This window comes from Atractosteus spatula, chromosome 1, assembly GCF_055471065.1.
Source record: "Atractosteus spatula isolate fAtrSpa1 chromosome 1, fAtrSpa1.hap1, whole genome shotgun sequence".
NCBI classification, from domain to species: Eukaryota; Metazoa; Chordata; class Actinopteri; order Semionotiformes; family Lepisosteidae; genus Atractosteus; species Atractosteus spatula.
Window position 1 is genome coordinate 432,183 of NC_142706.1, and position 72,089 is coordinate 504,271.

General features: G+C 40.0%; 3 protein-coding genes across 3 annotated transcripts; 1 reads left to right on the forward strand and 2 right to left on the reverse strand.

Annotated features, from left to right (window-relative positions):
* Window positions 1-10,843: 10,843 nt before the first annotated feature.
* On the reverse strand, window positions 10,844-13,745 carry LOC148840340 (pancreas/duodenum homeobox protein 1-like). Its single transcript, XM_088910250.1, has 2 exons — window positions 13,355-13,745; window positions 10,844-12,913 (listed from the first exon to the last, which is right to left on the reverse strand). Exons 1-2 carry the CDS (start codon window positions 13,674-13,676, stop codon window positions 12,636-12,638), a joined length of 600 nt encoding a protein of 199 aa, XP_088766376.1. The 5' UTR covers window positions 13,677-13,745; the 3' UTR covers window positions 10,844-12,635.
* A 10,766-nt stretch (window positions 13,746-24,511) lies between these two features.
* On the reverse strand, window positions 24,512-25,726 carry gsx2 (GS homeobox 2). Its single transcript, XM_088918051.1, has 2 exons — window positions 25,345-25,726; window positions 24,512-24,852 (listed from the first exon to the last, which is right to left on the reverse strand). The coding sequence occupies exons 1-2, from the start codon at window positions 25,724-25,726 to the stop codon at window positions 24,512-24,514; spliced, it is 723 nt and encodes a 240-aa protein (XP_088774177.1).
* An 8,025-nt stretch (window positions 25,727-33,751) lies between these two features.
* On the forward strand, window positions 33,752-48,954 carry LOC148840342 (cysteine-rich hydrophobic domain-containing protein 2). The gene is made up of 6 exons (XM_088931249.1): window positions 33,752-34,071; window positions 39,358-39,412; window positions 40,167-40,322; window positions 44,410-44,466; window positions 44,646-44,705; window positions 46,810-48,954. Exons 1-6 carry the CDS (start codon window positions 33,950-33,952, stop codon window positions 46,858-46,860), a joined length of 501 nt encoding a protein of 166 aa, XP_088787375.1. The 5' UTR covers window positions 33,752-33,949; the 3' UTR covers window positions 46,861-48,954.
* Window positions 48,955-72,089: the final 23,135 nt, after the last annotated feature.

Consider the following 72,089-nt stretch of genomic DNA (forward strand, 5'->3'; position numbering starts at 1 on the left):
CTAAAAACGACCTTACAAACTGCTCATTTCTTTCAAAATTACTTCTGTTTAAATATTTCGAATTTATTATTGATTTCCGGCTGATTCATAAAAATACACGATGTATATAATAATAATACAAAAATAAAATATAATAAACATATATATGTTTTAAATTTTCGTTAATTTCGCACCGAATTCCATTCCTTCTCCTTACTAATGCAAAACTCCGGAAAGAGGGCGGGGAAGAGCAATTAGAGCAATTAATTCTTGCATGTTAATTAAAGTTTAAATGAATGTAAGTCCAAGCGCCCTGAATGAACCCCTTTACAGAAACCAAGCGGGTCCCTGTCTCCCGCCCTTTAGCCATTACACTCCCGTCGCCTGTAGCTCTGTGCCGAAGCTGCACAGATCTTCCACTCTGTAAATGCAGAGCCCGGCTATTACTTCCATATGTTCCTCGGAAAGCCAGCTATGAACAGTCCCTTGTTCTAGATACTAACTGGGTACCGTATTATTTCCAAACTAGTATTGCCTGGTAATATGTTTTTTTAAGGGTATGTTCAAATCAGCATTTTAGGACTTTGTATTTTTTATCAATAAGCCTAAAACATGAACAACCATGAAGACAAACAGCTCCATACAGACTCCTTCCAACCTGCCTGTTTAGAGTCAAATATATCCTGCACATTTGAAAAAAGTCGAACGTCTACGATAATTAAATTGCCTTAAAACATCTGATGCTGATTACAATGTTTAATTATAAGTAGCCTATAAATAGCTAATGTGCACTGAGAGCAGGAGCGCATGCAGAGGGTTATAAATATAGAATAGGGGAGGAAGTGTCATACGTGTCTTAAATTTGAATATTCTGTCCCTTTTTCAACAGTGTGATTTCCGAACAAGCAAAACCCCAGATGGGACTGTGGCAGTAACTCATACATTGATTCATCGTTCAGATTGGATTGAAACATTGTAGTAAAGCATTTGGACACAAAACTTTCTGGAGCTGCGTGCACAAGGAGATTACATTTGAAAACAAAAACAATGGGGAATTACTCATAAGAAGTTGTAAATTGTAAAACGTGCATAGTTGTAAGTAGGGGTTCAAGTGTTGATTAGTAGCCGTCTCTGCAGGTATGATTTACTTCTATAACAATTAAACGTCCCTAGCCCACTCCAGAAATACCGCGAGTCCTTTAGAGTTGAAGATTACATGGAATAATAATGTATTTTTTTACAGCAGCCTCGGGTAATTTGGAAATCCTCATCGAAAAGCCTCGCATATCCTTCTGAGTGTGCACAAACTGGACAGTGAACAAACATCCCTCTTGCCAGGACTGTAGTCATGAAAGGTTTAACGAAAACTTATCACCGACAATTTTGTAAAAAATATTAACATACAAAAAACATTTGAAAGCACGAAGAATGTGAATGTTGATGCATAATTATTTCTTTATTCACGTTGATATGGACGTTTATAGCCTTCACGATGTCCCATAACGATATGAGTTTTAATGAAAGTTCTGTAGGAATGACAGCAACCAAAGTCACCCTCACCTCTGCTGCTCCAACTCGTAATTTTCCATGACGTCACTTCCCGAAGTACTATTAGTACAGTCGCAAGCCTCACTCTCTTGTGCGTATTCGTCTTTCCGCATCCTTCCTCTCTCCCATTTATCACCTTCCCGTTTCCCATTGCTTCATTCTTTCTCTGTAGAGCTCCTGATTAATTTTCTTCCTGGGAGATGCCGTTTCTGCAGGACACAGAGTTAGTGGAGAAGGCTTGATGAGAACTGGTCAGATTGCGAATCTGATGCTTTGCAGCTTCCATGAACTTCTTCCTGACTGAGATTCACAGGCATTTACGCCTTCTGATAAATCCGTTGGGGTGCTGAGCACAGGATTGCTTGCTGGGAGAAAATGCCGCTGTAATTAGCTGGAAGGTGGAGGCTAAACTCTTAAACGTGCTGGTGTGGTTATTAACACGAGTGCTTGGGGTTCTCATTCTTAGTAAGCTTTTGAATAAGTGCTGAAACACTAACTGGAGAACCTTAAAAATGTATAATATGAGATGAATGTTCTGGCTGCTGTATTTCTAGTTAATTACACGATTTCCCCACCACCTCACCTCTCTCCTCTGGCCGAGCATCTTGCCTGAATCTTGCAGAAGAAGTACCATAGAGGCACAGGATTCAGACTCCAGACTCCAGCTCAGTCTGTGGCAGTCTGCCTACATGGCACCTTTCGGATGGCTGTGAGGTTTACACGTGATAAGAAAGAATACAGTAGGTCTTAGTGCGGCCAGCAGGTTTGCTGTATTTTAATATCTGACAGACCTCTGCAGACATCTGCTGTCTAGCACTCAGCCTCAGGTAATCACGTACTTGTTGTGCATTTCAATTGACCAGTCATTTGCACAGGAACAAGTAATAGGTTTATTCCATGCTGAAAAAAAGAAGAAAGAAAACAAGTTTCAGCCATGGAGCCTTCTTCAGGTGTGAGCACCTCTCTTCTTTTTTTCAGCATGGAATAAACCTATTACTTGTTCCTTTGCAGCCTACACATGCTGATGCAGCTGCCCGCCTGAACTACTACAGTCATTTGCACTTTGTGAATGTTAATAAGGTTACAAACAAATCAAAGTATATTACACATGGGGTATGCTTGACACTGGAGTATTATCTTCTCGTTTTAAAGTCCCTGGACACCCTTTCTATAATGATACCTGAAGAAGGCTCCACAGCCGAAATGTTGTGTTTCTTTTCTTCTCTTTTTAGCATGAAATAAACTTTAACTTGGCCCTCTGCATCTTTTCTATAATTAATCACATGCTGTTTGACCAATTGATTTCCCTTGGTGGAATACACAGCAAACAGTCCGCTGTTAATTCAGCTCTGAGCGCTAAAATATTTTAACACCAGTTTGTTCGCTTTTACGAGATGTAGCTGGAACCCCTCTGGTGATTTGTTTATCTTAATGAATCTAAAGAAACTCGGACCTCTTTAGCCTTCAGACAGCGTGGTACCACGGCTCTCTCCCTGTGGCAGAAGCTCCGTAGATGATGGGTCAAGGCTGAGTTTGTGTGCAGCGTTTGGCCCCAAGAGCAAAAGGCAAACAGACGCCAATGGTGGCTCAAAGCAACCGATACAAAAGTGCAGCAGCATCGTTTCTAAACCCTCAGGATCAAACTGAATTAACTGTCACTGGTCTTCTGATAAAAAAACAACCCTCTTTTCAAGACTGTCCCCTGGACAAGACTTTTCAAATCAATGCCCCGTGTGGTGGCCGGGACACTGCACAGCAGGAGGTGCCGTGCTCCGGGCGAGAAGTTAAACTGAGGTCCTCAATCCGCGATCATCAAAGATCCAGCGGCACCGCTCCTTAGGACAGTCCCGTGCCCCGGATATCTGCCTCTCCTCCCTCTACCGTGCTTTAATTAAGATAAGATCACTTTATTAGCCATATATAATTTCTTGTATTAGGAATTTGTCTTTTCACAGACCCCAGCTTGCTCTCCATGAGACACACAGACAGGGAGAGAAGCTGGGGGTCAGAGCACAGGGTCATCCATTTATACGGCACCCCTGGAGTAGTTGGGGTTAAGGGCCTTGCTCAGGGGCCCAACAGATTAGGATTCCTCTGCCGGCCGCGGGAAACAAACTGGCAACCTTTCCAGCCACAGGCGCAGATCCTGAGCCACAGAGCCACCACACCGCACAAGTTTGTCTGCTGAGACCATTTCTCACGTTTCCATCTGATGTGCTGTGGAGCTGGGCCGCTGGTGCCGAATAGCTCCTGCTCACCACCCAGGTGAGCTCCACATTTCAGAGATGGATGAGTCGGTTTCGCTCCTAACGTGAAGCGCTTTGCACTTTATGCTTTGGGGGTAAATCTCCTTTCCTTTATGAAGCATATTCTGTTGCATATTCAAAATTGTGCTCGACAAATTCAAATAATTTTATTTACGATTTATTAATGAAATTGATTTATTCATGTTCAGGCTAAATTAAACCGTATAAGAAGAGACTTATTATATTTTAACTTTAAAAGGTGTAAACAATAAATTACTGGTGCTTTATAATTTTAGGCCAAAATGTAAAAAATAAGTTTAATACAAATCCTCTACAAAGGAAAGGAAGGAATTTTAAAAGAAATAAAGTCTAAATGAAAGATAGAACTGCAACACAACACAACACAACACTGCATATACTGTTTCAAGCATGTAGTTACTATTTATTCATTCCAAAGCTTCCACACACTTTTATCCCCTCAAAAAGACCTCACCAAATTTGAAGTAATCGGTATAAGCCGATGTTAAAAGAAACCCTGCCCAAACCACGACCAAACAAATGCCGGGTCCCTTTGGATAACTCATTTTAGACTTGTTCTGGACGTAGAGAACAAGGCCACTAATCGGCTAGCTAGCCTACCACTCTGATCTGTATGTGACACCGAACACTTCTAAATGGCCGGTGTAAAAGTGATCTTGAGTGACATCTATTGATGTCTACTGAAGAAAATATCTATGTCAGCTTATTTGCAGTCCTTGAGCGAACAGCGCGCATCCGCCAACCGTAACAAGGCCGCACGTACCGCCGCGGTGACGCCCGCCTCATCCGCACGAGGGCGCTTCTGAGAGTCTGTTCAGCGCTGAACGTCCTGTTCGGCCTTGCTCGAAATGGGCCCCTGAGCTTCCTCGCCACCGTTAAGCTCAATGAAAGACTGTTTTCTGTTACTCTCTGAGGTCAAATTGAAGTGTGGTTTGTCTTTCTATTTTGTTTTGCAGGACTGTTTCTTCAGATTATTGAATCTGAATTATTGAATTATTGAGTCTTGCGCGGACACTTTTTCTGATCAAATGTCAGTTTCTTGTGATGGAGAGATACGTCGTTAAACGATAAATCAACTGAATTAATATTAACAGATACGCTCCCTGCGCAGACCAGAATAAGACAGATATTTAGCACTGTGCAAGCGCAATTGTGTGGTAGTCTCATAATCACGTACAAAGTAAAACCGCATTGACCCCTGCTTTGACAATAACAGGATCACAAATATTGGGGTGCTTGAGCGCACAAGTACTGGGGTCTATGTGCGCGGCAGGCTAAAATAATATTAACACGCAGCTCCAGGTTCCACAGCACTGCTGTTGCTACTGTTTCAAGCGTGATGTACCGATAAACTCATACACCAGCAGCACTGAACTACATTTCCCACCCGGGATCATTTTATCAGCATCGAAACGTAACTGAAAAGAGGTCTAATGCTGCCGGCCAAATGTAAGCATATCCTGCCACACTACTGAACGTTTTCAGTTGGTTACAAATTCCCTGCGCAGTCGGGATCATTTAATCGTCAAATCCTGCTAATCTCATCAAGTCCTGCTGGAAAGAAATGCCCGCTGCTTTGGTATACAACCCAAACCGCTGTGAAAATAGCGTCTGCCACGCTGTCTGTTACTTTTCAGGTTTTTCAATTAATAGTAACAACATTTGTTTGGAAACATCTCACACAGTAGTGCGGAACCCTGATTACGTGTATCAATCCCATCAGGTGCTCGCCCGAAACCTTCTTACACCTTTTGCTTGGACATTTGTCTAAATTAATCCTGTTGGGAAATTTGTATAAATAAACACAGCGGATGCAGATGCCTGAGTCAGCAGAGTGAGCAGGTCGGGAACTATCTCATAAATTGGTTAATTAAAATAAGGAAAGGAAATGGTGAAAAAGTATGTTAATCGTATTTTAAAAAGTGGTTCTGTGCCACTTTTCTCTTTAAGCACAGAGCTAGCCATTGCAATACAAACTGCGTCTGAAAGACGTCCTAAAATCGACTGCTGGAAACGTCCAAAAGATAAATTAAGTAGAAAATACTCCGTAGGAAACGAGGATTTGTATTTCCATTCTCTTTTTCTCCGTCACACTGGAGCAATGCAAACCTGACCACCCTTTTGGGGATGGTGCTTAAGAATCTGTTTTAATGTGAAATATTACAATGATTAATTAACGCAAGCAAGAACAGAAAGCCAAGCAAAATGCGTGAAATAACATACAATAGATAGAAAAGAAAACAATTACATATAAAACGATTTTCCTACAGTTCTTTCAGAAGACTGGACAAGTATAATATTTAAGGTACTTGCAAAGAAAACGTCTGTAAAATGCAGATCATTCAAAACACAGCACACATTTTAAATGAACAAAAAAAGATTTATATAGAACACTACGTCTTGATTTTAATCTTGAAAAGGATTTTGTTTGTATCATTCCTGACAACTGCTGTTGAACCTTCCAAATGTGAAAAAGCATGAAGCTGAGTGTTAGAGTCCCTCAGTGGTACACACTTGTGCAAAACTACTCACCGGACACAAGGGTGTCCAGTCCTTGACACGGAGGCAAGCTCACGTTGCGTCTTAAAGATTAAAGAACGGGATTAAAGAATGCGCACACTCAAGGATTACAGAGCACACACACTTTGGGATTAAAGAACACACACACTTTAAAATTAAAAAGAACAAAAATTGGTTACCTATTTAAATAAAAACTTTATAGTTGTAATGAAGGTGTTTTGTGAAAATATCATTTAATTTAGAACAGGACTAGAAGGGCCATTTGCACTTGTATTAAATGGCACAGATCGGGATCATTATAAAATAATTTCAGGTTATGTCTGATTTCTGTAGATAGGAATGGGTTTATTCGTGCATTACTTAAAGCTACTACTTAGAAACCCTCTTTATGAGCAATGAATGAACAATGCTTTAAACTAACGTGGGTTTAGTTTAGCACTGTGTTTGGCATTATAACCATGTGTAAAAACCTTTATCCACCTGTTACTTATCTTGGTGTGCCAAAATGATGCCAAATAATATAGTGACATTGTATTCTTGCAAGAGCTTCAAATCTGCGTCAACTGGGCAACATGAATCTTCCAGAATTCAACTCCGATATTTTGTTGTAGGTATAATTCATCAGCACAGCAGAGGAATTCAAACATTTTACATTTCAGCTGTGTAAATTCTTAAGTGGTCGTGCTCTGTTTTCTTCCTGATCAAAGAACTAGGAATTTATTTTCTAGCCTACTGGTTTGACTCCAGTTTTCAACCATCGACATTCTGTCTGTAATGAAAATGCTCATTTCATTAGAATGTGTAATAGATTAACTGGAATGACTAATGGAATTGACTAAATAAATTAAACTAAATTACAAATAAAACAAGTGCTCTGTTACATTGAAAATATTCAATTGGTTTGAGTATATTTAGGAGCAATTTTCTCTTCTACATAATGACAAATCTAAAATTAAAAATTCAGCAAACTATACTGGTTCCAATACTCCAGAAATACCACTTCGTTACTGCAGGTGATGTTGGTGGCCCAGTAGGTGGCACTGTTCACTCTGCCAGAATTCCCAAAACAAGTGTCCCTGATGTAGTGGCCGGAGACACTGCTGTAGGAGGTGCCATCTGTTGGAAGAGATGTTAAACTGAATGATATGAATACATACCATGGAAACTGGGCAACATGCTCCCACTGCCAGCAGGGAGAAATAGAGACAGAGATACACTCTCTGCTGCACTGGGAGAAACACTCTGGGATTAGACAAACATTCTCCCCCAAATAACAAATCTAATCCCTGAATTCCCACACCTGCCAGAATCAGAACAGCTCCTAATCCTACTGGGGGACGGAACTCAGTTGAGCTGGCAACCCAGTATGTAAACTCCTGTCCCAGCCTGAAGAACAGTGAGGCTGTCTTTCAATAATGTTTGGTTTTATGTGATGTATGTGATTGTCCAATGACGTGTTTGTATTGTAAAAGTCTGTAGATGTTGTATTGATTGTATATGCTTTGGCAATGCTGTAATGATAGATCATGCCAATAAAGCTGCTTGAAGTTGAAAACTAAGGAGTTCGGTCAGAAGCAGAGCCCATTTGGAAGAAAGGCCTACAGAAAGAGCGAGCCCGACAGCACCTGGAGAGCAAACCCCGCTCTGACTGCACACCGCACTGACACGGGACGTGTTGGAAAGCTGAGTTTGCTTTTGTTCCACGAATGTGTTAGTACAATGTATACAAATTCACTGAAAATGTGGTGTTTGATGTTGTTAGATATTTGCCACATTAAAAATTCACAACATTCACATCGTGTATGTTTTTTAAAGACGATATTAAGTTGGGAATTTATAGTACATATTACTAAAATGACAAGTGAACAATATGGCAACATTTAGTACAGAACGTTTTATGAACATTCACTGGAGTCAACAGATTTGAAAAACTTCTGACAACGCGTGTCTGTACCGAACTGCAAGTATTAAAGATATCCGCGGCGTTATCTGATTTGCTTGACTAGTAAAAAAAAAACCTCACTGTAGCAGACAACAGCTAGGTCTGTAAGATGTCTTGGTTGCATATTTGTTTTGTATTGATTCGTTAGAAAGTATAAAGTCTTAGCGGAAAAAAAATATTTTTAGAAGTGAAAAAAATAGTCTAAACGTATAATTTATCATTACTCATAATAGAACGTCTGATTGGAAAACAAACCTGAAATCGTCTTTGTAATTTGTGGGGAAAATAGTGCGGGTATTTCCTATGGAACTGTCCATTAAGATAAAAAAAGCACAATGATTGAATGTTTTCGTGTTGGACTGATGAAAGGCTACCACAGCTCACATCTTCATTCGCTTCCGGCAAATACTAATTGCGAGAAAACGTAAACAATTAAACTTGTCTCTGGAATCCAACGTGTCTTTCAAAACGTGTTTTTACATTTAAAAAACCCTCTCAGCTCGCTTTTAAAATACATTTTTGAAAAACTTAAACATGGTTTTACTTCGCTTTTTTGCATTTACTAATCCACTCGTCATTTGCGAATGTCAGTGAGCGCTTTGTACATTTTCACATTAATTCTCCCGCGGGCTGTGATCACCAGCTACAGGTGCGTGTACTGGGTTATCACATTACATTCCAGCGATGTCCCACTCTACCGACGTTAAAGTGTAGCAGCACTATACAACCACCTTCGACAGACTGTAATTCTAAAAAAAATATTGATTTTATGATGTCTTTAAACGATAACCAGTTATGTGCTAATTCACAGGGGTTCAAGCTCATGAACGGTGTGGGTCAGGTGGCAGCGATCACGGGTGGCAGCCTGAAAGGTCATAGAATACCTTCAAATTCAAATGACTCAAAACATTTTTTGTGGAAAAAACCCTATGCATTTTAGCTTCCAATGAACTAAAAAGGCATACAAAAATTATAAGGATGTAGATTTATTTTCATTGTGTAAAATGATGGGTTACACAAGAAATGTTATTTTACATAAATGGGTTTCATTTCGATGCTCACTATTTTGACCGATACCTGAATGTAGATCTTATTGAATATTTATGCTCTCAAATATGTTAAAACATATATGGAAATTAAACTAGGGCAACTCCATATTGTATTAAAATTGACAATGTTGGGTTTGTTTTGTTAAAAATGTCCGCGTTATCGTGTACTGCTTTGGCTACACAATCAAATACCTCACCTACAGTGTCTATCGATCTATGTGAGCAGTCTGATAGAATTTGTGGCCTCACCATTACTCCGCTAAGGCAATCCTTCTGAATTTACCTTTCCGTTAATCACAATCTCGCCTCTGCCTTCTCGCACAGGTGCGGGTACGGACTGTTGCTGTTTAGTTATTCTGTTGCTGAGCGACAAAGACAGACTCCGCACCCACCCGCGGCGCTGCTCCGACTTACTGTTTGCACAAATTCGCAGGGCCAAAGTCATCCTTGTACTTTGCGTGGACACAAAGCTTTTCTGCCACTCTGGGCCTATCAGCACAGTCCTTCTGTAATGCGCTCACTGGTGTGCTCATTGAAAGGTATGTTTTATAAACGAACCACGAAAACTATGAAATCATATCTTGAGCACAAGGCTGTCAATAATTCGTTGTTGAAGTTTCTGCAAGACTGTTTGCTTACGCCCGCACGCCCAGTAGATAACTACTTCCAGCAGGTGCCATTATGAGACACGAAATCCCCATGTTCGTTAAGAAAGAAGCGTTTCAAACGTGGAAATGGGGTCTTGCTTACGCCACCTCTCAACGGCCATGAGCTACCATCTGAATATTATTCAGACTTGAAAACTAAGCCATCCATGGAGACGTTTACATTTAGAAACGAAAAAATTGTTCTTATTTTTTAGCTGGATGAAAAATGATTCAAACTGTTTTTAGATTTAAACTGTGTTAATCCAGATTTGAAAATGATATGACATATTACAATTATATATTACATATTACATTAACGCTGTGACTCTACACGTTTTTCTTTTGTTGTTGTTTTCAGTCTGTCTGCGTAATTTTAAAGAATCATTTAAAATAAATGTGATATTATTAGAAATGCTATCTGAAATATTAATGATAGGACAGAACAGTTCAAAACGCAATAAAGTAGCCAAGGCTAACAATCAATGGATGCAATTGGGATTTCATCGAATCCACTTCCATCAGGTACTCTCCAGCTACTCCTAGGAAGGCCAGTGAAATATACTTTTTAACAGACTGTGAAAAAGTAACAGTAGTCTAACTAGAAAAAGAGTAAGAGTCTGTGAGGACCATTGAACACGCTTCTGCATCACACGCCCTGAAGGGTTTCACCCTGAGCCTGGCGATATAGGCAGATAAGAAATTAATATTTTAAGTTATTCTGATGTTTTACATTAAATTAAATGACTCAACACGCAATATGAAAACCATCCTAATTGATATATACATGACAGTGAAAAGAAATGGCGTACTTGTTGCTCACTGTGATATTATTCTTCAAAATGAAAAAAGAAACCTCAGACAACAGCGTGAGGAAAACATTTCCTGGGCTGACGTTTATTGATATCTAGACCTACTATACTGTATATACAGACCTTTGTAGGTTTGTTGTCTTAATTATAATGTGTACAGAAACACAGATAACCTAAAAGACGTATCTTATTCAAAACTTTTCAGTACAACCCAGAAGTAATATGGGCTTCACATGATACAGTTGTGTGGAGAAGATATAAAAGCAAAATGAATTAAGTGGGTATTACGGAAAATAAATAGATAATAATAGATAAAATAAAAAATATTTTAAATACGTAGATTTCAAAATACATACAGAAACATTCATTTTATTCATTGACATTATAGTGACTGTCGTAAAATAATTCTCCAGAAGCACAAACATATTAACTACACCATTCAGGTAATTAATAAACCTGAGGTAATCAAAGAGGTTGTAATTATGATTATACAAACGTTTTGTATGTCTTCAGCGTTTGTAATAATTGGAATGAGAGTCTTGCCAGTTTGTTTACGAAGCTTAAGACAGAGAAGCAAATACAGTTCGGTAGTGCTAGATGGTAAAACACGTAAATCCATCTTCGAGATGGGTATATATTTTGGGCTTTATCTTGATCATTATCTTCAGCATTTTTTTAAAGTTATCTATGAATCTGGGCTTGAGGGGTCGGTTCCTCTACATTAGGTAGCAGCAGTAGTAGCTACTAACAGGGGATTTAAAACAGAATGGACATACAGTAGTTCTGAAAATCCCGCTGCCACTACTGACTCCCAGCACAGTAAACTGGAAATTACTACACTAAGTACGCTAAGCGAATAAGCAGACGCGGAAGCAACTTCTTGTACTCACCCTCACCCAGCAGACTTTTAAAATAATGCGTAGTACGCTTTTAAAACGTGAAATTAATGGTAATATGTTCATGCTTAGTGCAAGCATTAAACCAACCCGGAAAAACAAAACTTCCTTCCATAATTTTGTACCGGTTTACATATTGCCCTCGCCCAAATTCTATCTGATGGGTGGTAGCCGTCATTGTTCACTGATTCACATTGACCTTTCAGTAACTTTAGTCTGAACATTAACAGCACACAGATGCCTGAAACCGAACAGCTCAGCCCTTCTGTACTCCTGTTGAAAGCTGGCTCCCTCACTGGTGTCTACTCGGCTTCACATACAAAGACGACAGTTACTACCATCGCTATCGAATCTTTTAGGTTTTAAAGCATAGTTAAAAAAAATGAACGCTTCAAAAAATGAATGTAGATTTGCATAGATTTCTGTCACAGTTACACACGGGCAGGCTAATGACTATTTTATACGTTTTTAAGGAGAAACAAAAACAAGACAACTGCATCCATCAGGTTCTCTAATTTATAATATTGCCTATCATCTAAAGGAATGAACCAGATTAAATCAACTAAACTATTCATATAGTCCTTCCATCGATTTTCTGTTTGGTTCATCCAATTCGCAGGGGAGTCGGAGCCTTTATTATTATTATTATTATTATTATTATTATTATTATTATTATTATTATTATTATTATGACCCTCGTTGCGAACCTTGGCCCTGTCAGCCCTATCAATGTTTTTGCTGTTTGTATTTTTATGCGTAAATCCTTCTCTGGGGGATCAGAATGGACACAATCAGTTGAAAGTTGGTTTTTTTTTTCGATTGCGGAAGTCACTAAAATGTAGACCAAATGGACAGGGTTTAAATATTTTCAGGGAATGTATTTCTTTAGAAGGGACTGGATAGCGTATCGGAAATGCTTTGGTTACAAAATAGTATCCTCAAAAAGTTTCATATGACGTTTTAATGTCCTGGGTTGTCGTCATTCCGTTTTTTCAGTGGGTCTGAACTGGAGCCACGGTGCCGCTGGGCCTCTTCCCTTTTCCGCTTCATTCTCCTGTTCTGGAACCAGATCTTGACGTGTCTCTCCGTGAGCCCCAGCGCCGCCGCCAGCTCCACTCTGCGCGCCCGGGATATGTACTTGCTGTAGTGGAATTCCTTCTCCAGCTCTACCAGCTGGGCTCTGCTGTACGCGGTCCGAGTCCGCTTGCTGTCATCCGTGTCCTCCTGGGGGGCGCCACCTGGAGCATCACATTCACACGGGCGTTACTGTACAGATTTCTTCAAACTCGGAAAGACAAATAGACGTAAATTGTGTGTAGCAGTAAAGTTATTTTGAATGGCCTACATATAAGTGTCGATAAGTATTTCTCTGAATTTTTCTTCTATTGCCACCTCCGTCGAGTACAGATATCAAGGACTGAACAACGATCAAATGAATTGCAGTTCTCCGCGCACAGTGATTCAGTCACCTTCACCTAACCATCAACTTCAGCGCTTACACCGCACCAGGATAAAGGGCGCCCAGAGAATCTTTCATGAACTCCTTGTTTGAGTTGTAAATATTATTTACATATAATGTGTTATAGTTCCTATTTTTTTAAGGATACTATGCATTCGGAAAAGGCTCATGGAAAGTCGAGCAAAGCAGAGAGGGACTCCGGCGGTCGGAGAATACACACCTGGGAAGGGCGAGGGGTAGGCATGAGCTCTGGTGCTTCTCATCCAGGGGAACCGCGCCTGTCCGCCGCTCTCTGTCAAAGAGCCACGCTTATCTGGGAGGTACTCGTAATTAAAGGCTTGCTCAGGACCGGAATGCTGACAGGAAGGCAGTTCATAAGGAATGGAGTCCCTTCTGATCGGATCTCCGTAACAACCGAAAGGGGGTCTGAAAGGCGTCTGATCTGCGCCCCGAGAATACAGACAGGTAGACGGGCTGTGACTGTACTCCCGGTTGCTCTGGGATTCCAAACTATTATCAAAACGCATATTTAGACTGTCCATGACGGAGTGCGAATCCAGAGAAAGTTGGTGATGGGACGTCCATTCAGACTCAGACTACTGTCCATGAGTGAACAAGTTAACTGTTAGTAACCTGTAAATGTCCACCTGTTTGCAGTCACATGATTAAGAGCGAATGCCTAATTGGATAACACCTACAAGATGAGTTTTTCTGCGCAGACTGCATGTATAATTTTATTTATTTTTTATTTTGGAATTACACTTTATTAAACGCAATAAATCTTTCAATACTTTAAATACAAAAAAAATGCGACTCGGGGAGTTTAAAAACTTTTCGTTATTACCTTAGTACGGTCCTGGAGTTGATCGGTTCATCTGCTCCTTTCGCAATCTCGGCTGTTATCTTCCTTCCGGAACGGAGCACATATTGACGACAAGTGTCAACAAATGCAACAGTCAATCAGCCCCAAGTCCGAAAGACAAACTTTGATGACATAATTGTGGGGTTAGAAAATATTGATTGTCTCGAGACTCAGGGTGCATTAAAAAAGAATGACCTTAAATGTGTTTTTATTACGGCCAGTAACAGTTGGAGTATTAGGAATGTCGAGAAATTATAAAACAAGAAAAAAATGTTTACATTATATTTAAATCTATATGTTTTATATGTTATTGTATTTTCAGATTACCTGTAGGCGCAGTAAAGAGATTAGAAAAACAACATCACACAAATTTGCAGGGCCATTTCAAACTTATACGTAACTGCCTGGGTTATATATACAGTGAGTATACTCTTCAGCTATGCAGTGCTCGCCACAAAAAAAAAAGCTTCAAAATTGTAAGAAGAATAATGCTCATTCACCCAAGCCAAAGACTGTTGATTTCACTCACCTTTTCCAGTGACACTGAAATGCTCCTTATCTTGGTTTCCCTGGAACGTGAAATCAATAACAGAGTGAACAAGAAGAGAAACTCTGGACTTTGTTAGAAATGGTATTTGCAGTGTGTGGCTGTGCTATCAGGAGGGGTGATAGCTAAGCTGGGAAGTCAAACACTTAGTAGAGTTAACAGAACAAGTTTGCAAAGAAAACAAATCACTGTTCTTGTTTTATCAGGATTTCACTATTAAGTGAAAAACAGACATTCCAGATCAAGAAACCCCAGCTAACAAATTAAATTTAAATTTGATTATTTGGAAACATAGAAGATACTACTCCTACAGTTGCATCTAAATTATAATTTAGACTCATACAAATGTGTGCCAAGTCTTGGAGTAATGGCTTTAGGGTGTCTTACTTATCAATATACTCAGTTTTCATAACATAAATCTTCTAACATGCAGGGTTGGAGTACTGCTTTTTGCAGCTCTATAGTAATGGGAGAGGCTGGGGAAATCTATTCCAATCCTGTGTCAAAATGTAGTCAACACTCTAGAAATAACTAGCATTTGCTGTTTGGGGTTCATTAAGCTAAGAAGAAATATCAGCTGCTGCAATTATATATTCATGTAATAGATGTCCACTTAAATTTAGAAGAAATAATATGATTTTTAAAATTTAAAATGAAGTACTGTACTCTACACTTCCCATGGAATTTATTTTGATATTTAATGTATTATAGCAGTGTTGAATTTATTATGAATTTAGGGCTGTTATTTTAAAATATTACTGACAAATCATTGAAGATGAATCAATGTTTAATGACGGTAATAAAAAATATATATCAGTATATGTAGGTGCATACTGTATATAATTTAAGAAAGTTAGAAATTAAAGTTCATCCTCAGATTTGTGTAGTTATATCTACAAAGAAAGACCAAGGTCTGAAATTAAATAATGAATTTGACCCATCCAACAACTGCAAATTGCAAAAGCAGAACTCTGTCAAAGGCTCCCTGATTCTGTCCAATTGAAATATGTGTATACTGGGTTTGTAATTTGATAACGGCAGATTAATCCTATTTTTCATGTATTCTTAGTCTAAGATGTGGAATGTTAAAAGCAAAGCAACAAGTTACAAATATGAATTGATATGTTGACAGAAAATATATGTCTGTGAATATATACAGTAGCATTGAAGGTATATGAAATTTGCTATGAAAACATTAACAGTATTTACCAAATAATTAATGGAGCTTACGTAAGTCAAGAGTCACCTTTAACATACAGTTAAGTAAAACTTACATGCATGGTTCAGCAAAAAGTGCTAGTCAGATGCAATGACTCCTGAAAGTGGATACTTCTCAGAGGGAAAAAAAAATTCAAAGATCAAAGATTTGAGTGAGGCAAGCCCAAGAAGAACTAATTTATCTTCTTACAGAGCATTCCATATGGAAGATATCAGATGGGAATTATCTCCAAACTCTGAAGATAAAATTTAAGAAGATTTCATTGCATTGACTGTGTACAATAACTCAATCTCCAAATACTGTACATGACGCATTACAGCTGCTTGTAAGGAGTTATTATCAAAGAACCTGATTGCATTCCTTCGGTGGGTGAAACTGTACATCTTAAACAAGAGCAATGGTTGCTCAGAGGAGCCATACTGTAACTTGGGGTTTAAGTGTTATGTTGCAGAATTGACACTGCTGATGGCTGTCTGTCCCTGGTGTATGTCATATTAACAGACAAATTCTCTACTAGAAATTAAAAGACCTACACCCCATTCAATCAAAGAGCCAAACAATAAATGATATTAAATTTTGTATTTAATCTCAGTTTACAAAATTCATATTCATAGTCTTATGTATTCAATTACATTTCCAGAAAAATCTCACAATGCAAAATTTTTGGTCTAAATGCTAACAGTGTAATTTAGTGCAGACCCCACACAGCACACATCTCCAGCCAACCCAAAATCCACACATTGCAGTAGCAGCATCATGCAGTAGGGGTGCTTCTCCTCTGCACCAACTGGAAAGTGTGTTTGGATTGAAGGTAAAATGGATGGAGCCACATACTGCAAAAACCAGAGGAAGATCTGCCAAAGACTGAAAACTGGAGTGAAAAGTCACCTTTCAAACAGGACAATGATCCAAAGCACATGGCCAAAACTACTGTATACTGGAGTGGTTTGGGACTAATAAACTGAAAGTTCTTTAATGACCCTTATTTAGTGGAGGTGTACTGGCATTGTACTGAACAGGCGTGACACAGGTAAATCCCGTTGATTAATATTTCTTATTAACAGGGGGTTATTAGCAGTTAGGTCTACTGTGAAAATCATGAGAACAAAAGACCAGTCACCAGTGGGAGAAGGAGATTTGGACAATCTAGGCTGTTTGCTAGTGAGCAGTTAAATGATCTGAGAGTCTCACGCTGTAGTTTTTATAAAGAAACCAGAGTATCGGCTTCAACAACGTGGCTCAGTAGCCTGTTTACAGACTCCCACAATATTTAATATGAAGAAGTGCCTCATGTTCTCAGTTTTAAAAGCACATTCCGCCAGTCTCCATTTGTGTTCTCCTGTTGACGTTTCACTGCTCGTGTTGAAGAAATCCACTGCTTTGATGTTGCTTTTGCAGATTTTGAATACTTTGGTTGGGTCTCCTCTGTCACGTCAGTTTGCCAGTGTCATCCCTCCCTTTATGTCCAAGAATATTTCTGTAATGCGGTGACCAAAATTATGCTCAATATTTTAAATGGGGGCCTTACTAATTTTAATTTTAATGTAAGACTTTTTGATTTTAATTCTGTACTTTTTCCTTTTGATACATGATCATAAATGTTTATACACCTTAACATTTTTTTGCTTATTTAATCCGCACTTTGTCTAAAATATATTGCTTCCTCGCATTGTCTGAAAGGAAAATAGAAAAATAATTTATAATAACCTATTAAACATTGCCAACACGCCTTCCTGAGCTGAGAGAAAACCATGCCATCCATCGAAAATGAATATGGGAGAAAAGACAAACACCTAAGGCTGAAAGGAAACACCAGACTCTCAAACAGTGAGACAGCAGTCTTAACTGCTCGAGTATTGCACTGCTTTTAATCCTTAATATGTTCACACTAATACTGTTTAAGAAACGTGTTTCTGGAGCATTATGCAAAATAGAATTTCCTCTTCTTTTGCATTGTGAGTCAAGTCAATAATTTGCTGCTCAGTGCTGATAGCAGTGCCCATCTCTCCTCTGTGTTTTTGCACATAGTTACTAGCCCTTGCAATCTTCTTAAAATACTCAGCAATGCATTGGTCTCTGGATGTGGTTTATCTTCTCCAAGCATGACAGTATTTACAAAACCATCTTGCTAAATTGTTTGCTTGTAGTTTATTGATCCTAGAATCCCATTAAAATGTTTTATGTAAGATCCCAAAGAAGTCAGCTTCAACACCAAAAACTTTAGTCCAAATTCCCCAACACAATTTAAATTACTGCCTCTTATTTTCGATTTCGTTGCTACTAAAACTATTTTTGACCTATGTATCTGGGTCCTTTTTAATTGCTGGTCTTACAAATGTCATCTGTGTTCCCTTAGTCCTTGTCTTTCAGGATTTTTGAACACCTGAATGAAGTCTCTACATAGACTTCTCCATTCCAAGCTGAAAAGGTTTAATTCTCTGGGCATGAGAGGATTTATTCTCTAAAATCTGTCTGGGTATGACATTCAGACCAGGAATTAGTCTGGTTGCTCCCGTGCAATAACTCTGGAGCAACAGCTGTCCTGTAGCATAATTCCACAATGGAATTTAATCCAAACAAGCACAGAGTAAATCATTGTATAATTTGTCACTTTACTTCCCTTGATTTAAATTCTGTACCTTAAACTATATATCCAAGTGTTCTATTGACCTATTTTATTGATTCTCCATATATACAGCGCAGACATATCCCATTTTTCCAGAAGAATCATTATTTTTTTAGATCTGGGGAATGTTCCTGCCTGGAAAAGCAATGAAATTATGTTTCTTCATCAACTGTACATGCAGTTAGCCATGTATTTATTGCCATGGAGGGAGTATATTCGTTTGCTACAGAATTCAGTATTTGTCCTAATGGGTGTGCATCACAGCTAAATCTTCTATTGCAGTTTTACTATGTATCATTAAAGCATACTTCGGGATGCACTAAAATGCGTTGCAAACACAATTTGTATTTGTGCAAAACCAACACTAGAATTGTTGTGAGAACAACAAATAACACAATGGTGATGTTATGTTTTGTTGGTACTTTATGTTAGAAAAAACATTACTGAATAGTTTTATATTTTAAAACGATTGTGTTTCCCCGTTAGAGACCAAATTCTTTTCTCTGCAATTTATTTTTAGTGTGGTGCTTTCTCTAAATTACATAATATATACAAATAAAAAGAAAAAATGACCTTGATAGAATTGAACCACTACATAGTTCAATAATATTAACCAATAATAATAAATATTTATTGTTCTTGTAATAGGTCCTTTCATCTCCATCCTATACCGTGCAATTCGAAACAGTGCAGAAAGAATCAAATAAGTTCGCAGTCTAAATGATTTAAAAATTATTTATTTCGTGCATTTGTTTTAACTTTCTAAGCAGGACAAATCCCCCTCCCTCGCTCGCAGTTTCAAAGTTCCTGTTAAGAATACTACGTAAAGCAACGTCCTTGCTACAATTTGAATGCATTTTCCCTCTGGGTATTGTGATGTGGTGAGTAAGGGTTAGTGAAACGACCATAATGATATATATCCCATTCAGTTTCACCAGCCCTCTTAGGCGCAATACTATTTCATCCAGCCAGAAGCCATTAAATTAAGTTCATTATAGGAGGCACGCTCTAATGAAACAAAGGGTTGCATTTAAAAATGGTTGACACTTTTAAAAAAGGTTTCACTCTGAAAAGAATGATAAAGGAGGCAGAGACATATTGTGTGGTGACCGGGAGCTTACTAAATTAAGTCACTAAAGAAAGTGCTGATGGGACACGTGTCCAGCAGTCGCAGCTTCGTCATCTTTCCACCAACCACCCATCGAGCCCTCCCAGGTTAGGTTATTCCCAATGGTTTATGGATTTTAAAAGCTCTTCGCTAGTGACAAGTGTGTCCTTTACATCCCAGCAAAAGCTAACGTTGTACTTGCGGCGCGATCTCTGGAGTGGAGGTCCCCACGCGCAAAAACATTTTTTTTGCGCTTTCCCTCTCGAGTTTCCTCCTAGTTTCCCAACGGGGTACCAGCTGCAGTCCGGTGAAAGGGAGGCTTATTAATTGTCCTTTGTCATGCATAATTACTTGATTTTCAATGGAAATTTATAAAGGACCTTTTGGAGAGTTGGGGTATTTTTTATCTGTTAATATTGAGTAATTTGCATACATTCATCTCTTCGTCTGCCAGACTCAGGTATCGTGTCCTTGTTCTTTTGTTATTATATCAAGTGTTTGAATTGTTACAGAATCCCCCTCTCACCGCACACTGTTTTTAAAGTTTGAGTGTAGATATTGTTCAACATAAATTAAAGAATGGGGGTTATAGCGGGCAGTCTTGAATTCCCCGCTATGCTTCGGTTGAAAACAAAAAAAAAGGCCGCGACATTAAGATTGTGTGTGGTTATTCATATAAATTGGACATTTGTGATCAATTTTGGCATTTATTTTATCCGTTTTTACTGGATTATTAAAATGTACTTGTAATTTTCTAAATCCTCTCAACTGTTTAGAAGTAAAATGCCTTCTTTGGTGGATGCTTTTCCTTGTCTGTTCAGTTTAGGAGTTGGATGAACGTCTGCTACTATGGACCAAAGCTCTGTGTTAAAGTTCCTGGGATTCGCGTCTTTTTTTCGTGGAAGGAAGCAAATGTTCCCCAAACCGAAGCTTAACTATATTGTTAATCAATTTTAATGGGATGGTCTGTCTTTATCTTCTACACCTGCAAGTGCCGATTCTAATTCGATTAATAGAGAATTCAATATATATTCATTAGGTGTCTTTCCCTTGATAATATATTATCAGCAGCACGAACGAAAAAGAAACCATTTATTCTCTCCTTGAAAGAGCCTGCATGAGACTGAAACTTCACCTGCCTCCCCAGTCAATTAGGAATGTATCCCAAATTCTATCAAAAACGAGTTAAATTAACCGTTAGCTAATTTCCTCATGCCCCGCCTTCGTAATCCTTCCATTTCAGTTTGGCCCTCAATTTACCACACGTTGAAGGGTTCAAACAGTGTCTAATGAAACAGTGACTAAATCGTTCTCTCAAGCTCACAGTGGAGCCCTTTAACTGTGTCTTCAAAGCCTTTGGGCTTGTAACAGTCGGGGGTCCCGCAAGTAAATGCTTGTCTTTGGCAGTACAATCTAACCTGTCAAAGCCTTTGCCCAGTCCATATAGCCTTTTTTCCCTGGAAGCAATTGCTACATAATAATCCAACGGAGGACTGAAACTGCAATTAAACTCCTTTTGGGTTAAGTTAACGCAGGGGATCAACCCAAGAGAAGCGAAAATAAAAGGGCAGGCGTGGAAGAAGAACTACTGCAGGATTCAAAATAACCCTCTGAAACAGCTGACGTGACGCTAATATATTTACAAATAATTAGCAGAGCTCTTCCTATATTTGATGTTTCACATCTTCACTCCTGAATTTAAGATAACGTTGTTCTTAAAGGCTGGTAACTGTGTTTAAAAAAAAAACATTAGATTGTTCTTATATTGCGGTGAATGTAGTGCCAAAGGGCCATCGGTTTATACAAACGCTGTCTCCGCTACTACAGGGAATTTCCACACTTCACGGGAAATCAGCTCTACGGGTCGGTCAGTTGGGACTTAAAGGACCAATTGTTTCGGATCGTGCCCATTCTTCATCAGCCACTCACGGTCCTTACCGCTCTGCATTGTTTCCAAAACGGTTTTCGGATCTGAGTCTGAGCCAAAGTCATTGTCCGCCTTTCTTGGTAAAAAAAAAAAAACATGGTAAAAATGCTAATGCCTTGGTAAATGTTCTTAAGGTCGGATATTAAATAACTGATAGAGATCCCCAATCTCGTCTTTTTGAAGATAGCTGGAAATGTACTTCAGTGTGAAGAACCCTTCTAAACTTGTACTCTCTGGCACTTTTCATTTGGCTTGGCAGGAGCTCTCTTGTGTGATCTTCGCTGATGTGTAAAGAAACTGACTGCTTGTTACACAGCTCCGTAAACATCTTGCGCCCTCTTATTTACTGTAGAGCACTCCACTGGATTGCGCTGATAGTCAGTTAAAAGGAGTGAAGTCTGAGCTCTTTGAGAAATAACGAGGAGGCCGTGAAAAAAGACTCCAAAGGCTGTGTGTTAGAAGTGACAGTGTAGTTTATTAGAACGGCTCGAATCCGCCTCTAGCTTTTCAAAGCGTCTTTATCAATCTTTGTCACCTCTTTAGAAACGTTCACAATCAAAAGGAGAAGCCAGGCAGGCTCCCCACGCTCTGTTCTGGGCATTGCCAACTTAAATCTTTAAAACAGATGGAATTTGTCACGAAGTCATTAATCCGAAACCCTTCCTTGTTTCCCCGTGTGTCTGCAGTGCTGATCAGCACCCCTCCCGGATCTGGCATCCTTTGAATACACATTGCAGGAGGCTCCTTCAGAGGAGTGGGGCAGAGGAGGGCACAGTCTTGAAATTGAGGTATCACATGGGTTTAGGCGCGATCAAATTTCCAAGCGTAAACTGTAAACCATTTCGTTTTTGTGGTTACATTTTTTTCCCAAGAGAGACACAGTTCTACAGTTCAATTAATTATACAAAACATACCCAAAGTGAGAAGAAAATGAAATAATACTGTCCTACTTCGTAACATCTTCCATGTACGCCATTCGCCAAGACAAAGCACACCGGCTGCATGTTCACACAGCGCATAGAAACCAGCACATGCGTTACGCCTCAACTTGTGCGAGTTTTCTGTCCAAATGTGACGTCATACCGTTGAGCACAGAACACAGTTCACGAAGCGCCGCGGACAGACCGGAGCAACAGCTATCAGATATGGCGGCATATTTTGCCCGGCTTGATCATTCACTTAATTTTCTTTTTTTAACAAAGAAGAATATCTTTAAAAATAAACGAACACACTTAATGAATAGACAGGTCATTTATATGATGGTATTGTTATTTCTGTTTCTGCTGGATAGTCGTATCGGTGTAATTGCTCGTTAAATACGACCGCGTCTATGACTTGATAGTCACTGTCCGCAGTGACACGGTGAAAATGTGTACTTTTGTACTTTTTCGTAAATGCAGAATTCACGCAAATATACTGCAAATAATTTACACTGCAATTATTTGTTTTGTACTTCATATTTGATAATTATTGGACCAAAATAAAACAAAATACTACAACATCCTACTGTGGTATTCATTGATATCCCTGCGTAATACATGACGCTGGTGACCATGAGCTGTTCAGGAATGTCAAATTATTTGGTAAACAGGTTGCTACAATATACGTGCTGAAGAAGAGGTATTGGGAGTTTTAAAGACTTACAGGAGGAGAGAAATCTGTCAGAGTTACTCCTTTTGTTTTCAATTGCGTCTTCAATCCCCTTTTATCGTTACAGTTTTCAGTTCACTGTTGCCATGCACTCCGTTTTCCATTGAACCTCCTAAACTGTTTTTTTATCATTAAGTCGGTTCTAGTTTAATGAAGTAAATGTCTTAAGAAATCAAAAGCCGCTTTTAGAGGCAAATTCATGGGATTAAACTTTGAAAGAGGTCGGATTTCACTTCTATTCTGTGTACATTGAAACTAGCTATGCTGAGGTCAAGTGAAAAATAAATTAATTTACACTAGCAAAACCAGATTAATTCGGCGCGCAGTAAGAATTCATTGACGCCGAGTGACAGTTTCCGGTACTGTAAATTTTCCTTCTAGAGAGAAGTAATTCAAGTCGATGAGGTTTCATTTCCGAAAGGGGATGTTTATCTTCACGTGAGGCCTACGTGTAATTTTAGAATTAACTTTATTATTGGTTTATCGAAGCTCCGGTTAGATTCTAAATTAAATCATATATTTTATGTTAGAATTATAAACGTAGCTTCACGTTACCGTAGGAGACGAGAGAAAAATGTGCTTCAACACTGAAGTAAATCTGGCACTAATGTAACACACAACTTCTGAATGGCCTGGTAAATTCGTGCATTGAGATTGCCGCAGACGAATGTTACTTGAAAATAAATAATGTGCTTTACTGCTTATAGCTTTTCTGTAAGGAATCTGTTATCTTGTTTGGAAATATACATATTGTTCAATTTCTAGGAATGTGGTTCAAGGCTTCAATGTTTTATTTAAATAAATATAAATATACACATTTCATATAAAACTATCAATACAAAAGTAAGGAAACAATCACAGTATATACCTTATCTATTTACAGATTCGTTCGAAGACCTACATTATTAAACAGGGTCCAATTATCGTGACAACATTTTAATGTAAATCGGGAGTGTTTATCTTTCCAATGTTATTTCTCTCTCATAGAAAGCGACTTCGAAATTTAGCATATCTCACGACCTTGACCTCACACCGCCCATATAAAAGGTGCACTTCTTTCACATGTTACCTCTACTTCTCCTTTCTCTTAAATCAGAAGAGTAGTTTTTCTTAAAACCATTTCTAACATTTCGTCAGTAGACCTGTTTTGAATAATCGGAATACACCCATCAGTTGTTGTTTTTTTTTTCCTTTACATAAAGAAAATAACATGGGAAAAAATCCCGAAGTAAAATAAATATAATACAAAAACTGTTACAAAGTCAGGGACGGGTCTTTAATCAAATCTTGGGAAAGCCGAAGCTATTAGGAGTGTCCCGGGAGAGAACCTTCGTCAGAGTTTGGAAACAGCAGTTCTCTTCCTCGAATGTCCATGTCTGGGGAGAGCAGGCGCCGGGGAATCGTGTGCTGTCTTACTGGGCTGTCACCGGGAAGGTCTTTAAACCGGCGATATCTCCTTCTCTTCCGATGCAGACGCGGGGGACAGGGACTCCTCCTCCTCCGAGCGGGAGTAGTGACCGTGGCCGCCGGAGCACTTGCACTCGCTGTGCGCATTCCTCTGCGCGCCTTTGCCCTCCTTCTTGTGCTTGACTCTGCGATTCTGAAACCAGATCTTCACCTGCTTCTCCGAGAGGCTCAAGTAGGTCGCAATTTCAATTCTCCTCAGGCGCGACAGGTACATGTTTGAGGAGAACTCCCTCTCCAGCTCCAGAAGCTGCGTGCTGGTGAAAGCTGTGCGCATCCTCTTGCCGCTCTGGATGTGGCTGCTTTCGGACGCTCCTGTTTTGGGGGAGAAGACAAGTGTTTTAAAAGATCTGCTCTAAGGCCACCGAAACAGACTAATTGCTTCGAGGTGCGCATGACTTCAAAACTTTCAATAAAGCCCTATATCAACGCATATTCAGTTGCGCCTCAGATTATACATCTACATAAGGCGAATAAGTGCAAACTTTTTTTCTTCTCTAGGGAGGTATAAAATGTCATATTATTGCTATTAACCATGTTCTACATCGAACAATGTGGAGTTTCAGTTGGGAGTTTATTACAAGAGTGACCCTCAAATATAGCGTTGCCACTCGTTTCCACATTTTGTTATTTTTTTCCTGGACTTGTACTTTTTTCGTATATTTATTTATTTTTGCCAAAACTAAACATCTTTAAGTAGTTGCGCTCTATATCGAGAATAAATCATTTGCAAAAGATTAAACCGTCCGGAGGAGCCTCGAGGCTCCCTTCACGAGCGCGGGTCCCTGAGCGCGCGGCTGCTCTTACCCAATGAAAGGCAGTGGAACCTCCTGGGATCGGTGACGCTGTAGGTCGGGCTGCACGCAGGTGCGTGTCCGGGGTGGCCCAGCGCGGGGCTCGGCTGGTGCCCCAGTCTTTGACAGTACTGAGACTCCCCGCTTGGGAACTGACTCTTGAGCACGGGGATGCCGCTGCGCGGAGAGTGGATGTGCGACGTGACGCACAGGGGGCACACGCAGAAGGTGCCGCTCTTCCTGGAGGGACACACCGGCGCCGAGACGGTCATGACGCTGGGGGAGTGCACGCTGATGGGGATGAGGAACTCCTGCCCCGCGTGCTCGCTCAGGGGCGCGGGGCGCGCGGCAGTGTCTTTGATTATCAGGGAATCGACGTAGAAGGATCTCGACATAGTGGCGATGCGCTGAGTGGTCCTTGTGCTTTGACGCTGCTCCTTCTTCTCTGAAGCTCTCGGGATCTCGGAAGGTGCTTATGTTTGATGGTTAAACAAAAGGGTCCCAAGAGAGGGCTGGTCCTAACGTCACCCACGTGTGAGCCCTGCTCCGGGGGCTTTTCAAAGTCCTGCCAGTGAACCGGGACACGTGATTCCTCAAAGAACTTCAAATCAAAATCTCCCCATTTAGTGATCTGAGCTCTCCAGATACGCTTCTCGAGAGAAACACGAAACAAAACTTTTTTTTTATGCGTCCGCTTTGTTAAAAGCGCTTTCACCTTTCAGAAAATCAGAAGGGGCCAATTCAGCCCCACAGCTGTCTGTTAGGCTATATTACATGTTTTATTATCCTCAGTCCCACGGATTCAACACAAATGCAGGAGAGGTCTGAACCCAGAATCACAAAATTACTCCATATATTTTTAAAGGCACTATAAGTATATTCATTTTAAAGAATAAAATAAAATGACACAACTGAACAATTCTAACTGTATTCGATAAGCACATATACTGTCCACTAATGTACCGTAACTTATGATCCATTATCACAGTGATTTAAAATCTTAGTTTTTGTATGCACTGTTAATGTTTAATGTATTCGATAGGCACAATGTTTAGAAGTGATTTTAATATCAATGCCGCTATATTATGAATTCAATAGAACATGTAAAACAGTCACTTTAAATAATAGCTTATTTTTTAAGCCTATGATATATCAGTTGAAACATAATGCAAGAGGAATGAGAAACTGATCTCAGTATTCTGAAATACTAACTTGGACTTGGAATAATCCCTTAAAACTATCGAACAGGTCAGTGACAAAAATAGATCAAAGTTAAAAAATGGACAGTTGATATTTATTAAAATATGATTATGGTTAAATACCGTTTAATGTTTTGTCAGCAAAATTCTGAATAATTAATTAGGCAGTAATTAACATTGCTTCTCAGTTTCACACGTGTTACTGCCTTTCTGCACTTTGCTCAGGCTTCACTGAAAGGCTGGTATACAACTACGTTTTAGGGGGCTTCTGCTCGCCTGTAAAAGAGCCTAACAAATTCTTCCGAAAATAAGTAACCATATATATTACAGGCTATATTCCTCAAATAGTTTCTCTTATAAAGTCATTTTTGTTTGCGTGAAACCTACACAGTACTGTTCATGATCATTATTGTTATAGATCGCCGGTAGTATACACAATCGATTTTTTAATCCTAATGATTGTAAAAAGCAGCCTATGTGTTGTTTGTTAAAACTGTGGGATAAACATATAGACGTCTCTGTTGTCTGCATGCAAGAGCTGCATAATCATACTTCTTGACGATGCGGGAGCGATTTCAGCTCCAGTAATTAAAGATTTATGAATTGCTGGAGAGGCTGGTTACTTAGCTATTTGATAGCGATTAGGATTCAATTAGAAAGTGTTTATTATGGTGGGTTTCTGCTGTGTAAACAGGCAGCTATTTCAGAAATGCGCTAATCCCTCATCTTGTGACAATAATTAGCGAGCTTGATCTCCGGGCGGGTCAGCTGCAGGTTTTAACTCTACTTTCATCTGTGGACTCGAGCTTCATAGCAGAAGACAGAAACAGAGGTCAGGAAGAGCGTGCTGCACAGAACCGGAGGTATAGTATTTTAATTTGCCCGGTACCCTGTGTTGGTGTTCGCTAAGTATTTTAATTTTTCGCGTCGATTTCTTTCTTTAAATGAGTCCTAAGTGACTATAACCTATCTTAAAAACATAAATAAATGGAGTCCAAAACATACCTAGACCAATCTAAACTGCACATCTATATACGCTACAGAATCACAGCTATACATTTTGAAAGTGCACAATAATAATCGCAGGTCGGCTATCACTTTCTTCTTATACGCTGCGGGACGCTTCTATAAGTTGATTAAACCTACCGGTGGATCACCCGTAAATTGTTAATTGAAAATTCTAAGGATGTTGCCGAATACTGTTAAAAAGACCATGGAATATGATTTTAAACTTGGATAAATTGGAGAAAAACAAACTCGTCTGTCACTGGATTTGTAATTGGAGTAATAGAGTGAACGCTGTGCTATAACACGGGAAGCACGGGGTTATTAGGGAACTGAAAAGTGGTTTCAAGACCGAAGATGCCCTAAACCAGGCGGAATGATGTAAGGCGCGCGCCCACGCCGCACCGTCCTAGATCCAATACTATTTCTCCATAATTCTGCACGATAAAATTTCATTGTCTATTAAGTAATCCCACAAATGAGATCCTTTATGAGCCTATAATGAGGTCTAATTGCTACGACTAGTCGAGCCACGTGGAAGGATTTAGAAGGTATTAAGCAGTCGGGTAGAGAGCACAGGCTGTTACCTCGCCATTACTTTCATAATTCAAGGAGAAAATTAGTCCATTTAAGGGAAAATCCTTTGATTCCTTTTATTCTGCTCGGGGCGACAAGCCTTTGCTTTGTCCGCCTCAGTTAAAAGCAGTGAAACAAACGGGAATGTTACCAAATCGCCCTTTTGAGAAGTCTAGAACTAAGAAGGATTCGGGAAGATCGATGCGAGTTCTTTCTCCTTCAGTCCAACCGTGAAGTTAAAAAAAAAACATGTAAATGTTTTTTAAATTATTTATGTTGGGGTTTGCGCAAATAATATGTACCGGTATATTATTTTCGTTTTTTAAAAGGTTAAAACACATTTAATAGACAGCAGCCGAGATCTAGATGTTGTATTTCACGTCAAAGTGGGATACTAGGGCCGAGAATGTCTTTTTAACGAGCAGGTACATAAGTGCTGATGCTGGTCTAGGCATTAGTAACATTTCAATTATAACTCTAAAAAGCGGTCAGATTTACACAGTGAGGCCTTGAAATTACATTTAGATATGAGAAAAACACTGCTTGATTGATCACATTTATAAATATCGCCGTCTAGCACTTGGCAGTAGCCGCACACAGCAACTTACTCGAGTGTTACAAGCGCGAAGACCTCAGCTGCCGTGATGCGTAGCCGGACTGAGCTGCCGTGGGCATATTTCAGCATTTTGCAATCGTTGTGATACCTATTTATTCTCAATGTTGGCGATACCGTGAAGAAATCCATTAATATCTTGTTGAAAGACCATCATTAAGCTGTATGGACGCCTTTTTCAAAGTTGCATTGTGGTAAGTCAACCCGTGGAACATCTTGGCTAATATAGTCGCGTGATTTCTCTTTTATTAGTTACTAGGCAACTGATCATGAATACCAAAAACTGAAAAGAAACACTCGGGTCTTCAAAATAGTCTTCAATGGTAACAGAAATGAACAATGATCCAGGGGACAACATAATACCACAGGAGTGACATTTCAGGAACAATTATCTCTTTAAACAGAATACCAGCTGTAATGCCCACTCTGTTTTCCTTGTTCTGAGAAAATAAATAAAAAGATTCGCTTCATAGCATCAATGAAAACCAAGTTTGTGTCACAATTTATGCAGTGGACTAAAACTTGTTTAATCTACATTATCAATACATTATTTTATTTTTTTAATAAAAAATAAGACAAACATACACTATATTTTCCAGAATGTTAAATGTTATAACAGTACAAGTTTCGAGAACTTGACTTCAGAGTTCAAGATTGTTTAATTCAGGTTGTTTACCTTGTAAAACCTTCAGCTGAGTGTGTTGGTCACTTCCTTCCAGAATCTATGATTTGAATGGACTTATTCTGCCTGTGCTCATGTCTTTGCTACTGGTTCTCCTTCATTAGGAGAGAGAGAAAGCCTTTTCAAGAGATCCTTATTTTCCCCATCAGATGGTTTTAACATGCTCTTATAAGGAAACACAAAAATGTATCCAAAGCTTTTTAACTGACTTTTCTTTACCTCTTTTTAAAATTTGAATAACAAGTGTCCAAGGTACCACCAAACTGCAATTGGCCAGGAAAGGCAAACTATCTTGACAAACCCAGATCATAAAAGTGATAGTAAATCTGGCCAAGATTTCACTGTATTTGGCTTCCGGGTTGTGATACTGTGGAAAGTGATGTTCTTGCTACAGTTTTGTCTCTCACCTCCAGAGAATTGGGATCGGGCCCTGATGTACATCCTTTCTAGGCTTTTGGGAACTTGATTCACCAGCTGCCAGAGCTCAGAAAACACTTTGAGAAAATGATATTGGTCATTTGGCCAGCAATGGACTGGCGTCCCATCCAGGCTGTATCCCGCCTTGTGCTTCTTGCTTGCCAGGGAAGGCTCCAGTGGCCCTGTGACTCTGTATTGGTTGAAGTGGTTAAAAAATGGATAGATGGATGGAAATAGGATAAAACACGGAGAAGGGGAATTCCTAACAGATATGATTTCAATACGTATGAAAATACTTTGAATCTAAAAGGCTAAAGCTTTACTTACCACACCATCAGGGGGTGGAGCAGATCATTCTGAAGGTGACCAGCAGTAGAGTTATTAGCTCTATAAATCCCTACAGACCCTGCAGTTCCAGAGGGAACTTGATCGGTTAGCCTTGGCCTTTTCATCTTTTTTTTTAAACTACTCATTTAGTGCTGTAGATGAGAGGAAGCACATACAGTACAGTCATGTTTATTTCATAGCAGTGTAGAGTCACACAGTTTGCAGTAATCTTATATTTTACAAAAACAAAAACTAAGTACTGTATATGCCTACCCAGGGACACATTGGTCTTTAAGAATTCTTCTGAGTTGTAACTATTATACTATACTAATACTATATATTATACTATTATACTAATGGTACTATTTCCATTGTACCAGTAACATATAGCAATAAAGTTCAAGTTATTATACCTACAGTATCCTGAGCTTCTTAAATCGTACAATGTTGGAAATCAGGACTTCTAACCAAACAAATGGAAAATGATTTCATGTTTACAACGATGTCACTGAAACAGGTGAAAATATAATATCTAATTAAAACCATATCCTATAGTAAACTATATCCTATCCTCTGACAGCTGCACAAAAATAAAGTACTGAAATTATACATTAACTTTCATGTACATGTATGTTGAGCAACACTAAAATTATTCCATTGTGAAACAGCTTCTTGTTACCATGATATTAATAAAACATCATTTTATTGGCATTACAATAAAGCAGTTTCCACATGTGAATGAAAATCAGACAAATTCAGTAGAAAAGTATGACAAATAATTTAATATGAACAAAGCAACTGAATGGTCCCCATTGTTTGAATTGGAGAGTGACTGAAACAAAGACTAATGGGAATCTATCTGCAGAGGATTAGAAGGGTTTAGTTGAAAAGCTGGACTCCAGTGCTTCTAGAAAGAGGTATTCACTGTGCAAATGTGTTTTGAATTTGCAGTTCAATTATGAAAAGGCAGAAGACAGAAAGAAGTATCAATCGACTTGATGGTGTGACCCTCAATAGCTCCCCAAAAGTTTGCTTCATTAGGCAAGATGGATAGTCACTGTCTTACGGCGATCCAAGCACAAATTACTTATTAAAGCTCTTTCCAAATACCCAGTTATATGTTTCCATAAGACTAAGCAAACATTTATTAGTAAATGAGAGTGAGTAACGGGGAAGAATACAACAGCCCTTAGACCAATTTCCTTGCTTGACTTACTGATCTGAAGTGCTGAAAATCTGTCTTAATTTCAATCGGAAGATAATGCAGACGCACTCTCGGTGACACTGCATTGTGGTTCCTTATTCCCGATGCTCCAGAGTCAGTGCCGTGGCTGCAGGAGACTGTCCTCCTGGCTCTGCTCCCCAGTAGGCCAGACTCAGGTGCCACACCTCTCCCCTGCCTTCTTCCTTCGTGTGTGCCAGAAGGAAGTTATTAAGAAACTGTTGCACAGACCTGCTGCTTTGAAGAAATATTTCTTTGTGTGCTGGTCCATTCCAAGGTGTTGAACTGATCCCAAAGGATCCTTCAGTGAAATTTCAGGATGGAATCTAGTTAGAAATGACTGCAACAAGTCAAAACAGCTGACAGCCCCAAGTCTGTATAATTTTTCTTACGTTCTTAAATACAAATCCATTAATTTATGAACATGCACCTATCAAGAACTGAACAAAAGGAAACCCCTTTCAAAATGTATCTTAAGACCATGTATGTGGTACTTCCAGACATTTTAACTGTTAATTTTAGCATTTTTACCTGTGTATGTATACAAGCATCACACGCCTGTGGGATTTGAAAGCACTAGCTAGGCAGACTAGCGAGCCTCTTCACCCTCTGTAAAACACAAAGGTGCAGTACATTCCATTCCATCTCTTCCACCACTGGCGAATTCCACATATAACAAACAGTAAATGTGGGATATAGAATGTAGTTTATGGTTTTGTTTTATTGTACAAAGTGGTCCTAATCATTTACATTTCTTCAGATGACAAACAATTGTGTTGAAGCACAATATTGTTTTATAGCTGATCATGGTATAAAACCTATTCACACACATTTATGAATTCAGTATTTTGCTTTTATCACTAATTAATACATCAAAGCTGAGCTCCTTGTCTGTGTATGGTAGTACAACATAATGGAGGGCTCTGGTTTTGCTAAACAGGTTTCAGTATTCATGTTACATTACAGTCCTCCTTCTCTCCTATTTATTACAAGCCTGGAATACTTGCTGCCGTATCCCAGTTCACGTGAAAGGCTGTTACCGGAGGGTGTTGTGATGAGAGTATGCTGTCCAATGTGTATAGCTGCTACTATGCCTGTGCTGCACGGCAGCTCAGAGACATCACCTCCTTGAGGGCTCAAGTATTCCCGAGTGTGCAGGGGAAAGAGGAAGGGCGTGATCAGTCACCGAGAAATCACTTTCACCAGTGGTCCAGCAGCTCTTGTACATCATCATTAAATCGCCGGTCTCTAAAGATGCACCTGTTAAATGAAGTAACTTGGCGGTTTGGGACCTAACTCTGAGCACACGTCTGCCCTCCAGGTCAAGCACCAGAGCTCTGTTTATCGAGCAGCTGGTTTGCTTGGTTCAGCGATGACGCGCGTTCCTCAGGAAGATGGACCTGGGTCTGAGAGGGGGGGACCGGTGGCCCCTTCACTGCTGCCACCCAGGAGGGCAGCTGCAGCAGCACTGGGTGACGGGAGGCAGAAGCATGAAGACCTGAGAGCAACTCAGAGCAGACTGTGAGAATAAAATGTAAAACACATTCTGGCGTTTTGGTTTCCAGGCGTGAGCGTCGTATTTTTATAAAAAATGAGCTACCTCTGTTCTTGGTGATTTTTACACCCGATTATGCAGGAAACATACTTTTCTGCTGGGAGCTCTTGTGACCCATAGACCTCCCTGTATATATGATCATTGTTGCATTGATGTTTATGTACATAATTTATTTGACCATCTTGTTTCCCTTATTTTGTGATGATTTGCTTTTGTATTTTTTTTATATTTCTAAAGCATTAGTAAAAATCAATAAAAAAATGTAGATGTTTGCGCTGCAACTCCCACGTGTGTAATTGGACTGAAGATGAATAGACGGAAGGTTTAATTGGTGACGACTGATTAGAGAGATCAGAGCCTCGCAACGGCGTTAACACGACCTACGTAAAGGTAAACACAAAGCTTCATCAGTCTTACTGGGACTCGAGGTTTCTCGCTTAGTGTGCTGTAGAGGGGCATGACTGTAGTGAGGGATCTTGTCCCCTCTTGGTGCTTTTGATCTTCATCTTCTTGAATTGCTGAAGTGGGCGGCTTTCTTAGACTCCAGACACCCCACGCCGCCCTGTCTCGCAGAAACACCCTCCTGCCCCCGACCCCCTGCTCTGGATGCCGCAGGTGAGAGGGGGGGCAGTCTTGCCGAGTGCAGGACTGGCCGGACCCACGCCAAGGCGTGCGTCTTCCGCGGTCTCAGGTAACCCCGGGAGCGTGTGTGCGAGTGGCGTGGGTCCCGGCTGTGCGCTTCAGTCTGCAAGCAGAGCCGCGCAGCGCTGAGCGCGTGACCCCCGGCACCTGCGCACTCCTCCCGCGTGCTCCGCTCTCGCGCCGCGTGACGCAGCCTCTCGCGAGGCGGCGGATGTTGTTGTTTTGCTCTCGAGCAGTGAGGCTGCGCCTTCGCCGCTCGCCGGGTTGTTTGTTTGGGGGGTCAGTTTCTTGGGGGGCTGCTGGTATCGGGGGGTCGCTCTGCCACTGTGTGCGCTTCTCTCGGGCCAGCGCAGCGCCGGGGGGGCCCAGGCGTGCGGGCGATGATGGCGGACTTTGACGAGATCTACGAGGAGGAGGAGGACGAGGAGCGGGCCGTGGAGGAGCAGCTGCTCAAGTACTCGCCGGACCCGGTGGTGGTGCGCGGATCCGGCCACGTCACTGTGTGAGCAGCGGGCGAGGGGGAGTCTGGGGTGCCGCTGGGGTCTGGCCGCGCTGTGTCGTCTCCGCTGCGATGCCGGCGGGTCTCAGGCGCAGGAGAGGCGTGCTGCGGGCAGGTCCGGGCCGAGCAGCGGAGGCCGGGGCTCTGGTGTGGGTAGGCCCTGTGCGGGGGTCGAGTGCGAGAAGAAGCGCGTCTGTGGGGGTGGACCAGGGCTCACGGTCTTCTAGTGCGCCGCCGCGGCGTGGGGAGCCTCTGCCTGCCGGGCCCGGGTCGCCCCAGTCCGGGAGCCCACAGCGCCTCTTGCAAAGACACCCCGTTTGGCAGCTGCAGCCGGGCAGTCGGGCTTCAGCGTGTTGTGTGCTCTGGGGAGGGGTGATGCGCAGCCAGGCAGGAAGCTTTAAGTTCTGTTTTTAAATGTTTTCGTCCTGAGTGGCGTGGTGTCGCTTCGTGTTACAGTCCTGCCGTGCTCCAAGCCCGGATGACTTTTTCCAGCAAGTGTAGTTTGCATGTCCGCAGAGGTGAAGGCAGGCGGATTCATGTAAGGGCTCAGATGTAAAGATCTTGATAAAAGCTGCGGTTGCCTAGTAAAGGGAAGATGAACATGTTAACGGTGACTTAGCTAACTCAAGAATCTGTGAAAGTATGATATGAGAACAAAAATATAGCAGCTGTAGTATTTTACCTTTGCAACTGACTTCTCCCGAATTTTCCTTTTGGTTGAATGCCTGTGCTGTTCCAGACACTAGGGGTTGTGGGTTAAGCATACATTATGCTTTTAACCATGGCAGAAGTTTTTATTAAGTGGGAATATGTGTTGAAGCAGCAGTAAAGAGCAAATTATGAATTAGTCCTTCCTGATTAGAAGATAGTTTGCTACAAAAATAACCTGTTTTCTTATATAGTTGTTACATCATGTTCACATGGGTGTGAGTGCATCTGTGTATCTGTCTACTGTAAATAAGCACACACTGGTGGTCATAGCTGTGAGAAATATGGAAACAAAGAAAGATCAGAATAAATGTCAGTTTTCATTCATTAGCCTTTTAATATAAAAAACTCAGACTGCCAAAAATGCTTATAAAAACGATCTCCTTTTGTTAGCAGCCACAGCCACACAGTGTTCTTTTGGACAGTGCGTTTGTTTTAAGCCTCACAGATCTTTCCAAATCCTCTCAGATCAAACATTTTTCCACTCTTGCCCATCAAACCTGTCCCATAACGTCTCAGTGGAATTGGGGAGGTCGTGGGAGCAGCGGTCAGAGTTCTAGACTTGTGGCTGGAAGGATGCGGGTTCGAGCCCCCTGGCGAGGCACTGCTGTTGTCCCCTTGAGCAAGGTGCTCCAGCTGAACTGCTTGATGCAGCTTCGCCCCTGGAGCAGGTTCACGCCGAATACCCAGCTGCGCAAGAGGGTGCAAATGTGCGCTCAACACATCAGCCAAAGGCAGCGCAGGAACAGTAATGTTATTTTCCACGTATGAACTTGAGATCAGTTACATGTAGAGTGGGCCCACCTGACCCTGATGGTGTGGTTGTGGGGTTGTGATCCTGGAGCAGCCCGCTGTCGTCTGCATTTGCACTTGTACATCCTGGTCCAGGCTTCACAGCTGGTCCTGGAAAGCTCTTCCGGCTGACTTCGTCAGGACCTGTACTGTCTGTGAATGTGTGAATCAAGTCCCCTTGTGGTCTCTGTTCAGGACTGAAATGGTTCTTTAGTTTTCAAGTGTGGTGCGGTGGATATTCTGTTAGGCGAATTGAAACTTTGAAATAAGCTTGGCTTTCTTCTCGCCCAAAATAAGTTGTATTAATAAAGTGGTTATAATAATAGGAATCGTTATTGGGAGGCATTGAGTATGTTGTTAATGCTCATAGCATACCTGTGTAGTACTTCCTGAGTGTCAGGATGTTTGTACAGCGGTTTTAGACAGACAGTTTGTAAATATGACCCTAAGCATGAAGGTGTTGTGTTGAAGGCTTGATAGTACCCGCTCTTTGAATGTGCATTAGCTGGTTACTCGAGTAGCAGTGTAACAAAATACATTGTTTCTAAAGAAAGGAATATTAACTGGTAAATTAGTTAAAAAGTGGTATTTGTGACAGAAGACCTAGATTCTGTTTGTTAGAACCAGCAAAGATCCAGGAGAGGTGCACAACCCTGGTGCTGTACAGGGGAGCTAGTTTAGAAGGGACATTTTTTAGCTGGAAGTATTACTGGTAATTGTGCTTTAATTAATTTCAGAATTAGTGTTCTTAAAATAAAACCTCCAGAGAATTGGATAGTAAGCTTTGTTTGAACAGAATAATCCTACCAATGTGCAGATTTGATTCTGTTGAAATAACTAGCCAAATTGTTTTCTTGCATTGCTTGATCCATATAGCCCACAGGAACATGGTCCTCTCTTTACATTAAGGAAATCCAGCTCTAAAAGCTCGTGTGTTCTGAAACTTTTGTTTTTGCTTATTTTGAGCTGTTTTCCTAATCAACACCAATGGCTTGTCCTCCCATTACTTAAATTCAAAAGTTTAGGTTTCATAAAAGCATTCAATTGCTTTGATTAGACGAGGCTCTGAAAGTTCAATAATTGCGATGAACGGGACTTGTGATGATATGTTTTTTTCCGCAAGAGTTTTCACATTTAATGTTGATTGTCCGTAGCATGTCTGATAAAGAGAAAGGGGAGAAAGTCATTACACTGATGTTCAAGGTTGCCAGTTTTTAGCGGCAGCTCTTAAACAGAGCTAACAGAGCTGATCCGGACTGATCACTGGGTGTGAATTGTTAGGGCGTAGCAGTTTGCCTTCGATGAACCCTTAGTTAAGCATCCTCAGAAGGCAGCTGTGTTTTATTTCCTGCTCTATCGTGTACAAAGCCACACATTTCCTAATTTTCTACAAGATGACATTCTTAGTCATTATCTGTTTTTGTTAATGTGTTACTAAGCTTCTAATCCTGTGGGAATTCTGGGGGCTCTCTGTCTTCTCTAATGGGATACACACCACTGCAGAAAGACATTTAAAGGCTGTGTCTTATGATTCAGAGTTTCTGGAACCTTTGGAAGAAGATGGGAAGTTCAGTGTTTAATTTCTTGGCACTTTTTATTTTCATACCCTTGTTTAAGATTCAGTTTTTCTGAGATTCTTAAAGGTTATTGTGACGGTGTACATTTCAGGAATGAAGTTGTTCCTGAACCTGAATTTCGTGAGAAGTAAATCAACATGTCCGTGTTGTTCAAACCTGATTTTAAAAAAATCTTTTCCCATGTATATCTGAGTTGTGCTTGAAGATGAGCTTTGTTAAATTTTTAGGTGGATGTCATTTTATAATCCAGAAACATGTTCTGGTTCAGTTTTTAAATTATTGTTAAAACCTATCCCGCCAGTTCAGAGTAACGTGCTGATTAGTACAGTCGTCACTTTCCCAGAAGAGGATTAAATGCAGATGAATTGAAATCATTTGTGTACGTATAGATGTACAAATACAAGTAAAGGCGACTGATGCCTTGAACCGGTTGCATTCAGAACAATTTTAAATCTCGGCAAAGTTGTTTTTCAGCAGCTTTCAAGCATTTGGAGATGGGAGCTTTATTGTCTGCGTGAAGGTGCGCTGTTAGGGTTGTGTTAAAGCGTGGGGGGTGTTGTGTGGTTCGCGCGACTCGCCGTGCGGCCCCTCCGGGTCGTCGTCAGGGCTCGTGGGCCCCCAGACGCACACGGTCTCCGGCCCCGAGCCCTGGGCCTGACACCAGGAGGGTAGGTGGTCCTGCACTTTGATGGGCTGTTTCCCAGAGGACAGCTGGATACGGTTAGTTACAGCCGTCATCATCAGTTGTCTTCTCCAGCACTCTGGAGCCAATTAACTTGGTTGTCCTCGGATTGTGATTTCATTTTTGCTTTCTCTCCACAGTCCCCTCATTCCCTGTCTGATATCTCTGCACTCTTTTAAATTGTACTTTCAGGCTTTCAGGGTTTTTTTTACCTCAGAACTATTTAATATTTTTTAAATTGTAGAAAGCACATTACTTCTGTACAAAATCAACAACATTATTTTCTTTCAACAGTCCTTTGATTTAATGCCAAAAATAAAAAAAATACAGAAATTGCTGTAGTTTTAGATTTACAAAATGCTTACTTAACCAAAGTCAAATGTTATAGTAAATGTGAAAATTATTTAATTTAATTACTACATGAAAAAGATTAAGCCTTTTCAGTCTGTGTTGGGCCTTGTGCCTTAAAAGCATAAGCAGGCTCACAATGCACATTGGCTACAGTACATAACTGAGCAACATGTGAAGTAAAATGTATTGGTGTCCCTGTCAGGTAAGAATCTAGGCTGTAACAGTAAATCAGTAAGAAGCAATGTACGATGCAGTCTTATAGCCCATTCCACAGACAAGGTAAAGCAAGGTTTAAACAAAACCTTTTGATCTTGCCTTGCCATATGTGTCAACATTGAGCAAATACAAATTGCTTATTGTTTTATAGCTTTTCTTTCTTTAGAGCCCTATTTTTTTCAAATATCATTAATAGTTTCGTAACTATTAGCAAGGCTAAATAATATCAGTTAGAAAATGAGCGCACAGTCCTAAGGAAATGTATGATTTTTGTTCTTTCTGTGGGTCATTATTAGGTTGAGTACATCACAAGATGTAATGGTAAAGAAACGTATGCATTGTTATAAGCCATGCAGAGCTGATTAGACCACAGTTGCTATGTTGTGTGTGCATCACATGAATAATAATGGACCACTTTGTTTTTTTTTATAGGGATGTGTCAGTTTGGGGAGTTAGCCTTGCACTGAGTAAATGAGTATTTAGGCAGCTACTCCATTGTTGTGAATATTCTCAAGAATTATTTTATTTTACTTCAGTGATCAATCAGTCCAGACTACCGCAGCATGTCATCAATCCATCTAATCAAGAAGCCAGTTTCAGGCATTCTTTTAATATAAACACAGTTATTTTTATTGCATTAGTATCCTCCTTTTGTATGAAGTACTGAAATATGAGATGTGTAATGATAGAGAGCCATATTATAAGGAGAGCTTTTAAAGTGTTTTAAACACAGATTCACCCAAATGTATCATTGTGCTACTGTGTAAAAATGGCTTCTTTTACAGTCTAAAGTTTGCTGGAAAATATCAGTCCCCCCCCCCAAAAAAAAGACCACATCCTTGCAATAAGGTTTTTATTTATCGCTCTTTACATGTGCATTAATGTAGTATATGACAATTATTACAGTTATAAGAATGAATGTGTGATAGACACTAGAAAGATAACATTTTCTCTTTTCCATAGGTTTGGACTTAGCAACAAGTTTGAGTCTGAGTTCCCATCATCATTAACAGGAAAGGTAAGTTCTGTTTATTCTGATGTAGTTCTTTGTATCATGTGATACATTTACAAAAGAATTAGCAGCTATTTTAAAATGGAAGATGTCATTAATTTCATTTCTCTAATCACAATAAACATATAACGTTCTTATAAAAAGTACGAAATCTGATTTTTTTTTACTGAAATCTCTCACAGTTATAGCACATCAGCTCTATGGGAATTGTGCCCTCTGAAGGTTTTGAATAAGAGCTAATAGGCACTGAGTAAAACACACCAGACAAACAAATTTGTTTGCATTTCAGTCTAGTTTTATAAGATGGTTTAGGAAAGTAACATGACCATGTTTTTCATTATAGGTATCTTTAGTGCTGTAGGTGTAAATGAGAACAAACCGCAGCTTTGGGCTGCCTTGGCTCACAAATCTTTATTGTGGGAATGCTGAATCAAACTGCCTGATGCAGGAGGGTCTTTCTAGTTGCAGTTCCTCAGGTGTTTGTAAATACAGGTTACTTGCTCTCCCATAAACAGGATCTTGTCTCAAGGTTAAGTTCTAGTTCCAGTAGATTAGTAAGATATAGAAGAGAACTTTGAAGGGATTGTAACAAATTATTTATGTTTATTACTTTAGTATATAGGATTTCTTATGATGTTACTATGTTCGCTGTAAGAAACTTGCCAGACTGGGCAAACTGTTGTTCTTAGGAAATGACTCCAGGGGGCTGGGATTTGGGTTAAGGTGGCTTGTCTGATAGTCAGGCTGCTCTGTGTTTCAGGTGGCTCCGGAGGAGTTCAAGGCCAGCATCAACAGGGTTAATGGCTGCCTGAAGAAGAACCTTCCTGTTAATGTGCGCTGGCTGCTCTGCGGTTGCCTTTGCTGTTGCTGCACTCTGGGCTGCAGTATGTGGCCTGTCATTTGTCTCAGTAAGAGAGTAAGTACAGTTTTCTGTACTACAATGCAAAGACAAAGCAGCAGTGTCTTCTAGTGAAGAGACGGGCCTTAACCTATTTAACATTTCATCTGTCATTGTAGATTGTATGCAGAAAAATCCGGATGGGAGTGCGGCACTAGTCTCCGTCTGTTCTTTGTAAAATCATAATTTTAGAGTGGAGAATTTTTTTTCTCTTGGGTATTGTGGAAAATCATCTTGGTATCATGCTCTCAAATTTTCAATTTTAAGGTTATCCGTGCAAAATTAAGTTTCAGAGTTGCAATCAATTGGTGAATTGGAGGTAGAAGTCAGATATTAGTATATGGATTGTTCTGTAAGGGAGATATGATTACCCTCTCTGCAGATGGAGTTTTAATAGAAAGCATGTCTTTTTCTGGTGCCTTATTTCTTTATTTGTTCAGTGAGAAATTTAAAAGCATTTAATTTACCGTATAGTTTCAGAATTTGTTCCAAACAGTTGTTTTGAATTGGTCTAGCACTTTTGTTTTCAGTTGCTGATTCTGCTTTGCTCATTGATGCCGAGCATTTATCTCTCTTTTCTTTCTGGTCATTGAAGGACCAGAGATGTCACAGAGCTGTCTGTCTCAAGAGCTCTTGGCTGTTTGCCAGGATAGGGATATAAAATGAACCTCATGTTAATTAATATTCAGCACCCTGTTGATGTCTTACTCACAGGTGCTCTGACAGTTTAAAAAAACTTTGCAGCATTTGTTTTGTAATTGCCTTAACTATGTATCTGTCAATGTTCATGGAAATTGTTTTCATATTAATTTTCCTAGATGTCTGTGTATTTATACTGTTCTTTTATTGAGTTAAAATATTTTAATGAACACCAGTTTTCTTCAGCATTTATTCTAATACGTACTGACAATACATATTAATTCTTTATTATCATTACAAGGTTTTGTGTAATTAAATGGTAGATCTTGGTGACACTGAGCAAATGAAATATTTATAATCAATGACATTACTGGAATACTAACACAGGAAACACTGATTTGCAGAACTGTGAAAAGGTATAAATACAGAAGTCTCAAAGACCTCTGTTTGCTGAAGTATAATTTAGATTGCTTTTCACTTAAAGAGGAATACTAGAACATTTGTCAATGCTTTGTGGTTTCTCTCGTAAATTTGTATGCAGATCATCTTTATGTGGTGAAAACTTTCCTGACAAAAGTGCTTCTTTTTAGTTTTGTTTTCTCACCTGCCTTGCACTGTAAATCTCTGCAATGTCAAGTGAAGTGATTAATTAAGCTGCACGTGCAAGTGGTTTTTGTCACCTGTCAAGAAAGAAAGAGGCAGTGCTTCAGAGAACTGAGTGATGCTACTTCACGCACAATGTTCTGTGCTGTGCCTTGCAGCTTGCACAAATTTTCTGTTTTGTTTTGAGTAACCTTCAGGTCAGATTTGTCTTTTTATGATGTTCTTTAATGATAACACTCTTTTTTGTAGTCTAAAACATATAAGTATTAAGAAAGTTTCCACATGAAACTGATCTTCAATATAGTGTTGGCTGATATAGTTTGTTTTTGCTGCATGCTAATTGAATAATGTTTTCTGTTTAATAACGCTGCATTAGAAGCAAATCTAAGTATCATGATTGCGTATCAGATTTTTTATGATTTTTATAGTCGTGTGTTTCACTTGTAAGTTTAAATAGTCTTTCATTCCTGTCTAGACGGTTTGAAGAACAAAATAAAAGTAAAAGGATTGTGCAACTAAGGTTTCTACATTTAACCAAAAATTTACTTCAGAAACTGGCTTGGAAAGAGTTAGCTTCAGAATCAATATGATTTGTAAAAGGCATAAATATCTTCTAATAGCTGTTTTTATGTGCCTCTAAATTTGAAATCTGAACAATGAGCTAACAGTCTCTGCTCCTTTAGCCAATTCACTGCAGGATCAGGGCCAGGAAACAGCAAGGTAAACCTAGGTTTTGTGTCAGCTCTGCTATTGGTCTGTCAGCGGGTGGGCAGGCAGATGCCTGTTCAGAGTGAAAAACTAAATGCCGTTTCCCTCCATTGATAGAGTAGCCTTTCAGAGTCAATGAGCTCTGTCAATGTGGGCTTGTCAGGGCTACAACTTCATAGACCTGAGAGGCGGTTGGAGAGGTCAGGCCTTTTCAGGTTCGCTGTGATGCAAATGAACTTAGCCGCTTAAACAACTATTGGAATTTTTATGTCTGCTCCTTGTCTTTTTTTTTCTTTTTTCCTCTTTTTTTTTTTGCTCCCTTTCCTTCGCAAAGTCATTGACGAGACGTTCAGTGCTTTTTAAATTGGGAGCTGTATTGTGCAAAAAAAGAAAAAGGAGCTCATACAGATTTATGCGGGTCTGAAAGCAGTTAGATCATGTTCTTTTCATGGTCCGATTAGAATCAAATCGATTTCCCCCCCGCCTCAAGCTTGCAGAATGGCAAACGTAACAAAGGTTGGGGGGCTAGACAAGAGACAGAACGACTGAACTTGAATGTTAATTACACCCTTCCGCCTATCCGGCTTTCTGAGATTGACTACAAACCAGTACATATGTGTTTAACATGTTTTGAAAGACAGGCGAGGCTGAGATGTAAAAACCAGAAGCCCTAGGACAGTTTAACTTGGTAATACAGGATTGTTAACGGCTGAATTTCAGTTTTTAAAACTAGCATTGGCGGAGCAGAGCTTTTTAAATCTTTGTTTTAAAGTAGCACGCTTTAAGACTGTAGCCGAGTACAAGAGAGGGATAAAACTGCGAATGTTTGCAAGTTAATCTTCTCCCTCGGGGACGAGTGCTCTCCTGGGTGCGTGGAGCAGTGCTGCCCCAGTGCTGGAGCAGCTGCCGGGGGAGGCTAATGCAGTTGAACTTCGTGTCAGCTTCACATGTCCCCTGCACCTGCAGCTGGGTAGGCCTGGTCTTGACACCTGGCTTCACCATTTATCTTCTTTTTATCATTATTGTTGATCTAATGGGGAAGGCTGTTCCCTTTGTCTGCTGGGCAGTTGGGAATCGATAATTGAAGTTTGGAGAAGATGGGATTTAGCAGTTTCTCGGGGCAGGGGGTGGAAGAGAGAGGAGTGTTGTTCTAAAACTGAGCTTTAGAATTGCCTTCTAAAGCTGCCAGTCGTGAGTGTGCGCGTGTTAGGAGTTACCTGTTCCTGAAAATTGTGGCGATGTTTGTTTGTCTTCTGTCCTATTTGAATTCGTACTGTATATGTTGTATGTATGCCTCATCTGTGTTCTTTGCTGTATCGAAAAATTCCACCAACTATTGTTGTGTGGCAATAAAGAATAATCTAATCGTATGATCTCGTTATGCTTAAAACCTCACACTTTGCTCCTGGTGTTAATTTTTCGTCACTTATAAAAGTATCGTTTGGTTTTAGATCGTTGGTGTTATTTTCACTGTAAGTGTTCGGGCAGCCTCACATCTTTAATCCTGTTAACCTCAACATAGTAATTAAAAACTGTGCTTCTGTATTTTCTTAACCCTGAAATCAGTTTTATCCAAGTGTTTAGATTAGAAAAGAAAATCTGATTGTACTCTTAAAAGTCTTATTGTTTTTTTTACATTAAATTATTTTAAAATGTCTTTTCATACTTTTAAAGTAGATGTGAGGTAATATGTGAAAGCTGTTTACGGAAGTGTTTGCAAGCGCAGCGGTGTGTAAACACGAACGTGTCCCTCTTTCGTGATTTGGAACAGATCAGCGTTCTTTGTCTCTAGCGATAATAAAATCCCAGTCATTATGATATTAAATCCATGTCTGACTCGGAAACCCTCTGCCAAAGCAATTAGGGTAGAATTAGAGATTGTAAGATTGCAATTAGAGATTGTGAGTAGAATTTCTCTGAGGTGGGGAGGGGTGCTGCAGGCCAGGGAGAAGTTTCCATTTGTTCCCACCAATGGATTAAAAGGGCCATTTCTATTCTAGTTACTGTTTAACACTGAAGGTGCTTTGACAGCACAAGGGACCACCCTGTATTCAGTCCCTGTCCCACACCTCTTCCCCCTTTCACACAGGCAGCTGCAGCGCAAAGTTTTTCAGAAATCAGTCAAGAGTAAAATTCTTTCTCATTTGTCTTCCAGACACGAAGATCGATCGAGAAGTTGTTAGAATGGGAAAACAATAGGTTATACCACAAGGTGAGTGCCGCAGGGAGCAGCTTTCTGCAAGGGGCTCAGACCGTTGGGGTCTGAATTGCACAGTATGGAAACAGATGCTTTTGTTGAGCTAGAAATATGAAAGGTGGACAAATGGGTTAGTCTGGGTGCTGCAGTAAAATAAAAGTCATTTTTCTTCCTTTTCTCTCTCTACTTTCCAGCTGTGCTTGCACTGGAGGCTGAGCAAAAGGAAATGCGAAACGAATAACATGATGGAATATGTAAGTTAGAGCGCTGTTTTGTGAGTTTCTCTATTAAATGATCATTTATTTTGCTTCTGATCTTATTGTTTGCATGATTATTTATCAGCAAGGTGTCAGGATGCTTAATTGCTTGAGTGGAAGGATTATCTACGGTCTGCAGATGCACATTTTTACGTGCAGAGCTGATTTATAAAGTTATGAATGGCTTGAAAACAAGGTTTGAACTGTGTGCTGAAAAATAAATTAATTGAAAGGATGAAACGGCCTGAAGATTCTTTGTTGAGGTGTGAAATTAGAGCTTTTGAATAAAGAAGCAAGTTTCAAGGTTGGATAACTACTGAATCATGAACATTGCTGAAGGACTTTTTTACTTGTCTTGTTTTCTGCCTTTTATTGAAAAGTTACTATGTTTACATATAAAATGTTAGCGTCTTAGTGCAGTAGGAAAAATGCTATTAAGAGTACTGCATGTGTGTGGATTTTATTTCCACAGTAAGGAAGGTTATAAAATTGTACTCGCTCCATTTTGCAAGGAATTCATTCTTTCTGAAACAATTCATAATGTTCGCTAAGAAGTGCAGTTTCCTTATTTGTCCCTACATCTTGGTTATGTGCATATGGGCAGTATTGCAGCAGTGTAGCAATAGTTCATTTAAAGCTACTTTATACAACTCATGCACGTGCAAATCTCATAAAACATTCCAAAAGAGGTTTTAATCAACCTGAAGTGAAAAAGGTCAAATGTACAAAACGTTCAACGGTTTGACTTGAGAGATTCACAAAACACTCTATTCTCTATTATCTCTTATTCATAGGCTTTCAGGCAATTATTGATGAAAGTCTATTTTCAAATTCAAAACATAAAAGACCCTTTAAAATGGCTTTTTGTGTAGATAAAAACCTATTCACCGCATTGGTTACTATAGATTTTTGTATCAGCATCTACATTGAGCGTGTTGATTTATGACGGTGCGAGACACGTGATAGGATTGCATAATGAAGAAGAAATGGGAGGAGCTAGCTGGATCGTTTGTAGTGTCACCTTTGAATGCGGAGTGTTTTTCTTCTTATTAACATCCATAAACAAACAAGAAAGCAAAGAAATAATGAGGGAGTTGAAAGGCTTTATTATATACCCAACATTATGCCTGAGGTCAGATAAACACACAGTTCGGGGACAGAAAGCGATGCGTGTCTGTGTTTTGTCAAGCTGACTTGCAGCCCTGCCTGAGGATGAGCGGACTGTGACTCTTTTCACAGCTCGGTGCAGCTGGCAAGGGAGAAATCGGACATACAGCCGGCAGTCCAGTCATCTGTATAGTGCTGAGTGTTAATGTCCTTTCAGAACCAAAAAAACACAGTTGCAGACCACTGTATTTCTGTCCATTTGTTTCCATTGAGGTATTTATGAAGCACAGGAACATTTTTATTTGGTGCTTCTGATTTGTTAATTTGAAGTGTTTTTTTGTTTCCTGTGATTCTGAAAAAGTGGTCAAAATATCCATTTGTTGAGAAATCATCTGGGTTTTTTTAAAAGGAAATATATGAAAGGTGCTTGATTGTACACAACTGGTACAGCTAGTCGAAAGTGCCACAGTATATTGAGCTGCATTCACGAAATTCAGCAGCGAAAGGAAAGAAAACACAGTAAATGAGAAGGACAGGAAGAAAGGCCAAGAGGGAAGGAGAGCAGTCATTCAGATATCTGCATTGTTGTTCTTTGTCTCATTTTGCTTCACTGTCAAAACATAGCACCTAGTTAAATGTTTTCTAGTGTTTTGCTTTAAGACGAGGCGAGCACAGCGCCTTGTCTGCTATGCATCTGTTCGTCCTACGCAGATCCAGTGAAGGTGCTGAGGACGGGGGCAGTGTTGCAGCCCATGCTGTGGTGGGCAGGCTCTTAATGACCTCCCAATTAAAGGACAGGCGTTCTGCATGGCCTGATTATGCTGGTTTATTTTCAAAGGGGTCAAGGGGTCTTTCAGAAAGGTTGCTGGCATGACTGGTGGCGAGTGTTCTTATCTTCATGCTAATTCTCAAAAAAAGAAAAAGAGGAAGCTGACACCATGAAAATGCTGTAACACTTGGATTTCAACAACCCCTCTCTCTTTGTGTGTTTCAGGTCATCCTGATAGAATTTTTACCGAAGACTCCAATTTTCCGGCCAGATTAGCCCTCAGTGTGACTCAGAGACTTGTTTCAGTGTGTTTTCCTTCCAATGGTGCCTTGCTTGGTACTGTCCCGGTTGTGATTTTGAAATGGTCCGACAGAACCTTGTGGTTTTCTCGCTGCCTCTCCCCCCTCTCTTTCTTTTTCTGCTTCTTCTTTCATTGCAGATGTTCGACACTTCTCCCCATTATTCCAAACCACGGATACTGTTTAATCCTCACATTTCATCCCAGTAATCCTTCTTGCTTTATATCTGTGATTGCTGAAGCTGAGGACCGTCACTGAAAAGGAAAACCTCTCCTGTTTGTGGTCACCAGAAAGCCTGTACATGTATTGCAGATTTTTTGAACTTTATATTAAAAACAAAAGGAACTGAGAAGGCATCGTATTGTAATTTTCTATCTTATGGAGTGTCTCCTGTTGCTGTTAAATAATCCAGGTGTATGATTTTTTTTCCTTCTCTCTATTAGCTGTTCTTAGCTTCGACAGATTCACTTTTATTAGTTTATAATGAAAAAGTCAGCTGGTTCTGCAAACAATCTACCTTACTGTACTTAGAAATGTTATTGATTTTTATATAGAAGCAAAACCAGCAAATGGTTTTGCAAGTGTCTGACCATTTCTGAGGCTCAGGACCATAAAAATGCACTAGTGTTGCAGTTTTCAATGGACTTTTGTTTTCCAAATCATTGCCATGTCTCATGGCCTTTCTGATTTTTTGCCTTGTTTACTTTTTTTCTGTTCAAGAGGGGTGAAAAAGCTGTTTACTCTGGTTTTGTAATTGTCGTGACATGAACTGCACTTTGACCAGTCATCACACCCAAGAGGTCAACGCATGAGACGTTCACCAGCACTGTCTGCTTGCGATGGCGAGTGACAGTGCTAAATGAATGTGAGGTGTAGCTTCTGAAGGCACACTTTCCTTCAGGTTACAAGAAAGGGGCAGAATTGTGTAGTATTTCATTTATTTTATGTTCCATTTGTAATGAGTTTTTTTTCACCCCTTTGGTTTGGTGGAATATGTATTTTGGTTATGCCTTTTTTTAAGCTTGGGTCAGGCCAGTATCTTATTTTTATTATGTTTTGTTTAAACACTGTATCAGTTGTGCTTAGATGCTGATTATATGCATCACAGCCATAGGGACCTGTCTATTGCATATTTTGTACTGTATGTAGTTTCTACAAGGAGTTCATGTTTTGGTTATTCTTACATGTAATAGCTTTAAATCTTACTTTTTTGCTAATTAAAAAAAAAACTTTTTATTTTTTACACCATGAAAATGCAGACTTAAATTATGAAAAAAGTAGCAGAACGATAAACCCTGAAGAGATGTATTTGAATGTGCTTTACTGAATCTGCTTGTTGTAATGTGCCATTAAAATGTTTCTTGCTTCTTTAATGTCACTGACTTTGCTTGCCTGTGTTCTACAAGCCTGCCTCTAGTGGCTTGTGAATCTGAGGGAGTGATATATAAAGAAGTAAGCTCTGATATATCTGAGATGTAAAAAAGGGCTTCATTTGTGTTATAGTTTATGGTGTAAGGTGTAGCCTGAGCACTGTTAAAGCACCCTTCTTGTTCTTTCCAGCTGGCTCAGTCATTTCCTAAGAGTTCAGGAATCTTGTCAATTTGTAATAGAAAACTAATATAGCAATACATGTTTTTTTGGAAGCAATTGTCAAGTGTTTACCAAAGCTGTACTCACTTTTCAAAGGCCTTTAACTCACTACCTGCATATTAGTTTATCTAATGACTTTGCAGTGCTAATAGGTTTTAATACCACTTTTTAACTAGGTACATTGCTTGGCTTATCGTCTATGAAAACTGGGCAATGCAAACCTTAGGTAACTGTTAAAGTAGGTCAAATAGTACAGACTTTACTTCTGTATAGTTTTCCTGTCATGCATGATACAAATCATACTGGAAATCATGGATAATTTTTAAATGCATTACTGTACTGTAATAAATGTGTGTATGTTTTTTTTTCGTAATTTACTAAGGGACCTGGCCCAAGTGTTAAATGCAGTGTTGTTTTCTTTAAAATTATTTATGACATTGTATGAACAGTATTGCCAGTAATAAAACATTTGGAAAGAAAATAACTCTTTAGTTTCCTGATTAAATAAAAAGCACAGGTGTCTTGGAAAAAAGCTGGTAAATTTTGCTTTTTGAAATTACTTTTAAGGTTAAGCTAGAGAAACCAGTGAATTGAATTGAGTTTGCTGCTTAGATATCTGTATTAGGAGTTTTCAGATGCTGGGAGAAGATATTTGAGTTCATTTTAAACTTGCTGATGTATTGTATCTTTATTAAATGAGGTATTACGGAATAAATCCTAAATTACTCTAGATTTCATTTTCACCAAAATGTGTTTTTCATTGTGTCTTTTTAACAATGGTTAATGCTTAAAATTAAATCAAGGTTAGGAGAAAGGATTAAAGGCACTTGTGTGAAGTATTATGTCGCTCGGGAGAAGCGTTTTCTCCTCTGACCTCTTTAGGAATCCGTTTAAACCCATGTGCTATTCCATTTTCTTAATGCAGGATTACATGCTCATCAAAAAGAAACATTGTTTGGAGACCGGTAAAAGGAGGCATGCATATTATTTTGTTGCAGTGAAAGCTGAGCTTTGATAGGCCTCGGTTCCCAAAACGGCTGAGGGACAGCCACCATTCAGGCGTCTCGCTCAGGCACAAGTTAAAAAGAGTTTGAGGTATAATGTGGCTTGGAAAAAAAGCACACGATCGTTTTAATGTAGCCAATTGTCCGCATGTGAAAAAAGTAACAGTTCCTTGTGAGTTAATTTTAAATTTTGTCGCTGTCTGTCTGCTGGCCATTGTGTTCAATTCTTCCAGACAAATGCCTTCTCCATGTGGGCTGCTGTTCTCCTAAATGGTCTCAGATCTCCTTTTTGCAATCAAGATTATGTTGCTAAGGAGATTTTGCTTTTACTGTTGCCATTGATTTTGTGTTAATACGTTTTGAATGCCTCTTGGTATTCTTTTGCAGACAAGGGAGAAAGAAAAACTTTCCTGAGTTTTGGAATTTACATTACAAATGGATTGGTGGTGTAATGAAGCCGATATAAAGTGGGCAGTTGAAAGGGTCTAAAGAAGACCACTCAAGTGAAAAATGAAGCAATGTGCAGCGTGTATACTCCTGCGTCCTTCGCCGAGAAGGGATCGGCGTCCGCCGGACAGAGGGGAAGAGAGCGCCGCCACTGGCACAGACCACCCACTTCCCTGCCGCACTTTTATAGACTCATTAAGCTTTTATATACTTATCATATTTTAAATTATTTAAAGATGCATTGCTACTTTGTGGCTTAATTAAAGCCCTCAAAACTGAATATTGCTTCTGGGGCTTTTTTCAGATCTCTTGAGGGCGGAAGAAACCAATCATGTTAAAGCCCACATGTGCTGCAGTAAACCTTTTTATGGCTGTATAAATCTGCTTTCCTCTTGCTCGGCGATCTGTCTATTGTGTTGGTGACTGCTTGAAGCAGTTGTCTCAAGTTTCGGGGATAATTTTTCATTTTATTTTTCACGTTTTAACCCTTTTCATAGGTACCTTTAAAACATTCTGCCTTTTTTCTTTGCCTATTTAAAGTAGTCGGGTATTGCCGAGACGACGACATTTGTATTGCAAAGTGTTGAAAAGACATTGCTATGCAGAGGAGGGTTTATAAAAGTAATTCAGAATGCCCTGAAGTCAATTTGATTCACATCTAATCTCAATAAGAGTTTTGGGCAAGTGCTGCACGATAAAAAGCACTGTTGAATGGCTTTTAGTCACATTCATGTGAGTGTTACTGGTGCTGCTGCTTTTTCCTAGTTTTGCTCTCCTGGGTTTTTTAACACGGCCCTTCAGGAGCTCCTCTGCAAACAGAAAACTGCAAATCGAGCTGCCAATTACCCATCTGCCAGGAAAAACTAGCAGATTTGTCGGTCTTTCTCTATTAAATGACATTTTTAAACACGTTTTGAAACTTATGATTAATTAATTGGATCTGATTAGTGTGTCTGGCTTTTATCACTTTCTCCCTTCTGAGGAGGCCTGCATAATTTTAAGCCTGAAGAGGTTTTCTTTTTCAAGTTACTCTTAAGAAGCAAAGATGGCTTAAACTACATGGTTAATGCAAACACCCCACCCTTCAGTAAACGTTTTGGCTTCAGTAAACAATGTGTGTATTTTAGCAATTATACCATTTTCCCTTCTTCTGGTTCTTGGCAAAAAGGTTGTTTCTTGCCCAGTGCACTTCTTCCTCTTCTGAAGATTGTGTACCAGAAAGTCTTCCTCCGAGCACCTGTGCAGAGAGAAAGGGGACCTAACTCTGCACACCCCTCTGTGATCAGGACAGCCCAGACCCATCAGGTTAATGCGGATTAACGCTTTTTTACTTCTGTTGTTCTGGAGGTGTTCTGGCAGGTGTGTGTTGGAAGAATGTGTGTGTTTCTTTCACTTGGGAAAGGACAAGGTTGAATATTTTCATATTTTGAATGAGGTACTTGAGGAGGAGAAGACAGGTAAATGGCAGTCTTGTGTTTTTAATTATTCTCGGCCATTTGCATATTTCTATAATAATGCCATGTGTTGGCAACACTTTTCATTAGCTAATTGCATCTTCAGGCATTGGTAATGTTGTCTCTGGACATCAGTTGCATTAATCTCACTCTTTAAAGCCTGCTTAAGCCCCATCTAGAAGAATAGTGCCGGAGCCCTTCAGCGTGGTTAGTGTCTCAGTGTGATGAAATAACTGGGCTCACTTTTTATGTCTAATCTGAATCTTAAATGATTAATATTATACATTGAATCATTGCTATGTATCGGTTGTTTTCTTGTTGTATTATTTGTAACAAGTGCTTGTGAAGATGTAAAAAAATACACTTTTGTACATATAATAATTTACTTCAACTGTATTTTAAACTGTGACCAAAGGTCACTATTGTTTTAAGAAGAAGTGAGAAACACCCAGCTGATTTATATTGCTTCGAATCCAGTCCTTCTGGTGGTGATTGTGTGTGAGGGGAATTATTGTGAACCATTTACTTATCTGATTAATGACTGATCGTGATCGGGTCCTGTTCTTCAGCTTCTTCTTAGCGTCTTTCATTACAGTAAGTCTCAGTACTGACGCCCCCAGCACCCTGTGCCTCTGTGGCTCGCTTGTTGGTCACTGCTGTGTCCACTTGACTGTTCAGACACAGCGCAGACATTACCTGAGGCTCTTGTCAGCTTGCAAAAGCTGCCTACCCCAAACCTCTGCTTCCATCTGACACCTCCTCTTCGGCCAGCTCTCTCCTGCAGCAGAGAGTCCTCAACTCCTCCCATGAAGAACTGCACCTCCTGCGGACATCAGAGGTGTGGGAACTCACACGTGCATGAGCTGCCTGCCTCTCCATGCCGGCCATCGAGGGTCTGTGGCAGAAAAGTGAGCTATGCTGGTGTAACCAGACAGGCCTGCAATTGACAGGTAAAGTCATCTAATCCAATTTAGCTGTTTGTTTCTGGACAAGACAAGAGCTGCTTAGCCTGACACCTCTTCTCTCACTCACTCCCAAGTTGTCAGCTGCAGTCTTAATTGTTAGACTTTTCTAAAGGTGGCTGCTACCTGATATTTTTCATTCTAAGCAGTAAATGTAAAGGGATGTAGACTCTTCCTGTAGTTTCCATTTTCACAGAACACAGTTCTCTTTTTTCCCCCTCTACTCCGTTGGAAGACACAAGAGGATTGGTTGAGTGATTTAGTATGCAGCATTCAATGTGAGAAAAAAAACATTATGTCTTTAACAATAATAGAGAAAACTCCGGGGAGTTTTCTCTGGAGGTTAACCTTGTGTAAATTGATAATGTCCACACTCATTTGGAAAAATGAGACCTCCATTCCCTGGATGGTTATAAGACCAAATGCAACCACCTATATTAATAATGACACAGGAATATGTACATTAACTAGTACTATTTCCCTATGAAACAGTACTAGAAAATAGCACATGAGTAGTTCAAGGTAGTTTAGGTGTCTGCAGCACAGATCCTGGGGAACAGAAGTCTCTGTGCTATTTCAAGCAAGTGATCATTTCAATTTTACTAAGAATCTTTTATTTTGCCTAACTGTGCTTAGTGAAAATGGAAACATGAAAAGTTAGCCAACTTCATAGATTTTTAGAAGAGGTAAGTTTTGCCCAATCACCTTGTTTGAGTTCTTTGAACAGGCTACAACAGTAATGGACACACACAAAATGGATGTATTTAGATTTTCACAAAGCTTTTGTCAAAGTTCCCCAGAAAGGTTAATTAGCAAATGACAGTGGTGAATTTTTTTTTTCTTATAAAATATACTTTAATCAGAAAAAAAACATCGCAAAAGTAAACATCTCACACATTAACTCTCCAGTTGACAGTGGTGAATACTCCACATGTAGTTAGTGAAGCATCAGAGGAATCTGTACTGGGACTACTGCTCTTTCTTATTTATATCCAATGATCTAGACTCTGATATAATTAGTAAACTAATCAAATTTGCAGGTGGCACCAAATTAGGAGGATTAGCAAACTGCAGAATCACAAAAAAGGTAGCATAAATAATTAGTTAAATTTTAAGACTGATGGTGTAGAGTTTCGAACACTGCATTATAAAAAAGATATTTGTATTGCTGCTCCTGGATCAGTCCAGGGGATTAGCAACCAGATGGGTTAGGAAACTTCCTACATTGATACACTAAAGGAACCGAACTTTCTTATTCTTGAATAGAGAGGATTACCAGGGGACGTATACAAGTATTCAGAATCCTCAAAAGCATCGACAAAGCTATCGCAGCGTATTTTAAAAAAAATCAATTGGTTGACATGTCAGGGAAGTACATTTACAACCCAGAGCAAGACAAGAAGGCTCCAAAACGGTTGACCCTGAAACTCTGTCTTTTATTTCAAGACATGGCTGGAAGAGTGTCGATCCTTGAATCAATCAACTACTACCTAACGGAGCTAGATGGGTCAAATGGCCTCCTGTTGTTTGTAACTGTTCTTAAAACTAAATTTGATTTTTCTGAGCAGCTTTTTGGCTGTTCGGGCTCAACAGATCTTTGGCACTTTATTCTCCAAGCAGATGTTATGGGGTATTTGAGACATTTGAGGTGTTTGGTAATATTTTATTAGAACCTTTATTTTATATTGCAATTTTCAAGGCGCATCATCTCATCTTTTGTCGCCGAAGTGCACTCTTGATTGTGCGGTTGTGAATATACAACCTTGGCTGATATAAATGGGTGTTTCAAAGGTGGAGACCAGTCAAGGTGCTGGTGGATAAAGTGCTTCCAGATTCTGCCTGAAGCAGCAGTCGACCTCTGACCTTCCCTGCTAGAGTCAACCATCGAGCAGCGTGTGAACAGCCCTGCTACAGCCCAGCCCACACTGGACACTCCTGATAGATCTGTGCTGCCAGATGCCCTCGGTAATTTCAAAGTTAATGTGCAGCCTATTAGGGACACTAATAGTTTAACTAAGTTTTAACTGGATGTGAAAGAAGGTATGCGAACTATTGACATCAATTTGAGAAATATTAGGGAGTTTCGTCATGAAATAAATCAACAGCACTATATAAAATAAAACCCAGTTCATGGTCTACCTGGTGTGTGTAAGAATATAGCTTATTTATAAAATGAATTTTGATAGGTGTATGTAATTACAATGTAAAGAAAAAGAAAAAAAGTGAAGGAGATGACAAAATGTTTTTGAGAAAGCTCTGGATGGGTAGAATTTGTATTATATATCCTTTCATATCAAATAATAAGTTATATTTATTTTAATAATATAGTAAGTCAAATGTAATATGTAAAATATTTTTTAAACACAACTCAACTTGACATTTTGGCTTTAAACATTATTCCTGCTTTTATATTGTCTACGATTCATAATTTGCCATTTTTTTTGCTTTGCTCTATAATGTTTGCTTTATTAAAGTATACTAGAAAGTCTATTGTTTGAATGAACATTATAGTTAAATGCATGAATTAAAAGTCAAATAGATCTATGAGGCATCTCGCCAGAAACATAAAAGGCAATTTTTTGTTTAGCTTAATTGAAAATATTTCATGTTATTCTTGACTCATGATATATTTTATGAATTACTTCTTTTATTATTAACCAGATCTGTTCACGTTTAACATAATGGCTTTAATGAGTTCCATATTAGGCAGGAGAGCACTGGAATTCCTTTTTGCCATGAATGGTTTACATTGTTAGCCTTAGGGCATGTATAGCCAACATAGTCATCATGGAATCACTTCATCTGGCTATCCTTGTGCATCTCTGAAACTGTTTGCTAAAATTCACCGGAATCGACAAAGAGCAAAATTCCATACTTAGTTTTTTTTTTAAATTTCTCAGTCTCAAATTGCTGTCAGCGGCATAATCTTTTAGCCACGAATTACAGTGCTATAACATATATTTTTATTCAAAACAGACTCAGTGTACTGAATAAACATTTTAACATGTGTGTGCACAAGGAAAGGAAAGAATAAAATATAGTCCATTTCAACTTCAGATCCACCTTATATTTCAAAGGGATTTTTTTTGTCTTCAAGAACTACAATGCATAGATCAGATCATCCTTAAAATGTGGCCATTAGGGTTCTTAGCCACAAAAGGAAAGTAGGACTTCATGCGGTTCTTGGTCTTTGATTTGAGGCCGGGTAAGAGACAGGTAGTGGAAGCCAAGAGTACTTATCTGAGACACGTTGTCGAGAATCGAGGTTGAGGGGATGTGTAGGTCTAGTATTCTGAAGTTTCAGAGGCGCTCGGAGAGGTAAACCCAATACAGAGCATGGACATGCAGGTGAGGAGACCTTAAGTAGTGAGTTGTCAGGAGGTGTGGATGGATGGACGTGGTTGGATAATTAGTTTAAGTGCTGGCTTTTACGGAAAGTGGCAGGGGCTTTGTGTCTGATTAGTGGGAGCCGTGACAGTGACCCCAAAATTCAGTTAATTGCAGTTGTTCCAGATCTACTGTCTGGTATTTAATGACCTGTTTTTTACTTTACATAAAGATTAACTGCATGTTTTCTTGTACTTCTGATCAAACATCAACCAAGTCTTTCCAGCCAGCTTTCCAGTTGGCATAAGAATTATCTTTCTAGAAACAGGAGCTAGCCACAAAGCAGAAACTGTGAGAGTGGTTGGGGTCTGCGAAGCGAGGGTCGGATCCAGGAAGCACAGTAGTGAAGCACAAGGGAGAACCTGAAGGCGATGTCATAATAAACAAGCCACGTAAACGCAAAGTAGTGAACAGTCACAGGGGTGATCCGTGAGTGAGGTCAAGGCTATTCAGGTCAGGAACCCAAAGAAACAAACAGAGAATGCAGAGGCAGGGGACTTGAGAGGCTCAGAGTCTAAACTCTATGATGCTGCCCAGAGTACTCAGTGAGAAGACCTTGAATATTCTGCAGCACCTGAAGCCAGTGTGGCTGTAAATTGTCCGCAGGTGATACAGGTTTCCTGTCAGACGTGTTTCCATGACAACTGGCACTGAGTGACAGGTGAGCGAAGGTGTGGCTGGCTGCCATGACATCACTATCTCGCTCTGCAATGCTCCAGCGAGAACAAGCCTGACAGGGAGTGTCAGTGTAAGTAATTCATCACTTGCTTTGGTATTTGTGCTCATATTGTTTAAACGTTGGAAGCTGCACATTAATTCTGCTTAAAGAGAAGAGTAGGAGTCACTGAAATAGACACCCAAAAAGCCCCTTATGGGTTAGTTTTTCCTTTAGTCGTAGAAATGATTCTCCAAGCTTTTATTTTGTGAGTCACTGTTGAATGTCATTTTTTTGGGATGTAGAAAATGTTTCAGTCCCACAGTAATACATAGAAATACATTCCAATTTTTAAGGTTGAAATTAATACTTTTACTGTGAGTCTGTCAGAAAAATGTCCTGTTGACTGCTGCCACTATGTCTTGTAAAGAGACAGACATCCTGAAACATATTCTGTTACTCACTGAAGGTCAAGAAGAAAGGCAGGACGCTGTGTTGAATCTGCACATGTCAAGATAACATTGACATGTACATTTTATTGTGTAAAAATATTTATTTTTTGCTAGGATGGTTACATGTTTTTTATACCCTGAGGACTTAATCTCCAAAACAGCCCAAAGAAATTAAACTTAGAGGATTTTCATATGTGCTGATGTTAGTTCAGTGAAGATGTCTAAAATCAAAGGTACGTTATTTTTTCAGTGTAGGGTCTTTCAGTGAATTGTAACACACACTGCACTGCACACATACTGGTCTTGTACTGGTGAAAAGTATGAACTCTCCTGCTGTATTTGAATGATGCCCAGTTTAGCAAAGGGGTGGGAAATGTGACAATGCAAAGCAGACTCCTAGGAAATGCCCAGTCTTTCACATACTGTATGCAGCCAATACTGGTAATACTGGCATTAGTCTGTCTAATTTCCTTATCTTTTGTCACTTGCTTTCACATATAATTCCTACTCTTGTGGGAGAACATGACACCACTGCATTAGCGATCACAGTGTCAGGGACAGCGCTGCGTTAGCGATCACAGTGTCGGGGACAGCGCTGCGTTAGCAATCACAGTGTCGGGGACAGCGCTGCGTTAGCAATCACAGTGTCGGGGACAGCGCTGCGTTAGCGATCACAGTGTCGGGGACAGCGCTGCATTAGCGATCACAGTGTCGGGGACAGCGCTGCGTTAGCGATCACAGTGTCGGGGACAGCGCTGCATTAGCGATCACAGTGTCGGGGACAGCGCTGCGTTAGCGATCACAGTGTCGGGGACAGCGCTGCGTTAGCGATCACAGTGTCGGGGACAGCTCTGCATTAGCGATCACAGTGTCGGGGACAGCGCTGCGTTAGCGATCACAGTGTCGGGGACAGCGCTGCGTTAGCGATCACAGTGTCGGGGACAGCTCTGCATTAGCGATCACAGTGTCGGGGACAGCGCTGCGTTAGCAATCACAGTGTCGGGGACAGCGCTGCGTTAGCGATCACAGTGTCGGGGACAGCGCTGCGTTAGCGATCACAGTGTCGGGGACAGTGCTGCGTTAGCGATCACAGTGTCGGGGACAGCTCTGCGTTAGCGATCACAGTGTCGGGGACAGCTCTGCATTAGCGATCACAGTGTCGGGGACAGCGCTGCGTTAGCGATCACAGTGTCGGGGACAGTGCTGCGTTGTGAGATAACAATAGTTGCAGTTAATCAAATCAGCTTAGTGTAAACAAGGCCAAACTCCTGAGTTTCAGTTCACACGATTAAGTAATTGAATCTTGTTGTTTTAGAAATTCTAAATAAATTTAGATTTAAGTGCTTTCCATGGAAGTTTAAATGTCTTGTATGCATACAGCCAGTAATATTTTACAAAAGAAAGCTTAACACTAAGAAGTAACCTGAACGAGCCTGTGTTGGAAATATAAAGTCACAAAGACCAAAACTCTTGAGGATTTCTCAGACTGTGGCAGATATCCACAGTGTGGTGATTCTTATTCCTGGTGGCTGTTCTGTCACCCTTGTCCTTGAATACAGGTCAAACCAATCTGACAACCCAAAGTATAAACATTGAGAAAAATATAAATATAAATATAATATTATAAATATTTTAATATAATATTATACACCTGAAGAAGGCTCCACGGCCAAAACGTTCTGTTTTCTTTCTTCTTTTTTTCAGCATGGAATAAACCTATTACTTGTAATATTATAAATGTTGGGAAAATGCATAAGATATAGCATTAGTAAACTATTACAGACTATAGCCCATAGTTACATACAACATTTCAGATTCACACAAAAAAATTCAAGGTCCTCATTTTTAAGCAAAGAAAAAGCTCTTTTCCCTTTTTTCACTAAAGATGCCCTGTTTAATAGAAGTATAAGACAGCATATATTTGAACTATTCATTGGGTATAGGGGGAAAAGAGAGAGTATTAAACTGGACATTAATCCCCTATTGGTGTTTGAGTGACCCTGAAAAGTAGGCTTAACTTGAATGGCAGTGTTTTCAGATTGACCAGAACCACACACAGACTTGTAGAGAAGAAAAAGGTGCATTTCTGTTCCAGCTTTAAGGGAATGAGTAAATCCCATATCTGCCTCTTGTGATAGTGTATGCCAGACTGTCCAGGAATAAAGGTTCTTCATGAACATGCAATTCCTTTTTAACTGTGTGTTTTAATCAAGGCTGCTTCAGTTAGAAACACTGACTGATCAGATGGCTGAAGAAACCCTCACATGTTCTGCTGTCTTACTGTGTCTTGTCAAATACAGATGAGGAAGAAAAGTTACACTGGTACATAAATTAAAGCTTTACTGTGTGAACATTTTCCAGAAAAAAAAAGGTTTTGGATACATAGAAAACAATCAGTTATTCCTTCCTAGTTGCTGTGCTCAGAGTTCTTATTGGCTGCTGGAGAGACGCGGTGACGGGCGTCATCACTGCACCTCTCTGTCCGGGACAGAACTGCGAAACGTCCCACGTGTGTCTGCGCTGCTCATCAAGTGTCCAGCCTGACCTGCCACCCATCCAGATAGCTACTTGTGCACAGTCACAACAGAACAATGGACACAAACCGAATGAGGCGTTCGGCCCTTCTAGCCTGTTTGGTAATTAGTATTTAATTGATCCCAGGATCTTATGTGGCAGTTGCTTAAGAGAAACCAAGATATCGGCTTTAACAAGGCTGTGGCTTCGTAGATTGTTATATACTCCCACTACCACTCATTGTCTTAATTCTATTTACTGAAGCACTGCAGAAATCCAACAAGAATTAGAAGCAGCACCATATTCTTAAACCTACCAAAGGTAAGGCAATAAGAGGATTTCTGCCTGTTCTTTTGAAAGCTCCAAAATGTCATTTTTGCAGTTATGCATAATTATTGTACTAGATGGCTAATGAAATTTAATATTTTCATGCCTATTTTCAGAACTGTCTGTGGAAAAATTATTTAGTCAGAAACATTATGCCCTACATGTGTATTTTCATTAATCTGATCATCCCACAAAGAAGAAAGTTTTAAAGGAGTGACGTTTTCTGAATTTCCAACATTGAATTGCACCCCTTCTGTACAGAGGCTGTTAAGCTGGGGCTATTTTCTCCAGAGTCTTCCTGGGGCCTTATTGTTTATGTAGTCTGGATCCAAAACAAGCAGAGCAACAAATACAAATTTTGTTCAGGGCTCTAGGGCATTAATGTAAGCAAGGATTTTTTTTACCCCTTTAACAGACTCATCCTTGTCTCTAGTTTGTTATAACTCTGTGTATTGACTCACAAGTATTGACATCCTGTATCTTCAACAAGTTTCTTTTTATTAAATGCCATTAAAATAATTCACGAGTGATCCATCTTTCCTCTCCTGTTTGTGCAACACACATTAATCTCAAAACGTGGTAGCCAATAACCGGCTCTGGTGAAGTGAATTCAGGCAGGATCTATGTGGCACTGAGGCCTGTGAAGGATGGATGACAAGCTTTAAGTGAAGTAATTTGATGTATACCAATTGTGTCTGCAACTATATAGAAACCTCTGCAGCAAATACAGTTTATGTAGGTATTTCATGAGTGAAGGATTATGAGAATTTCTCCACCTAAAAGCAGGATCTCCCAGCAGTGAAGCCCCTCTGCTTCTGGATGGGCTTAGGTCCTCACTGAGCAGAGACCCTGGGACGAAACAGGTCACCTGTGGGCTGGCAGTGCATCCAGCAAGAGACACGCTGCCTGTCCGGACTGGCCACCTCTCCTGCTCTCCTGTCAGGCACTTTGAAGCTCTCTGGCAGTCAGGTGGCAAACTGGGTCAGGACCAGCCTGTCAAAGAGGAGCCGACAGTGCTCACAATGCCAGCCAGAGCTGTTCTGCAATAGGCAATGACAAAGCCAGAGGTGAGAAAAACCCCCAAACAATTATTTGAAGAGAGAGATACATATCTGATTTAGTTCTTCTTAGGCCAAGGTTTATGATAGCCCTAATATTCCTGTAATATTTTTCATATTTAATTACTATTTATTAATCTAATTAGTTAAATTCTAAATTATGCACCTACCATAAACACCCATTGTGCATCAGGACTGATTTATTTCATATGCCAACAGTACGAGTTCTTCACAGTCATGTCTCTTGTAGAAACACGTTCAGAGGCAAACATTTAAAACAGTTCTAAAAAATGGATCGTCTCAGAGCTGCTGTGAAAGTCATCAGGTTACCTCGTGTAGCTATTCAAATTAATCCGCTGTTTCTCACACTGTAATGATGACAATGAAAGCCTGATACTACTGAAGCCTTCACTAGGTCTTTGTCTCTCTAAATGGCCAATTTGTAATTGTGATACTGCATCACAATGAGCACTTGCTGTGTTATCCAGTGAGAGGTCTGCTCCAGAGGGCTGGGTGGATCTCTGACGTGTGAACCATCCACTATCACTGCAAAGCTATCAGACTTTTGAGAATATCAGTCTCACTTTATTTTCAAAGATTTAAATGTGACCTCTAAGGAAAACATACATTTTCTGAAGTCTTTGATATTTCTTAAGAAGTGTAACATCCCAATTTTTAATTCTAATTTAACATGACAGGAAAGGGGAGAAATTAAGTCAGTTGTATTATGGTATTTACAAAAATGCCTGTTTATAAGGAAAGAAAAAGCTGTGATTTTCTGAAGAAATTGTTTGTATTGCAAGGCCCCTAGAATTTTTGTGCAAGAAATAAGATTCTTTAAGCAGAAGAAACCAAAAATTTAAACAAACCCCAAACAGCAAAACCACAATAAAAGTGAACATTTAACAAATGCAATGTTTTCCTATTGACGAAAGACATAGGGATCAGCTGCTGAGCCACCCCACACTAACACTGTTTCACATCACTGGCAGGATCCCAGCTTCTCAGCTCAACAGTCCCAGAGCAAAGTGGATGAATTTAGTGCCACACATTCGGTATTGAACAAGAAGGGTCCGTCTCTGAAGTGTTGGTTTAAGTTGCAGCAGAAGGTCTATCATCCAGAGCTCATGAGAAATACACTACATGTAAAGCATTACTCTTTGCAAGAGGTGCCTTTGCCTGAATTTACATAAATTGTGTGAAGAGCTGTTTTTGAAAGACCAATTACTTCATTATTTTGCTGTTGATGTATATTGGTGCTGTACACCGAGAGTATGTACAGTACTGTATATTTTATATACTACTTGTACTTTAAAATCCCACTTTCCCTGCATGTAATCTGAATGAAGGATTAGTTGTGACTTTGTGTATCAGGTTTTCTCTTTGGGACTTCTGCTGTGGAAACTGTAGTACTAGTAATTACATTACTGATTCAGTAATGAAAACCTTTAAACTCCATTACAGGACCTCTGTCATAAAGATGACCTGTAATCTGTAAAAACGTAGTGAAGGTAATATTTAACATATTGTTTTACACTGCAGGTAGTGTTCATATTCTTAAACGTAACACCATGAAAATCATTAAAATCTAATATGTGTGGTATGGTATAGATTCATTGAACTAATGACTAAGAAGAACAGTGTGGCACAGAGGTATGGGTTTAAAAAATGTTCCAGAACTTTACCATCCCGAGTACAAACCTCACAGTCTGTCCTTCATGTCTTGCTACTATAGAAAACTGGGGAAAAGGTACTATAAGTATTTATATCTTTACATCATAGGTTCTGTTTACTGAGTGATTATAGTGAGATAGTTGTACTAATTGTACTTTTGGTCTATCGTCCAGTTTATATAAATTAAATTAATATCCCAGGCTCAACTAGGTTCATCACTAAGGCCTGCGAAATAAGCACCTTCTAAAAACAATTATGTATCCAATGTTTATGAAAACTTAAATCTCCTTGTCAGTTTTTTTAATCTTAAAATATTCCGATGAATAGAAAAATACTTATGCACATTCTCAAGGCAGACATACTGCAATATTAAGCCATGTGTCTATTATTTTTCTGAATAGATATTTTTAAAATAAAACTATAATCAAGGATGTGTCAAGGACAAGAGCTGTACAGTCTTCATGGAAAGTTGTCTGAAAGTAGGACCCAATTAATCTCTGGACACAAGAGCTAATTTGGTTTTCACAGCTCACTAATCCATTTGCAAGAAAAAAATGTTAAAACGTCACAGACCATATATCATTATATATACATCAGCCCTGATTCCAATTTACTGCGCCAGTTGGCTTTTCTTGGGTTTAATGTCTCCAGTCATGATTGCTGCAGTATCACAGCCTGCATAATGGGATTCGTGCACTTGCTAATTGAAGCTGCACCTTTGATCTCACTGTGAGTCAGCCTCCTCATCATGACTTAATTCCTTCTGCAGCTGGCAAACCCGACTGCAGATACACAGACTATTTTTAGTGCAGTTGCAAGAGCCATAAGTGAACCAAACTTTACTCTTTAATACCTGACCCTTTTTGTCTTGAGATGAAGTTGACTGACTCTGTCTATAAGCACTCCATGTACAACTAGAAGCTCTGACAGGCCTCTCTCTTTGTTGCAGCCAGTGGTCCTGCAGGTGGAGCATGTCTGACCACACAGGCGCTGGACTGAGGGATCTACATTTTGACTTTCACTGTAACCAATGTCTTCCAATGCAAAGCTGCTGCTGCTCATTGCTTACTTTCCTATTATTTATATATTATATATTTATATATTATTTATAATATTTCAGGTTCCAGAAGCTCCAAAAGGGGAATACTCCTTCAGACACACAGATAAACTGCTGTGGATCAACTGGCTTTGACACCTCACCTCAAGGCTGGTGTCCAAAGCCATTTTGTTTTAGTACCAGGAACAGAAGGAGTAGATTTGGCATTCTAGTGCTAACACCATCGTTGTGTTTGGGAAAGACAATTTATTTTGCACATAACACCAGACCCCAAACTATCTGTGAAAGGAGGTGTTACTTCAGTCTCTGAAAAAAAAATATTGCCCTCAAAATATTGTAACTTGAGTTGTATCAGTTTTTATGAAATGTATTTATTCAGCATTTTATGGCAATGTAGAAGCTGTTGTTTGGCCTATACTAGTTTTGACCTGTAGTGACTTTCCTACGCTGATATAGAAGACCCGAAGCCACACACAGGTCCTCTGAGACTTGTGACATCACTTGGTAAGTGACATCACTCCATTGGTGACATCACTTCGTTAGTGACATCACTCCATTGGTGACATCACTCTATTGCTTCTTTCACACTAGAAGACAGAATGGAGACCTCTTATTTTAGCTGCCAGCTGGAGAACACACAAACTGCTGGAACTGCCGCTGCCCACTCCAGACACTCTGCCAGCCACACACCACTCAGTGTGTTTCTCATTCCTCCTCACGCCATAAAACCTTCAGCAGTTGCAGGCAGAAGGCCACCCCAAAATCCCAGACCATCACACATAGAGTCTCTAAAAATTTACTGGCACAATAAGCAATATGCAGAACAAGGAACAGAACAAGGGGCAGGAATAACGGTTAAACGCAGGAGCAAAAAGAGCACTTACAGCCCGGTCTCTGTATGGTTGCTCTCTCTCTCGCGTGGCATGTCAATCCACAGGAACCCTGCTGCAGTCCCAGTTCCTGCCCGCTGGGGACTCCTGGTGGCCGCCCCCAGCTGTGGTCAGCCAGTCATGCCCCCTGTCCGCGGGGCATCAGCTCTTCCTGGTCCCTGCGTGGAGGAGCCCCCTGGGACCCCAGAGTGTAATATTATCACAGCTGCGATCCTGCTCTGCTTTGAGAGCTCCTTTCCTGATCATGGAACTTGAAAATGGAAGCTGTTCAGCATTAAACTGGAATTCCCATAATTTTCAGGATGTGTGGAATAAATAAATAAATTGTAAGTACAGGAAAAAGAAAGTGCTGTAAGTAAATTTAAATGTAAAGTAAATTTAAATTTAAATGTATTCAGAAATCATAACTGACTATTACAGTAGATTATATATGATATATAGATTTTTCAGTGACAAAAAAGGTACAGACCCAGTGGTGATTCTCTCTTCCACTATACCAAACGCAAGCCTCCATAATTGAATCTGCAGCTGTTCTAAACGAAAACCAGACAGAGCTAAAGAAGGCATGGTGAAACATTAAAAGGGCAAAGGATAATGACTGCAGTCTCCTGTTGTTTGTGTGTCCATTTGTGTGAGTGTTTCCTCCTGTGTGTCGCGGGGAGTGCTCACAACGTGTCTTGTTCAAGGGAGAGTACTTTCACATACCCACTGCATTGAGCCGCCATCTGCAACTGCAACTGTCTGCATGACCTCATGTGGTGGGTACACAATCTCTGGCATTACCTTTCTAGCAGGCCAAAACAAAGTTTATTCAATGCAAATGCAGATGTAAAAAAAAAGAATTAGTGATTTTAGATCGTCTTGCATAAAGAAATTGTTACATTGGACTAAAAAGTACTACCTCTGAGAAATAAGGAAGTTCTAAAGTTTTCTTTGGTCTGAACCTTAATGTACTGATTTTCTTACATAGACCTTTTGCTTGAAATGGACTGCAAAAGGGATAGCTAACCCAACCCACACCATGCAAAAGCACTGCCATAACACAGAAAAGCAGTGCCACAGCCCTGCTTGAACTGTGTTGCCCTAAGATGAAGAATAAACCAGCACTCGTTAAAAAACAAAGCTACCTACCTGTGTCTTGGGGTGGCAGTACAGTCATAATGCCTTTACATTACAACTTCACACAACAGCAAACAGAGCGATACAGGGGATTGGGCTTGGGAATATGCTAAGCTCTATACTAATATGAAGACTTTTCTCCTTCACATCTGTCAGAGCTGGGTGTGAGTGGCCTACTCTCTTGCTCTGCTGGTGGATACAAGTGAACCCAGTTTCACAGGAAGCAGAAGACATTGGCTGAGGCAGCCAGGGGTGTTAGTTTTTGCAGCAGAGGAATGCAGTGAGTGTCAATAATTTTCTTTTAAGCTGTTTTTAAAGCAAAGATTTGTAGCCACCAAGATAATTTATTCCATGCAGCACCTTACTTTGTACGTTGGCTGAAAAGCATTAGTAGCTGTCACAACCATTACATGTCAGACAGTAAAAACTCAAAGATGGGAGATCAGGGCCACGCCAGGGCTCTGTCAAGCACACAAGGAATCAATACAGAATCTAGTGTAAGTACAACACTCCAGTGATGTGTATGTGATTGTGAGCAGTTGCCCTGCTTTTCCAGTGCCCCTAGCTTGTCTTCCCTGTGGCTCTCCTGTGTGAGGGGTGAGTCAGCAGCCCCAGTGTCTCGCTGCAGTGACCTACAGGAGCCTGTGTGCAGACGCTCCCCCAGGTCTCAGGGGAACCACAGGGGACCACTGCTCTCCTGCTCCTTGCCACCCACACACACGGATCAGAGACAAGCTCCCAGGACAAAAACCTTTCAGCTCTTTGCAGGGGGCAGACTAGTTAATGAGAGATTTAGGAACAAAATGTATAGCCCCTGACTACTCCTACTCCTACTACTACTCCTTAGACGTGTGCTGAAACTTACTAATTTGAAAGAATCAGCTTACAGAAACTGTCCATATATTATATTATCATATATATCATATTATATTAGAGTATTACACTTAGTGTGAATCCCACAACACATTGTGGTGTACAGCATGCAGTATAATGCCAAACACTCACAGCATTGCTCTTGGGTTACTATACTTGAGGCCACACTTTGATCCTTTAACATAACTACCATCTGCTGTACTGTGGAAACAACGTAGAACTGAACAAATGGGACATTATAAATATGTATGATATATTTTATGCACACTATTACATAAAAGTCATACAAATAACCAAATACATTTGTGAAATGGAGGGTGTTCACAAATTAGAAAGATACTGTAGCGCTCTTGGGTTCACGTGGGTATGCGCCCTCGCCACTGCCACCTCAGGTCGGCCCCCACCACTGGGGACTCGAACCCGGGCCTCTGGCGTCACTCAACAGGGACCCAGCCTGTTGAGCTAAAGGGAGATCTCCCGTCAGCCCGGCGGCTGCGGGCCCTGCTGTTCACAGGGAAGGTTGGTGACGTCACCGCGCTGGCAAGCAGGCTCGCACAACTTCTTTTGTCAGCTGTATGCGTTACAATACCTTATAAAAAAACTTGCAGGACTCCAGTAAATGTTTTGCTTTCTTTTGGAATGGAAGACTGCAAGAGACTCCTTAAACAGGAAAAACAAAATGTTGCTGATCTACTGCTGGATACATGCAGGAGTCTGTAAGATGTTGAACCTTAAGTTCTGTATGAGAGTTTGAGGTCTATTTGCACAAATGCTCAGGGATTTTTCTGTGAGTTGCTATGGTGCCGAATGCAAATTCAGGATTGTATGAATGTTGCTTTAATTTTAGTCAGTAATCGTTAAAGGGAAAATCCAAACTTGCACCATTTTAATATTTTCAAAGGAAATTGCTAAGGCAAAATAAATGTCCATAAAACGTACCCCCAATTAAAAAAAGCTCACTCAAAAACAGGTATGCACACATACAGATACACAGTTTGTCTTGTGACAGTAAAAAACACAGCACCTGTCATATTTGAAACCAGGAACCGTATGATCTTGTTCAGACATTCTGAAAAAGCAGAGGGTGAAAAAATCTGTTATTGCTCGAGAACGCTCTGCTGGTAATGAGGCAACGTGGTTTCTAAGGACATTCTTTTGCTCTTAGATTACTCCATGTTGGAGTGACTGTTACTCCAGTGACTGCACTTCACTGTAATATTCAGGCATTGCTTGTACAGCCTGAGAGATAAGACCCCCAGAATGGCACCGCAGGTCATGTTCAAACGGGCTGCTTCTGTGATCTCAGAATGTCTGCAAGCATAAACCTTCAAGCAGCAGCAAGAGCTGCTTGCCTTTAGTGATACAGCAATTGCTACAATTGTTTTTTATGTTTTACTCACAGATGTGAATTAGAGATCATTTTAAAAGCTTATTTCCCCTCTTCTTTTATGGAGGTGACAGTCTACGTTAGCCGTTTTCCTCACGGAGATGAAAGGAAGTGAAACTCCAGGGCCAGGCGCAGAGGGGACTCTGCAGCAGAGCCCAGATTCCACACACATCCCTCTGCCTTTCCTTCTCCCTCTTCCGCCGGTGCCTGTCTCCCAGGGTGTCCCCAGTAACAGCCAGCTGGCACACCAGCACCGCAGAAACACGACCGATTGCAACACACCTGTTCGCCACATTCCGCCCCACCATCGAGACAGCACTTCGCTCATCCCCAGTACAGTGCCAGGCTTACAACACGCGTCTGTCACAGCTCAAACCAGCTCGTTTCTGCTGCACATCCACAGAATCCACCGCACTCATGACTACAGGATTGTTGTTTTACATCCATGCAGTGTCAAGAAGTCAACAGAAAGCAATCTGGGACAATGAGGTGAGTCAAGAAGCTCCACACTGATAACGAGTGGGGCTTTGAATGGGCAGATCTTCATTAAACATTCAAACAAATCCTCTTTTCTCTAGTGAAGATATAATTTTTTAATAACTGGATTTTAGATAGTGTGATAAATGTCCTGTATTATGTTAGATTATAATACTGATAATAAATGGGGCATGAAAAGTAAATTTCTCTGGATTTTATTTGATGATCTGCCAGTTTGTCACAGTGGCCCAGATTCTGCCCTATTCATCTTCATACAAGGGGCTCTTGGTGTCTTAATAAACAGCAGGCCAGGACACTGTGTGACAGCATCATTAGTCATCTCCCCATAATCCTGGCCAGTTTCTCCAGGGAGTTATTAGCACATCAATTAAAACTGCAAAACCTACGAGCAGTTAAGTGCTCCATAGCTAGCCAAGCAGTGTATTCCTTCAGATAGGTTTCATTAGCTCTTTTTATCAAGTGACAGATTAAATCGGCATATTCAGACAGAGACAGCTCGTGGCCTTAGTCTGTCCTTATTTCCTGTTCAACGCAAACCTACACCATGTGATAAAAAATCAATTAGAAAACAAGATTTTCCATTTTTCAGGTCAGATGTGGTACAAACCTCTCACTATCATAATTTCAGAGCAGTGTGGGAAGGCACAGCAGGCAAATGGTTCTGTTTAAAAGTTGGAAAACTTTATACATTGCAAACAGATCGACTTGGCACATTGCAGGAGGGTGGAACTCTCTGAACAATGTTTAGCAGTCTGCCAAAGGCAATCAATTATATTTACTGAAACAACTATTCAGACAAGTGTGTGTTGCTTTACACCCGTCAGAATATTCCTTGTGCACTCTAATGTTTTATAAATAGACGTGTTAGATTCAGAAATAGAAGGATTTATTTTCTGAGGAACAGTAAGACTCCAAGTTCCTGTACAGCTACACAATTTACACATCCTTTTTCCCATGTTTAAGCACATGGTATTTATCAAGATAACGATTAACTACACTAATTCATTTCCTGGATAGTTTAAAAAATATTAGTTTTGTCAGACACAATGTTATTGCTATAGCATTTTTTTAGGATAGTTTAAATTTATTCCAAATATTCTTACGTTTTAAATGTAAATTTTTATACAATATAGGTAAAATTGAAAATTATTATTAGAAGTCACATAAAACAAAAAAAAAGTCATATATTAAAACTATAAATCTGTTAAATGTCTCTCTGAAGATATAATTTAAAATTCAAAGATAAAAAGTATTTCAATATCTATGTATCTCAATCATCTTAATACATTACCTTATGTAAAATAAATAACTGCTACAATCATAACAATTGCATTTTTTTCTGATTTTGAAAACGTTTCTTCGTAATTTTCTACCAACCCTGCAACAATCGCAAAGGCAAATACCGCCCCCTGTCGACTCTACAAAGTACTACCACTTACCAGTCAACACTGCGATGAAGGGTAAAACCGCGTACTATATGCTGTTTCAGATTATTGCATTATTCATGCAAAGTTTGATTTCTGAATCTGGGGAGACAAAAGTCCTTTTCTTCTGAATTACCTTACTTCATTTAATGAAATTAAACAGCTTTCTTGAGCCCTAAAGCACAACAATGTTTTCATTTGTTGCGCATTGAATGTCTATATAAACCTATAGCAGTGGCAATGTTATTTCATTTATTTAACGTGGTCGTTAGGTTGACAGGCTTTCAGACGACAAATTAATTTGAGTGCGTTAACGATACGCCTTTCACGCACGCTTGCTCGGCGTCTCCAATGAGCACACAGTGCCGGCGGCGCACCACTGTCTTTGTTGCTAAAAGGCTCCACCGCACCGGTGTTTGAGATCGTATCGATTCAGTGCTCATATTGATCAACGAATCGTTAAATCTTTCCTTCCGTCATAGGATGTTAAGAGGATTGGATTTACATCTTCAGTTCAAACATGCTAAATGACCTGTCTTACGTTCAGCCCATCAAGGGACCCCAGGTCAAACCCGTGGGGCGGGCGGTTTAATAATAATTACCCTGCCAAAAGTGCTCTGTAGGTTAGCTTGGAAACGGAAAGTTAAACAAGATGAGTTTTAAGCACCGTAAAAACCGACATGAAGTCGCAAACGATGGACCTTAAACGACCATACCGGAGTCTCTAGAAAGCTTTACGCAGTGCTGTGCGCTGTTCTATCTACTTTTGGGTGTTCTTTAATCGGATTTAGAAATGTCTGTTTTACTGGTTTAATGTGATCTTGCTCAATGCTTTCCTTTCCCTTCAACGTGTTATAATTCTCTTTTCAACATGCTGTTGTCCAACTCTTCCGTGCATTTTCCTATCGGGAGAAAACACCACTACACGAGAGGACTGGATTTATTTATTTCTTTAATTTATGGATGTTGTCCGGTCTCCTCGCTGCTTTTTAACTGAATGTGCTCAGACCAGTATTATTCAGTACGCTGAGCTGTACAGATGTGACTTGTCTTTTGCATTCCTCACCTAACGACAGCAAGGAACTCCAAAGAAACCCGACTGAAGCCGCGTTCTCGGATGTGGCGAGTTTACAACCGGCGCAGAGGAATGTGGAAAGCGACCTGCTAATGTGGATTGCAAATCGTGAGTCATGCGTCATTAAATAGGGGTCTGTACTCACTGCCAAAGTTGAATGTGATTTACTTTTAATCCGCATGAGACCCAATCTAGGTTGTGTTTCGACATTCCAGCAGAACGTGGTGAGCAAAAATAATAAAGCCCTTTCAGAGATAAAGTAGAAATTTAACGAATCCTATCGTTATAATGTTTCAGGGTTTTTTTAGACCACTGTCTTGATTAAGTGGGTAGCCGTCTTTTATGTCGAATAAATACAATCTAAACGTGATAAAATAGTATTTACTTTATTAAAAATAAAATTACAGAATTAAAGGTAACAAGACACAGAGATCCCTACTTTTTGAATCCCGAAGCACAATGATTTATTATTGTTTAAACTCTTTCTATTTCCTTTTGTAGATAAGAAAGGTATTGTTCTGTTAATAGCTGGCACTGTGCTGAGCGCTTCAGTTATCGGTCTCTTTCCCTCTCAGCCCTGGAGGTGACAGCTGACGGCTGTGTGTTGTTTTCCCTGTCAGACAGGCAGTGCCATGATTAAGAGCAGCCCTGGGGAAGGAGGGATGGGGAGAGGGTTAAGGGGGTTTGGGGTGTGTGCTGGCTTATCACACTGTTTCAAGGATACCTGGCAGGCAGGACCATCCATTACTCACAGAGCATTAAAACAAACTTCCCATCAAAGTCCGTAAGCAAAGGGCTGATCTTCTGTTCTCACTGAAATACCAATGCAATGCAAAACCATTAGCATTGCAGCGCTGGAAACAGGAGGTTTGTATTTGGTAAATGTCAGTATTAGAGTGCCTCAAAGCTCTTCACGCTTACAGGCACAACAAAAGGATGAAACATATTAAACGAGGTTCAAAATGACCAAAGCAACACTAACTAAATTATATAATGCTGATAGTCTAACAGGAACTCTGGCAGAGGCTTGAACACAGACTTAACAAGCACTAATGATTGCAATTAGTAATTAATTCGCTGTACAAACATCCTTTCTGCATCGGGATCACACTTGTGATGCTGTGTTGGGGAGCAGCTTTAATGATGCTCCAATTCCACAGAAGAGACTTTGTGAATTTCTCCCAGCTTTTCTTTTTTTAATGCAGTATCTTATTTTCCCTGATAAGCTTGCAGGTTACTTTAGGGAAACAGCTCAGAAACTCAATAAACACAATGAGCCACTCTTCTGTTTCATCATCAAAACACTTCATCTTTGGATAAGATGAATAGTGTGGTGTCCCAGTGGGCAGAGACTTCTTT

Bases quoted from the DNA above. Each gene is read 5' to 3' on its own strand.
- LOC148840340 (XM_088910250.1), bottom strand. From the start codon at position 13,676: ATGGACAGTCTAAATATGCGTTTTGATAATAGTTTGGAATCCCAGAGC. The intron at 12,914-13,354 runs GTGTGTATTCTC...GTGATGCTCCAG, and splicing joins CTACCCCTCGCCCTTCCCAG to GTGGCGCCCCCCAGGAGGAC.
- gsx2 (XM_088918051.1), bottom strand. From the start codon at position 25,726: ATGTCGAGATCCTTCTACGTCGATTCCCTGATAATCAAAGACACTGCC. The intron at 24,853-25,344 runs GTAAGAGCAGCC...CCCCCAAAACAG, and splicing joins GTTCCACTGCCTTTCATTGG to GAGCGTCCGAAAGCAGCCAC.
- LOC148840342 (XM_088931249.1), top strand. From the start codon at position 33,950: ATGATGGCGGACTTTGACGAGATCTACGAGGAGGAGGAGGACGAGGAG. The intron at 34,072-39,357 runs GTGAGCAGCGGG...TCTTTTCCATAG, and splicing joins GGATCCGGCCACGTCACTGT to GTTTGGACTTAGCAACAAGT. The intron at 40,323-44,409 runs GTAAGTACAGTT...TTTGTCTTCCAG, and splicing joins TCATTTGTCTCAGTAAGAGA to ACACGAAGATCGATCGAGAA.